Below are 72089 nucleotides of genomic sequence, written 5' to 3'. Positions count from 1 at the left end.
ATACCGAAAGAACAATAATTATAATTCTTAAACATAGCTTAATATTTAAGATGTTTCCGAACCGTTTGAGTTACTCAAGACTTAAATTAAATACCTACATTCAATACGACAGAGTTAAAATGTTTAAATATGGAGTTGCATTTACGCTTTATAAGCCGATTTCATCAAAAATTATTAGACTGAATTGAGTACCTTTAAAGAAACTTTACTTACGTATTGCACATTGAAACACATATTATACAGTGAAATGTAATTATTCCTTTGTCATCTGCAGTTGCACGTTTAGACTGCGATCATGATAACTGTAGGCTGCCTTAACAGAACTGTTTCTTCCATGTATGTCTTTATACACAAAGACTTGACTTCGATAAGATTCATACCCTATAGTCCCCTCAGTTATTTCACAAAGAAACCCACAATCGATGGCTTTTCAGACACAACTTTAACAGATGGCCATAGATCCCAGAGAGAAAACACAAACAATTTGACAAAGTTTCAGTTCGTGAATTGCACCTCCGTAATAAAATACGTTAAATCGCTACAGCAAGGCACAACACTTAAATACGTCCATTGGATTTGCAAACAACTGAAAGATAAACCAATCAAACATTACAAGACACTGTCTTGATTATCTCCAGTATCTGCCAATATTTCATAAATTGAATTAAGATGTCCTTCGACTTGGTTATTCGCTTCAAAGTGATTCTTGAAATGACTGTGCACTACAAACAATCAATTTCTACATAACTTGAATGGATGACATTTTGAATACCCTTTTCAAATTAAAATAATTTGTTTGTGAAGGCATTGCTCAGTGCACCTTAGGCCAAGGTCATTTTCACCGCAGCATCGTCAACAAACATGTTAAAAATCATTCAACTTTGAGTGCAAACTTTTTGAAGAAAGTATACGAAGATATGAAGCGCTGACAGTAAGTAACCTCTAGTTATCTCCAAATCCAGATAAAAAAACGAAATTGTCAAATTGAAAATTAGTTCTTTCACACTTACATTCGTTTATAATGATCTCTTTATTTCATAACATAAAAATGGATGATTGAAAAAAAGGAAAATGGTGCCATAAATATGGCCTCATGGACGTTGATTCTCTACTCGTGAATCCCAATACACATCTTAACTTCAGCTTTGCTGAGTTTTCCATCTCCATCAATGTCACAATGCTGCATCAAAGTCTGCTTGAAGATCTGTACCTTCCGCATCGAGTCCTAGTCAGAATAATTAAAGAAAAGAAAAACATCACTCAACATTAATAAATCAGCCATCAGTATTTACCTTAAGCAAATCATCCGTTAAAACACTCCCTCCGCGAATGGTTGGAATATTATTGTGAAGTTGTTTCCAGAGAGCTTCGCGTTTGATTTGACAATGCATCTTTGTGGTTTTTCGTTTTGGTCGCTTCTCTATTTGTTTCCTTTTTTAGTAAATGGGGTAGCTAATAAAAAAGACGAAGAAGGTCGACGTCTGGTCGACTTTTCCTGAACTTATTTTAAATGGGGTGCTCATCACAATTATCATCATCATCAGAAGGAGATGTGCTGGTGTGGAGTGGGGGATTTCTATATATCTATAGTTTGTAATGAGAGTTAAATGCGTTAAGCGAAGCCAGTATCAGTCAACTACCCACCATCATACACCTAACAAGTATAACCAAAGTATTGTCTGTCTTTCTTTCCGTTTTGTTTACCTGTTGAAAATCATCTCCTTCGTTCAGTCCTCCGTAATCCAGCAGATCTTTAACAAACAAGTCGATCTCAGCACCCTCAAGATAGTTCGTCTTGCCCTGTCATATCAGACCAGAAATGAGCTTCAATTTCAATTCAAATTGTGACCGAACAGTAAAACCTCAGTTAGCAGTCTACCATAGTTATCACAAAGGGGCGTCATAAGAGTACAGCCGAAATTTGAATATTAATTAAGATGCCACCTCCCATCGAATTCAGCATGGACCACAATGGGTGCGTTCGTTTAGCTTCCCTGGGTCGACCGCGGTGTGTGGCGGTTTTTTTTCTTCCAGGACGAACGTGGGTAATATCTGCACACGTTCGTCCTGGAAAAAGAAAACGCCACACACCGGGGCCGACCCGGGGAAGCTATTATAACGAACGCACCCATAATATATTGCACGTGACGTCATTGACTCTCAGCCAATGATAGCCGTTTACGCGTGCATAACTCAACAACAATGGCTGCCAATGCAAGGTGTTTTCGTAGAAGCATGCTATATTTAACCCGATGGAAAGTAAAGATGTTTTCTCGTATAATAGTATAATTAAGATTCTTGTTTACCTTGTCATAGTGATCGAAGACTTCATTAAGGCGAGCATTGCGTTCCTTAGGACTCAAATCCTGGAACTGTACCAATAAAAACAATAATATTTCTCAGTTTACAAACTTTATCGGCTCTTATATGATTACTTACTCAAAATTGTATTGTTTATTTAAGACGTTGTGTTCAGTATAATGAACTGAGAATTGTAATCAACGCAATTACTTTATATTTGGGATGTTGTTCACATAAGCAATTCAAATGAATCCTTTATAACATTGAAATGTTTGCAGATTTCACAACATTTAAAAATAGATTCTAAACACGCTGGATGTTTTCAGTTTCTTAATATTTGTGCTAATCGTAATGCTATAAAAAAGAGTTGTTGTAACCAGTCAGAGATGGAATAATAGATGAATAGATTTATGACAGACAAACATAGGATTCAAACTGAAGCCTAGGCGGTCTGGACTGGAATAAATTTTATTCATTCCATTTAATTCCTCTCAATAAACCAGACTGTAAATATATCTTTTAATTTAACGGCGGGTAATCTTTCTTACCTTAACCATTCGGCTTGATGTGATCAAGAAATTCTCTTCTGTCTTGACCGCAAGAAGTCTAAATTAAATCAATTCAAATAGATGAATTTAAAAGCTGTGCTAAAGGATAATGATTATTTAACAAAAAACAACTGACAACAACACTTTTTTTTACCGCAATCAACAGGCCTATACTCGTTGTTCTAAAACGTAGGCTAAATTTGTACACAAGTTGGAAAAAATAGTTGGAACAATTGTGTAGACCCGTTTTACAAAAAGCATTACCAATTTTTGAAGGTGTAATTATCTTATCAAGAGGTGAAGTGGCATTTGGAAGGGTGCACCATTTTTAATCATGATTTATAAATATAATAAAACAAACAATAAAGGATGTTTATGGTTCGCCGGCTAACATTAGACCTATAATAATAGGCACTTCGTGTATAGCGATCATATCGTCATTCAGTGACGCCCATGACGCGCTTCATTATTCAGTATTTTCACGTTAAGGTTTTGTGGAGCGACAGTTTGAAGTATGAGACCAATTCCTTCAGCACCAACTCTGATAAACCAACAGTGGCTCCCAACGATGAGTAAAAAACATTTATAGAATCTGCATTAAGTTTTAAATTAAAACTGATATTGACTCTATTGTAAAATAGTTTGATTGTGATAATTTATCCATGCAAGCCAGACCTTAAACAGACACTAATTACATACCTGGCCATTTCAGCCAAACTCAGATGACCATCGTTGTTTTTGTCAAAAATCTTCAGCTGCGCAAATAAATAAAAAAAAGACAAATGTCTGTAGTCATTTGATGGCAGTGGTAAGTAGAAATTCACAGTTACGTAGTAGACATTCAGAAACATTAACCTTCGAATTAACAATTAGGATAATAACTGATGTCATAGATTATAATGTTGAGGTTCCCATGAACTTGTATGCTATTAGTCCACGGGAAGGGAAATGTCAAATTCAATGTTGTAATTCATTTGTTCATAATGATATCATCGAATGTTTTTATGTTAGAGATCACACTCACATGAAGCCTCTATCTATATTGAAAAATAAGTTCATCACAAAATTGAATTTGACATTCCCCTTCCTCTTGAAGAACGAGATGTGTTGCGTACTTGATACCATAAAGAGACTATAGTGTATTTCCATCGAACAAATTTGGACAGATTTGACGTGAACGATTTGGGTTGACCATAGAGAAATTTGAACTCCTTTTTCCATGGTGTTCTGCCTCTATGCATGGGTTTACTCACCATTGCCTTGACGTACTCTTTAATCTTTTCCTCCGGAACCAGTTTCTTTCCCCTCTGGGCAAGAAGATCGCGGATGAAATCCTACACGAACAAAAAACAACAAGTTTCGGTCAGAAATAGAATTTCTCTTTAATCTGATGGATTTTGTTTTTATTCTTGAAGTGCCCACTCTCCTCTCTGTGAGGTTCCGCTCTAGCAATTCTAAGGAGCTTAGAAACATTGCGTCTCTTGGAATCAAAGAAAGGCGGTATTAATGGATTAAGGGGCTGTGTAAATCTCGATGTAATTCGACTAAAAAAATGCTTTTTTTGTTATCACACAAAAATATCCGAATAAATAGTTGTTTAAACATCCCAAACTTATAGTCAGGGATGTTATGACTTGACACTGTATAAAGTAAATGTAGACGAAATACCTTACAATATGCAAATTTGTATTTACAATACTCATGAAGGTCAGTATATCCACACTTACAAAATATATAATGAACAGGGTAGATGGCCTTAGCTTTCGATCCAATCCGGACCTTCTTCACGCTTACAAAATATACATATAAATTTAAAAAAAAAATAATATCAAGTAAAATTTATGCAAGGGCATAACACTCGTCACTCTGCATGATCAAAGCTATTAAACCTACAATGTATGGGTCATTAGTCACTCAAAACAGATCCATAATTTATATGCCTGCAAGGTGTAACGTAACGACCATCCCGTTGCCATGACAACAGCCGTATGCCCAAATACAATGTAAGAAATAACAACCAAACCAATCTCTATATAATAGATGAGCCGATGTTGAATACCTTGGCAGTTTATCAATTTTTCCCCTTCAGTTTCCCCTTCACTTTCCCCATACAAAATCTCTGTATGCATGACTCTTATGTGTATACCGTATCTTATCGTTCTATTGACAGTAAAAAGTAACATGACAGGCGTATGGAAAGGGGGGGGGGTCAACTTACTCCCAGCTCATGTCTTGTAATGTAGCCACTCTTGTTCTTGTCGTATTTTTTCCACAGCTGCAGACAAACAACATCTTAAATTAGTCTAAGATGGTACAGTATCACACATAATGGAAGCAGGTCTAGACTAAAGAGTGTGATTAAAGTTGGATCACTAGACCTATCATGCAAACCACAAATTGGTCTTGAAAAGTATCATCTAAGGACTCATTGTGTATCTAACAAGACCCGCCAATTAGGTCCATGGTTGAATTGCGATGTATTCTGTGAGACATTCCCCCAGTCCAACAGAGACACTCGTTTGAAAACTTCTCAGATTTAATCCTCTTATTGACGAAAACTTTAAGGCATAATCGAATCATGAAAGAAATTTATCGTCTCTTGAAACGAAACATATCGTCTGGTCCGTTTAGTTAACAATGTAGAACGCAATAAGGAAACATAAGAACGCAATAAGCGAACATAAGAACGCAATAAGCGAACATAAGAACGCAATAAGCGAACATAAGAACGCAGCAACCGAACATAAGAACGCAGCAACCGAACATAAGAACGCAATAAGCGAACATAAGAACGCAATAAGCGAACATAAGAACGCAATAAGTGAACATAAGAACGCAATAAGCGAACATAAGAACGCAATAAGCAAACATAAGAACGCAATAAGCGAACATAAGAACGCAGCAACCGAACACAAAATAGGAAAATCATTTTTGAAGAATCTAAATTACAAAAACAATGTGATTGCAAGTTGTGTGTTCCATCGGTTATAAGACAAGGTTAAAGGTTTAACTAAAATCTTACTGTCATCAACTCCACGGAGGATTGAAGATTTTCCTCTCGACGAAACAACAAGATAAAATTCTCATCTGTCGGTAAGATGTTGGCAAGCTGTCAAATAACGAAGAGGTAGAAAACAAAGAGGAATGAAACTTATGGGAACAACGTTTCAAAGTCCCAGATGAAAACAACAAAGTTTTAGAGGTTTTCAAGCTTTACCTTTGGATCTAATAATCAAGCCGGGGGGGGGGCGTGGCTGGCTGTCTTCTGAGAATTGTTTACGTACCGTATAATGTCTATATATATTTCAGACGAAGCACCCTTTTTAAAACTTTAAATCACAGCTGAATCCTACAAAACTTCGTCACGTTTAGTGAGTGACGCAGTTTGTATCTACATAATAGTCACGTTTTGAAATGATTCGAGCAGGGTTATGTTAATGAGCGAGAACCTAAGTCTAGTATAGACACTAAAACAAACAAGTCAACCAAACGATGCACTAATAGTGTACTACAAGTTACTTGTAAACACTATGGATGGCCACATGTCCTTCCCCAATTAATGCCGCTTCTCAAAATATACAAAGCTGTTAAAAATCATTGTCCTGAACACACGTACTCATGTCATGCACAATGCAATAATTTAACTAAATTTACTTAGTTCTCAATTATTATCTTTGATAATCAACTGATGACAAAATAATAATGGACAATGTCAGGAAAGTTAATACTCCAGCTTCTGGTTCACCAACGTGTTATTACATTGTCGACATCATCATACTTGAATTAGTGTTTGCTGAAGTAAACAACCAATCAGAATCATGGCAGACAAACGGACTGACAAATAAAAAACAGACGAACAGTCAAATCAAAAGTTTTATGAATGTAGACTTACTTCTGTAATGGCAATTCGACCATCTTTGGCGTCATCATAACTCTCCATAAAGCAATCCTTGAGATCTTTAACGAGTTCAGGGGTTACCTAAGATGAAGAAATGATAAAAATCACCGTCTTAGATATAAAATCTAATTATCCTTTTGCATTTTATAGGTTTTTCACGCGCAATTTCCACCCGGCTTTTTCATTTCGTTTGAAATTTACTTTTCGGATGAATCAGCATCCAACAATCAAAAAGCAATTTAATTTCACCAGTTTAGCATTCAAGTGTCATCATAAGATCATTTCATTTCATTGGGCCGCAAGACCAATTCAATTTCGTAAAAGCAAAGTAAAGCTTGAACTGATCAACCATTCAATTTAGTCAAGTGTAAATCGGTAGAGGAAATTCATCTAAAGAAAGGTCAAGTGTAGTCTTGAATGCCTATAAAATAGAATGACTGAAGCGAAACTGCACTCAAATAATTAATAGCTCAAAAGAATGCGTGAATTTGAATGCGTGTTAATGAATTCGAATGATTTTTTTTTCTGACATTGGTCGGGAAAACCTACATTGCTTCGCAGGTTAGCTTATAGCGATACTTCATTACTTTATACTATTTTAAGTCATGTTTTTACTTATTCTATTTTTTAAGACACAGGACCATGATGTAAACAATCATTGTGCTGACATTTGTATCCTGTATAAAGATTTTGAAATAAATAAATAAATAAATAAATATAAAAAAAATATAAAAAATATACTCTTTCAAAAACATGAAACAAGACTTACTTCATTGCTTGACATCGTCATGAGCAAATCTTTGAAGAACTTATCAAGGCCTTCATCGTCGATGTAACCACTATCTAGAAAAGTTGAAATTGAGAAAGAAAATATAATTCACACAATTGCCAAACAATGATTCAGTTTATAATTTGTGACAACGAATAGTTAATGGCCCGACGTTTCGACCCTAGCTGAGTCTTCCTCGAAGGCTATATAAGGAAAAGAAAAAGGGTGAACTTGCTTTTCCAATTAATGTACAACGATGATGTTACCGAGTAGCTAAGAACAGGTGAACTTCCCAGCGATTTTAAAACGTAGCGAAGATATTATAGAATTCTGTTGAGCACATGTTGTCTACGAAATTAATTTGAATTGAATTGAATTGCTGACTTTGTACATTATTTCTTCCAATATATCCTCAAATTATACCGTATTTTTGGGCAGCTGTATCTAATTGTATAAACATCTACTGAATACTAAGTCAATTTTGATTGTTGAGTCTATTTGAAAGGACAGTGTGAAATTGAAATGTGATAGATATGCAGCAGGTGTTTGATATGTCAATGTCAATTTTGCCGACATAAAACGTTTTATTTGCTTGTTTTTGTTTGGTATTATTAAAAATATGTTGTGTTTATTTTCATACATTGATTGAATACAATTAAATATGTTGTGTTTATTTTCATACATTGATTATGTCCATTGTTATGTTAATTGGAATAACAATTTTTATATTTTTATTTCTCTCCATAAATTGAATACAATTACACAAACAATAGAAGACATAAACAGATATGGAGAAGGCTAGACTGGTCAGGAAAATGTGAAAAATTTTCCTTATAACCTAAAGGTTTAGTCTGCCGATAAAAGTACAACTGTAGGTCAGACACAGACCGTTTAATAATTCTGACAATCCTGTCGCATAAACACACAATGCAACCATGCAGCAGAAACAAAAGCATTATATTTACGACCAACAGTCCCTAATTAATATTTTATAGTTAATAAGCCATAATTTATCGTTTTCAGAAGCCCGTTTTTCAATGAAGAGATCTGACATTGCCATGTATCATGTTGCAGAGTTTGAAAGTACAGTGATCTCGACATATTTATGGATGAATTTGATTAATTGAAGAAATTTACAAGCAGTGTCATTCAGGATATATTCTTCATTTACTTCCTAATGCACTTTTTGCAATTGTGACATTTCTATTATATTAGAAATGATTGTATACTGCTAAATAATTAGCAAATTAAACATTCATAGCAGCCTTGTAAAATTGCCAGTATCAACTCTTTGGTTGCATTAAATTTAATTCACCAATTTCGCAAACCATACTGTTTTTTGAAAAGAGGAATTAAATATTAATTTCAATATTTCCATAAACATTTAGGCACGCAATTCGAGTTTGTACTTTTTGTTTTTTAAATTAAGTTTGTTTACAAACTACAATAAAACAACAATTGTTGTGTTTCGTCTGCCGTTTATTCACCAATCACTCTTTTCTCCTTCACGTGTGCCTAAATGTTAGGCACAATTCCATCATCTGTCAAAATTCGTTCGAAAAAAAGGGGGAAAAAACACATATTTCTTTCGGATCAAAACTTGAACTCAATTTGAGTGCATGGACTTGATAACCATGGACCATTATAAACATTTTATTTGTGAATACATTAAACATTGCATGCAATTTCACCCAACACAAAATTAATCTTAAAATGAAAATGTAATGCACAAGACAAAAATTCACGTTTAATAACAAGCCCATAGTGTACATGTACTCGTTAAAGCCATTATACACTTTCGGTGAACAGTATTGTCCAAGGCCCACACTTCGTGTATCACAACTTATATATAAAATAACAATCCTGTGGAAATTTAGGCTCAATCGGTCATCGGAGTCGGGAGAAAATAACGGGGAAAACCCACTCTTGTTTTCGCGCGTTTCGCCGTGTCATGACATGTGTTTATAACAAATCCGTAACTCTCGTTAACGAGAATTTATATTGTTCTACCGTTTTCTCAAAAAGTAAAGCATTTCATGGACTAATATTTCAAGAGAAGTCTTTCACCATTACCTTCTGTAAACCCTGTAAATTATTTGTAAATCTGTGAACTTTTTTTATTTTTCTGTACCGAAAGGGTCCAATGGCTTTAAAGTTGCATTGCTATAGAAACGACTTATATCCACTCAGACACATAATATTGATCCGAAATTCCACAAAATGCTGGTATAGTTTTAGTTCAATTATATCCACTTGAATTCCACTCAAAATTAAGCCATGACCTTAAAAAAGTAAAGTTATTCATGTAGTGGTTTTTAACGGTTTATTTTGGAAATGATAAACTACAAGGGGAATCTCTGGGTAAATTTAAAAGAAATTAGGGTTGAACATAAACAAGTACTGGAGTGGGATTCGAACCAACAACCTCTTCTTTAATGTGCTGGATATATTTTGCCTTTATTTTGTGCAAATTATTATGGTGTAAGCACATAAGAGAGCTTGCATTTTTAATGAATGTGTTCGTTGTTTAATACTGTACTGTTAATATATTATTATAGATCAATGCCTCTGTCTGAGGGTCTAGTTTAGAGATGAATTAAAATCATAGTTAAAGCCATTGGACCCTTTTAATAAAAGTTCACAGATTTACAAATAACTTACAGGGTTTACAGAATGTGATGGTGAAAGACTTCTCTTGAAATATTATTACATGAAATGCTTTACTTTTTGAGAAAAAAGTAAAACAATATCAATACGGATTTATTTTAAACACATGTCATGACACGGCGAAACGTGCGGAAACAATTAAGAGTGGGTTTTCCCGTTACTTTCTCCCGACTCCGATGACCGATTGGGTCTAAATTTTCACAGGTTTTTGATTTTATATAGAAGGTGTGATACACGAAGTGTGGGCCTTGGACAATACTGTTTACCGAAAAGGTCCAATGGCTTTAAACAAAGTTGTCATTACTAAATCAATTCTCTTGCAATTTGTTCGCCTAAAATAAACCTGTAAGTTTATACTCTCAACGCGTAATCAATACTTTGCCGATATATTGACCCACGTAGTAGACTGATGAGATCGATTTCAAACTGATAATCCCAATCTTCGGCGGCTGTTTAACTTCAGTGTTTCGAAGAAGTTTCTTCAATTTCATCTCAGAGACCAAAAAGCATCTCATGCTCCTTTCAGACGAAAATCTTTTAGGCACATCCTCAACTTAGAATGAAATTTGAGAAGATTCTGGCGGGATTGGATGCAAATTGAAATTTGATATTTGCCAACAATATCTTATAAGCATCGTAAGAGTTCATCAAAGTGTAGTAATACTTCATACTGTCCTACTCGCTACACGGTTTAAAATGTTGCATATTGGGAGATAATCCGATGAGGTTGGCAGTTGCACTATGTATCTCCAGTAGAAAAAAACCGGTGGTTGACAACTCAACGTTTCTCATGAAGACGATCAGAGCATACTGATCGAAACGTCGAGGTGTTGACCACCGGCTCTTCTCAGAACCAACACTACTCAAAAGAGAGTTACACATAGTGCTACCGCAAACCTCTCCTTATCTACAAGAAATTGACAAACAATATCTGCAAACAAAACTTGCACAATCTCACAACTTTGGGGATTTTTGAACTCTTGTGTTTTACAACTAAAACTATGAAACAAGTAAATTGTCGGTTAAACAAAACCAAATTGTTCTATAAACGATGGCGCCAAAAATCTTCAGAAGGATACCATCTGGTAAATCAATGACATCTGCATCTAAATCACATTCTAGTCCAATCACCAATGTGATAGGAGTGTACCCATGGATACCATGAGTATTTGACACGAATGGGTTTGCAATTACTAATTTTCATAATTTGCTCTCGTTTTTCTCTTTGCGGTTTTAGCCCTTAGGCTTAATGGTGCGTTGTTGCAGGCAGTTTGTCATTTGATGCTTTGTGATCGATCTATATGCAATACTTCACTGTGTAACATCTAAAACAGTACCACCTTTAAGACCACCTGAAAGACTTCTCAGGCATCTGAAAGTACACAGATGTGTGCAAAAATGTTTTATCTATCACTAATGTCTTGCATCTTCAATGAGCCCAAATTTCCACAGAATTGTTATTTTATGCATATGTTTGGATACACCAAGTGATAATACTGGTATATGAGTCCCGTGCTTTGAAATATAATAACGCCCACAATAAAAAGATGTTGAGTTTGAGTTTCATGCAGCCACCTGAGCTCATCCATCTTAGTAATGAGCTTTGGAGCATTCAATATGTCACTGTCACCCTTTGAAGGTAAAAGTATACTCGAAGCTAGCCCTACAGTATCTGTGTACAGAGGAAGAGTCCTATAATATAGGTCTAACTCGAAGCCTGCTGCTTCATGCATCGCGGTACTCTGCATGATAAAGGCACCGCAATAAACACGTTAGCCAACCCATCACGGGCATTGTTACACAACACAAACCACTCAGATTAGTCTGTATACAACATAGCTATATAATGCTGGTAGTAGCTCTTTGTTTTATCATTGTAATTCATGAATTTTGAAGCAGTCATTATTTTCAATACTTTTTATAGCTCGTGATAATCTGTATATCTTTAAATGTATACAAATCGTCTGCTTTTATGTACCTTTTCAAATTGTATTGAAACATTTAAAGTGCTTTTAATAATTAAAACGTCTTTGAGGTATAATTTATACCACTTAGAGTCATGACATTGTCTTCCGCAAAAGATTTCCGCAAAAGTACTGCAAGTTTATTTATTTGCTTGGTTAAGGAAGAAAAAGAAAGCAATCAAGATAAATTCCCAAAGACTGTAATAACTTGACACCCATCTGCGGACCTTACACGGAGCGATCCCTGTTTATTATGGAAGACTATAACGAGGCCAAGACGCTGTCCAAGACACTTTGAAGCTGATGAATTTAACAGTTGTTTGTCTGTTGGCGGTAAGGCATACATCATGCCTTGTAGCTAGTCTCGAGTTCTGCCTTTAGGGTCTGGTGGATTTGTAGTCCTTATTGCGTGGTGTATCCTGTCTTGTTCAATCACACAATGTGTTAGAGTTAGAGTTCGTCCACTCTGGTAGTTTAACCCAAAAATCGAACAATCGGTCTAAGATTCCGAGACCTAAACTGACTCATTTCAGTTCCGCGATCTCATCCAGCCATCTCAACATCCCCGAACTATAGGGTGGAGAAGTTCAACAATGCATCATTATCAAGGTGTGGTCATTCAAAAGGGTGGACCGGTTCAATAACGGGTCTTTTAGGGTGTGGTCGTGCTCCTTGAAACACCCCATACTAGGGCGGCGAGGTTCAATAACCGGTTGTCAAGGTCTAATAACACTTCATCAATGAGTGTCGGAAACAGATATTGGCGCTCCGAATACACGCTGTACATTGTTACAAACTAATGAAGGCCATAATGATAAAAAGCCATCATGCCATGACACTCAGAAAGGCAATACAATCGATCCCCTATAGATTATAACTCGTCTGTCTGTCTATATCTGTCCGTTTGTCTTAATGCCCAAAGGATGATTTTTAGGTATAGGAAATGTACTTGTGGGTATTTTCACATTGTAGGGTTAACCCCACAATTTTCTTTCATCAAGAAAGGTTAACAAAGGTGATAATAATAAACAAATATAGAAACCCATAATGTTGCTCTAGACTGTCTGTTGTCTCCATGTTTGGAGACGTCTTCAATCAACTTTTATTAACATTACTTCAATCTCCTTGCATCTGTAATCCATCCGTTATGTCATGTTTGTTATTAACTCAATGTCAAGGTCAACCTGTCCCTTGGCCCTCACCGACCTCAACAATAAATGAAATGACACTATGCGAATCAAAGGTAAATCAAAATAATGATAATAATAGATAAGCAGATGAATATTAAAAAGAACACATTAAACTAATAAATTAACCAATGCCTTCGTAAACATTCAATTATAATGTTTGCATGTCAATTATGTATTGCTTAACAATACAGTTAGATACGATTACATCATGTGTTGAACAATCACAAAAATACATCTCACAATAAAACAACATTGACACAACGATCGCTTAAAGGCAGTGGACACTATTGGTAATTACTCAAAATAATTATTGGCATAAAACCTTTCTTGGTGATGAGTAATGGGGAGACGTGATGAGTATAAAACATTGTGAGAAATGGCTCCCTCTGAAGTGCCATAGTTTTCGAGAAAGAAGTAATTTTCTACGAATTTGATTTCGAGACCTCAGATTTAGAGCTTGAGGTCTCGAAATCAACCATCTAACGCACACAACTTCGTGTGGCAAGGGTTATTTTTCTAGCATTATTATCTCGCAACTTCGATGACCGATTGAGCTCAAATTTTCACAGGTTTGTTATTTTATGCATTTGTTGAGATACATCAACTGTGAAGGCTAGTCTTTGACAATTACCAGTAGTGTCCACTACCTTTAAATCAACATTTTTGAAAAAATGCTCCATGAGATCTCAAATTCCTACCAAACCCAACGCGTTTCATGATTACTATCTTCATTACTGGTTGTATTAACCTTGTACATATCATTATGACAACTCATTCATTATGCAGTGGGGCTACACACGGGGAGGTAGCATTACTCATCTAGACGCACCCTGTACGCGCAAACGATTATAAGTACATGGCCACAGCAATACAATAATAACGAGTTTCGACAATATTGTTTTTATTTTGGCATAATATTCAATAAAAACCCAGTGGAGATGCTAGGATTATTCCAGTATCATCTCATTTTCTGCATGCTACTGTGCATACCTGCCAAATGATTTATAAAACAAAATCATGTTATAATATTCAAATTATGCGATGTTGATATCCTAGGCAACACATTTTGATATAAACATTGGATCATAATATCAACAAATAGAAGTGATGATTATATTCTGCATGCTGCAAGGTGGTTCATTACATACAATATTGTATAATGATATAAACATGAAAGAGTCGTATATAAAGGTTCATAATTCTATAGAATGAAATATTGCATTTTTGATGAATGTAATGGCACTTACTGTTGGAATCATAATGCTGCCATATCTCGCTAAATTTTGCAGCATCCATATCGGACTTGCCAGCACTAGGGTACTTCTTGAGGAAGTTATCATAATAAGACATTCTTCTCTTTGTCGACATGGTTACAGCTGAGAATAATTCTTCCAAATCCCAAGGAATATGACAATCCCGTTGCGATGTTGCAGTAGGTGTGTATATAATGCAGGAGCAAGAGCAGTGAGTGAGCGAGCTCAATGGTGTACCAGCGTGATTATGTTGAGTTCTACACAATGTGTTTCATATAGGCCTACAGGACTCGCTCCAGCAGCCAAGGAATAATTACCCGTATACAATGGGTGTGCTATACTGACGCAATGGTATACTGTTTATGTGCAGTGGAATTATTAATAACTTGTGGTATCTATTACATGTATGACATGACATGGAACTGGGTTTACCGTTGTAGATGACATGGAGGGGTTTTTAATAGAAAGAGCAGATTGTTTTTTCCCAAAGTGTGGGGAAAAGAAAATAATATTTGTGTAAAGTGGTTCAGATGAGTTGATTTAATAAATACAAATTTAATCCGTAATTTGTACCAACAACTGAAAAGTTATTTAAAGCTGTTTATGCAAAATATTTTGAATGCAGAAATCATTATATATTTGTCAGTGAAGTAAACATTCACGAAGACAAACTAATATCAAAGTAGTATTAAATAAAACTCCCAGAATTAGAAAACAATATCGAGCAATAAATGCGCTTTATTGTGTTTGTTTGTTAGTTTGCTCGTTTGTTTTTGAGTTTTTTTTCGTTGTTTGTGTGTATCTGCTTGTTTGTTTGTTTTGATGATCTTCCCATAAGGGAATAAAAACACAGAGCTTGCAACAGCCAATCTCTCTTATTCAAACATTAGTGAAAAGTCTGATGATTTGGAATTACACGAATCAATAAATTGTGATTTAGTAACTAGACGACAATAGGCCTACTCATTATAATCATTGTGAATCAGCGATTAGCGTGGGGATTTGAACCCACAACCTTGTGATTGCAAGTCTTGCAGTCTGGACCCCAGTATTTTATGCAATAACTAACAATGTTTACAAACCACGCTGAATGATTGGGTTGGTTGGTTGTTTTACTTCCTTGTTTGGTTCCGGATTAAGCAGGCAGACATTTTGGTTTCATTCTTAAGATGGTAAACTAAGTCTCGGTTTCTATTCACATCTCCTTCATCATTTTCCGAGAATTTTCATAATCTGCTATTGCATGTGCTTTAGGCACTTAAAATATTACTATGGATATTGTATCACCTTGGTGATGATTGTTTCTTCCCATGGGGTTTAAGGAGCTTGAGCTGTAGCTTTCCCCATATACAATGCCCTAAATCCATATCAATGGTATTGTCTTATAGCCCACTCATTAAGAAGAAAAAGGTTACCAACTCTGCAATGAAAATTTGTTGTCATAAAAGGTACCAATGTCATAACAAACAAATCTTCTGGCATATTCTTATCGAGATGTCCTACAATTTTGAGTGTTGTAACTTCTGTCTACATGACCCTAAAAATAATTTAAAGCATGTAAAGAACTTTAGTAACCAACCAACCACCAAACGTTCACTGGTAGGCTACATTTACATCATTATCTCGAAGCATACAGCCATTGAGCAATTCATTTTGCAAAACAAATGTTCTATCTTTAACAAAGTGAGTTATAAGTCACCAATAAAGAACACTTTATATAATGTTGAGTTTTTAAGAACAAACCCATTTGTGTTCCAATCCCTTTCTCTTGACTCATACTCAAAATAAATTCCTTGGTCAAATTTGACCTGGATTCCGGTTCCATTCAAGACTGAACCATTTCAGGGTCAGTATGACCAAATGACCAAACCATGGGTCAAACTGACGCATGATCTGATACATTTTTAACTAGTTTCCGGGTCAACCTGACCTAGAAATGGGTCAGACCCCTTGGGGCCCAGAATCCCGGTCAATTCTGATCCGGAAGTTGGAGAGCGGCATTTTCTAGACAAAACATCACTCAGCGTTTCCCTCATTTTTTTTACAGGAATATTCCCCGAGATAAAGGGTATAGAGTGGGAATAATTGGATTAGAGGTTGAAATATCACCATGACAGCGGGTAGACTCCCTGGGGAAGAGGTGCATTTTATCATTTCGTCCGAGGCAGTCTCGTGTTATCAAATCATAACGTGTTCTTATGCACAACTTTAAACCCGTGTGAATCTATTATAACATTTTACGCTTGTTGACAGTAACTCAGTTCAGATTAAACAAAACGCATCTTGGCATAAAATTGAAACCTAAATTGTGCTTGGTAGGATGTGTATTAATATCATACACAAAGAAGTGACATGCATTTAATTGATTTAATAAATGCATCGGGGATAAAGAATTATTATTGAGGTTTCAGCCGGGCGCAGATGGTTATTATGGTTACGTCGAGTTTTATTATTTGTACGTTTTGCCTCAAGAGACAACTATCATGTTTAAATTTACAAACCAACAAACAAACAAACATACAGCCAAACAAATAAATAAATAAACAAACAAACCATCACCCCAACACCCCAACAAACAACAACGGTTGACAAATATTTACTCAGCTACAGTTGTATTAATTTAAAACAAGCAAGTTTTCAGATTCTATATATAATTTTTCATTTCAACCTGGAAGGCAAAATAACCCTTTAAGAAGAGCAATAATGCAAGACCCACTCCTGACGGCACTTACTAGGCGTACCTCACCCACACTGACCTCCATGCATTATTCAGTCCAACCCTAGTTTCTTCTTCTTAGATCAAACTAAGAGGACATTCCTTCAACAGCGTCTTGATGTAAAGCACTAGAGTTTATCAACAGATCGAGCGAAGTACCATCTTGAGAGGTTATCATCAACACGTTGATGTAAGAACAGACCTGGTGTCTGCTGATGGGCAAATTGATTAAGACATGAAGTCACCCTGTTAAAAGGTTTTATGTTAAAGAGATATCATCTTAAAAGACCTGCTACGGTTTTCGTTTGTTACTAAGGAATACATCCCATTGCCCGTCTCCCATACCTCACCTCAGACTAAAGAGAACACTTTGTTTTAGAATGATAAAGAGAGATACCCAACACTGCCCACGATTATCACCCCCCCCCCCCCACCGGCCCCCCCCCCCCTACATCACACCGCTGACAGCATCGTGAATAGAGTATTGAAATAAAGGCTTTGACCCAAGTACGACGGTGCATCTTTTGTAGCCCGTTGTTGCCGTGTGTGTCTCTTCTATTCAATATTCCAAATTAAGATGAATCTTAATTCCCATAATCAGTAACTCTCAGGTTGGCCAGATTGTTTGGCTCGATACGTCAGGAGTTTCAGCACGTTCCAGGGTATATTATTTACGATTAGCCTATATAGTGTTTCTTTAACGTCTTTCTGGGGCAAAATGTTGTTTGTGAGACCCATTGCCTGATGACCGACTGGAACCAAGACTTATTATTATGTTGCCATATCTCAAAAAATTCTTCTAAATAAGGTGTTGCTGGTATCGAAAATTCAATAAATTGTTCAAGCAGGATAGGCCCATTAGTGCTTTGAAAACTTAACGGGCAAATTTTTCGGCATGGTTTTTGTCAAAACCCGTCGAAGGCAAAGTTGCTTATGGAACTCAAAGCAACCTCAGCTAATAAAATATTAAAGTCCCTCTCCCCCAAGACCTTCTGAAGGTGATGATAGCTGTGTAGGCAATCCTTCAATGTGTTAGTATAATCAATCAAACAAAAGCAGAAAACAAGTTTAATGGCCTGACTTTTCGACCCTAGCAGAGTCTTTCTCATAGGCTTAATGAGGTACTTATGTCGGGAGAACCCGTGCCAGTGCCGCCCAGTCTTTGCTATTTGGACGATTCTCAAAATTGAAGCTTTATAGTTTTCACTTTCAAATTTATTACAATCACGGAAAACTATATTATACCCCGTCGACGTGTGCGTAACTAATCTTGATTTTATGCTCTGAGGTTCGAAGATGTGAGTGTTGTACAGAACCTAGCCTGTTGATAAAATTATCAAAAGACGCACAGGCGACCAAAAACTGCGGCTTGATCAACGATCTGGCCGGAATATGATGTTCCATTCCGGATATTTGAATATCACACTCCGGTGAGCTGTGGTTGAATATACCGCTCTACTGTACTTTCGGAATTTCCGGACTACATCGGCGAGCTTTATCCTTCTCGAAAAGACCCTGGAGACACTGTCTCGTGTCTTATAACGCGTCTTAATCAAATTGGAATTGACTTGGCACTGTCTTATAATAATAAATACAGTAACAGAGCTTAGGGAAGAAAACACAATGTTTACCATCCTGAAAGACAAAGCTATGAAAACAAATAGGAGTTGATTATATCACTTATAGGACTGTAGCTGCTGGAAGGTTTGCTGGCACAACGTACACATAATGCAATAGACAATACTGCATGTTGTAAAGATACTTCTTAAATTATATTTTTAAAATAATTTTATCCCATTTTAATGTCCACGAATGTTTGTACATAACCCGACATTAAACGCCTATACAAAATATGTGCAGGTATCAGTTGACTACATTTTTTATGTAATTTTAAATTATTTGCAAGGCCTCGTTATAATAAAAAATATTGTGATGTCCAATGTCATCATATGTAATAATATTATAAACTGCAATTAAATCTGCTGGTATTAATATTAAGGCCTATTGTAAACTATCCATAAAATGATGACGACAGTATTTCCTAAGTTATAGGCCTAGGCTCCCTTTATACAAAATACATTTTTGTTTTTGGTGTTCACAGTAAACAGAAAACATGAACAGTATAGCAGCAACTAATAGGTTCTCTTAACAAAGAAACAACAAAGAAATTACAGATAAAAAATACAATCAAACGCATACGAAAGGTCCGAAATAAATAAAAAAGTAAACGATTTGCAAAAACATGTTCTCATTCAACAACCAAGTTATATGAAACCCGGACTACATAATAGTTGGGCAACGAAAGTGTTTCGTACTTAAGGAACTATAGATCAGGTGACACAGTAACATAAAGTGCGAACGCAGTCGGATTTACAGTCAAGTTTGCCAAATATTTCCCCAGAAGAAACAAACAACTATTCCAATTATGCCTATAAGTAGTAGCCCTTGAATCGATCGACTGAATGGCAAGCAAGTCCAATAACGGTGAATACTATACGAGTTTTAAAAAGCGCACTCAGGTAAAAATGCAAAAATTGACCGATATTATGAACGGGAATAGATACACTGTGGTCGTCATTTGGGACACTGACGCGCCTGTAAAGTAAAACAACAGCTACACAACAAAAAGAGGCAGTTCACTAATTTGATGACTGAAAAGTGGTCATTATAATATACAGCAATGCTATTGCAGTGGATGTGGAGCTAATCATGTCATAACATCCAATGTAATTCTTTTTCCTGAGAAAACAGTCTTATAAAGCTTTATGCAATGGGTAATTTGAAACCTTCGAGCTTAGTCTGCAAAGCCTACTCCCATCCGCCATTTTGAATCAGTATGAGCTTCGCTGCCCTCTGCACCTGTAACCATACACAGATTACTATGAGCCAAACGAAATCCCGTGTTACTAGATGCCCAATAGGTAACACTTTTATATATTTTGTTTCTGCGAGCTTGATTAAAAAAAATAGAAGGAAATCAATTTATTATAATTGAAAGTTGTAATATTATACGATTGTGCCAGATTCGCGCATAGATTTTTATGGCGGTCGGCCTTTCACTTTCGTGTTGTACTATACAGTGACTGTGTAGAATATGAACGTATTGTGTATAGCACAGAGGAGTAGTCATAGTATTAGGAGGGAGGGGACACATAGGGCTATTTACATACGTTCAATATGTGTTCATTTTTGCAGTCTGAAACGGTTGAAGCGTTTGTGTGGACCTTCTTCCCGCTTACTTTTGGTACTTGTCAAAGACCAATCTTTTCACTTGGTGTTTCCAAACATAAGCATAAAATAAAAAGCCTGTGAACATTTGAGCTAAATTTTTCTAAGTTGCGAGAAAATGATGAGAGAAAAAACACCCTTGTTGGACGAATTTGTGTGCTTTCAGATAGGAATAAAAGACTTCTGGCTGGAACTCTTTTACTATTTTAATGAGAAATTACCCCTTTCTCAAAATGTATGCTACTTCAAAGGGAGTCGTTTCCCACAATGTTTTATACTATCAACAGCTCCCCAATGCTTGTTACCAAGTCAGTTTTTAAGTTAATATTTGTTTTGAGTAATTACCAAAGGTGTACCTTCCCTTTAAAGACAAAAGGAAATTAAACATTACGATAGCTTCGGAGCGACTGATTCTTTTCTTTAATTCAGTTTGGCATCACTCTGCACGTAGGACTTCATCATTTATTATGTGGATAAATAAAAACTGAGATGTAAATTCAGAGCATGGTTTTGAATACATCATAGGCTAGTCTAGGCTATGATGTATATAGGCTCTGATTGTAATAACGTATGCATTCACACATACATGTAACATCAATATCTCAACACAGACATATCAAGTATTGTTTTTGTCAATCTACGACGAAGGGTCTCAGGCAGTAGGGGACATTTCAGTCCAATTAATAACTTGGAGGGATATGTTACTAATGGTAATGACAAACTCCCTGTAGTGAAGATCAATAAATCAACATTGAATGTTGTATCAGGAGAGGGGACAGATGGAGGGCTGAATTGATTTTGTTGTTGTTGACATGAAGTATCTGGGGCAGGGTGTGTCAGAAATCGTTTCCATGAAGATCTTTGTGGGGCAATACTTGAGGGAAGCAATAGTTAAAGGGAGGATGGCAACTTAAAATGGCAGCGTCGTAAAGGCTGCGTAATCTTAGATTTTAGCTCGAATTAATGGACGTTCACTTTCAAGAGTGTGCACAGTGTATAAAAGTGTATCCCACAACGGAATGGAAAATAACAACTGTTACAATTGGAGAAAAAAAACTTCATTAAAAAACAGACCTTGAACAGTACTTCGAAACACATAACGTATATCTTGATTATGTAATTTTGCCGCTGAGTTTGTCAGACAGAATCCGGATTCAACTTCTAAATCATGCTCCTCCGTACGATCATACAACATTTCGCTTAGTCATTTTGAATATGAATCAAAGAAGCATACAAATTCAAGTTTAGTCTGGTTACTAGAAAAAAATGCTAACAATAATTCTTCCAGTCACTCAATAATAATCTTTTCCATGAAGATCTTTGTTGAGCAATACATTGAGAGAAGAAATAGTTACTGGGGTAATGGCAACTTAAAATGGCAGCGTTTTAAAGGCTGGGTAACATTTTATTTTGATTCGAAGAAATGTAACTTGCAGGCTAGTCGAGAATATGCACAGTGTATAAAAGTGTATCCCACAATGGAGTGGAAAATAATAACTGTTCCAATTGCAATAAAACATACTTATCATTAAAAACAGTCATTGAACAGTACTTCGAAACACATAGCGTAATTTTACCGCTGAGTTTGTCGGACAAAATCCAGATACGAATATTAAATCATGTTCCCCTTAATCTTACGATATAAAATGTTTCGCTAAAGTCTTTTTGAGTATGAATCAAAGAAGCATACAAATTCAAGTTTGTTTACTAGAAAAATGCCACCAATAATTATTCCAGTCACTCCATATAACATCCATCAAAAGCTTCATAAGAAAAGTACATTTTTTAGTAAATTTGACATTGGAATTTACCCTTGTCCCTAAATACAGCGGCCACAACTATAGAAGCATAATAAACATTGGCAACTAACTTCATTATCCATTAACACTTTTGGAAGAATAGGAACAAGATAGATATCTTTCCCCATCGACTGGCATTCTGTAAATCATTAAACCTGCAGAATATCGCAATAATCCACCGTGTCTTTGCATAATGAGTTGATATAGGCAAACGAGGTTGTGATTTTACACTTAGTTTTACACCGATAAAAAAACTTGAGGTTTAATTGTGCTGCTTTTTAAAAAATTGATAGCAACAGAAAGCATTTATTACTTTTCGTTTATGGCGTGATATATCGGCTCCGTCTAACTATAGACTGTGTGATAAACCTATTTCACTTCAATATAAACGTCACCTTATTGTGGGAATGGAAGGTGTTGTCAGTCACCTGGACCCAATTTCATAAAGCTGTTTCGCAGAAAATTCTGCTTGGCAAAATCCTTCGCTAAGCAAGAAAGGATTGAGATACCAGTCACAGCAATGGTAATTGTAATTTGAATGGTAACCTATTTTGCTATAGGCAAAAGTATTCTGTTCGTAGCAATATGCTTACCGGTTTTACAAAACTGGCTGGGACAAATTTCATAGAGTCGCTTACGCAGAAAAGGTTGCTTAAAACAAACTCCTTTGTATAGCCTTCGAGAAAGACTCTTGGGTCGAAACGTCAAAGCCTTTATCTTTCGTAAAAAAACTTCTGTTAAAGGCAGTGGACACTATTGGTAATTACTCAAAATAATTATTAGCATAAACCTTTCTTGGTGACGAGTAATGGGGAGAGGTTGATGGAATAAAACATTGTGAGAAACGGCTCCCTCTGAAGTGCCATAGTTTTGGAGAAAGAAGTATTTTTCCACGAATTTGATTTCGAGACCTCAAGTTTAGAACTTATGTTCTCGAAATCAACCATCTAAACGCACACAACTTCGTGTGACCAGGGTGTTTACTTCTTTCATTATTATCTCGCAACTTTGATGACCGATTGAGCTCAAATTTTCACAGGTTTGTTATTTTAAGCATATGTTGAGATACACCAACTGTGAAGGATAGTCTTTGACAATTACCAATAGTGTCCACTGCCTTTAAGCAAAATTAAGCAGGCCACCAGTCACAGATCTGGTAACATTATTCTCGTCGGCATAATTTGTTGTGATGTGCTTAATCAGCTCAGTGAAATTAGGCCCAAGGGTTTTATCCGAATCGGTGGTAACGTAATTCCCGATCGCAGATTGTGAGTTTATACAAGAACGAAAAGTGCGGGCAGTTCGTGACGGAGAATTCGTCTTCTTTACCGTAAGCTTGTTGAGAGGTATTGAATCTCGCAAAGCCATGCTTGCCCAAACCTGCTGAACAACACCCGGGTATACACACTGTGCCTAGGTATACATTCTTGTTTTCTTGGTCAGGTTGATTTCAAGACGCTCCCAAAGCGCAGAGCGAAGTCAATGTGTGTCTCCCTTTATAGGACTGTAAGTATCGAACTACAGGCTGAACTTTGCGACACTCTCTCGTGTACTTCAAACCACTCCAAGCTAATTTGAAAACAGACTTCTTGGTGCGAAATAAGAAGGCAGACATGTGATTTGCATCGAACCTTATCACTCAACATTCCCGAACCCTTGTAGGCCTAGTGTAGGCATAAAATGTTAACGCGTTTGCATTATGCGTAAGTGCAAGTAAGTTGGGCCACTTGGGCAACCCCACCCCTAAATATTCGCTTTTATGTTGAAGATCTTATGTTGTGTTTCTTCTATTAAACGTTACCATAAGTAGTATATTTCTTATCAACACTCCAAGCTAATTTGAAAACGGACTTCTTGGTGTAAAATTAGAAGGCAGACATTGCATCGAGCCTTATCATACGCTCCCGATCCCGTGTAGGCCTATGTGTATAAGGCATAGTTCACGCGTAAGTGCAAGTTATAGGCCCACTTGTATAGGCAACCCCATACCCAACTGATTCGCCTCATGTTGAAGATAATTATGTTGTGTTTCTTCTATTAAAGATTACATAACCATAAGTAGTGTATTTCTGCCGAAACTCGGAAGGATCCCATCTGAAACTTCTTATGTATTCATGAATGGCCACAGTGTGTTGAAGATAGTGTGATGAAGCAAGACGGTATTGAAGATATTTATCAGCAGAGTCCTCTGCATCCCTACCGTCTTCATTATCTCTGCAAGTCATCTTCTATTATCTACAGAGATTCTCTGCAGAGATGGAGTACTGATTAAGAATGCACCCACTGCACTTTCCAGCAAACCTCTCTCCCATTTAAGTTAAAGAAGGTTGTCTCTATACTGCATACTACACCGTTTGAATCAATCAAAGAGAGAGCGAGGTTGTTGCTATTATGAAGCAAACTGGGGCACTCCACGGCGACCAATAGTGATTAATTTGATTAATAAACTCAGTCCTTTTTGTACTTTCCTCATCCAATAAATATCTTCACCCACGTTCCCTGTTCATCTTTTCTCCCCAAATTGACTATTTTTTTGCTTTCATGCTTCCCGACTCCTACACCCCCACCCCTGATTAGCTTCTTTAAAATATGTCGTTCTTACGGTCCAATTCCTCGCACGCCTTCATTTTCCAATTTAAAAGTGTAACTTTTTTTACTTGAACTGCCGTCCCTGTTTCTGCCTTGCATTATATTTTTAAAGATTGTTATCTGTTGCCGTCAAGTGATCTGTTATCTGTTGCCGTCAAGTGAAATGATAGTCTTATACTTTATGTCATAACAATGCTCCCAATGTCACGACTTGCTCGGATACCATTTCAGTTAAAAGTGTCATGGCCTGGCAGTAGGAAGGGTATGAGGGCGACATTTATAAAACGTGGCATTATTTACAACTTTGATACTGAACACGAAATAGTTTCAACCAAAGGCAATCTATTCAGCTCGCTTTCGTTACTGATGGGTAAAAAACCTACCCCTCCCCACGAGGCGTTGTTTTCTCGACTGGGAACTACTGAGCACACTGTGCTTCATTAAGCAGAATGAAGGACACATATTAATTTGTTTTATGATTAATGATAAGCTACTATATAGCTGCCTTTATATCCAAAATTAATAAGAATTTCAGTTTTTGAAATGAAGCATGGGAAAGTTGACGGAAACATCTCTTGGTGGCGGCTATGTCATGGTGGAAAATACTGTAGTGTTGAATAGTTTGGACATTTCGGCTGCGAGTTCGTCTTCATTTCCAACCTTCTGAAGACAGCCGTGCAACGTTGAGACCCATTGTAACTCTGTTTCTTCTTCACGGGACCAACACATTGGCTTTTGGGATCACTAAATTTACCATGCCACTTCACAATGAATGTATTAAAAATAATTATTGTAACCATAATCCTGAATGAAACTGGAATACCAGTTGAAATCAGTTTTCTCTGCCATGTATTATTCTCTCATGGTGTGTTTTCCCAACACAACGTGAGTTGCACATTTTGACTAGTGTTAAGTTTACGTTAAAATAGAATGTGAAAATTAGAATTTAAAATGCTTTACTTCCATTAATTTATTTATGAAAGTCCATAAGGTATTAACTCAAAATGTATGTTAAAATAATGACTGATGACAAAGACATACACACCAATGATAATAGACAATAAAACAAAACAACTCACAACTTAATTATTAAAACCACAACATTCATTTCCATGTCACGGATATCCGAGACGAAACAAATATTAAGGATGAATTTATTTCTTGTACTAACCGTTTGTGTCGTAATGATTAAAAATTTCGGAGAACTTTTCCGCTGAATATTCGTTAAGGCTGGGGTACTTTTGAAGAATGTTCACGTAGCTTTTTCGCCGTTGTTTCGACATGATGAGAACACAGACGGAAGCTTATACTCCAATAAAAGAATCAAAATAAGAAGACAAAAAACACCCAGCAGACGTTATATCCAATTCGATAAAGTCCTATCACGAAGTCTTCACTACGGCAAACGGGCTCGTTACGGGCGGTGAATTATCGTGACTTGACGGTGCAATAGTGCGACCACATCTAATGGGTTAACTCCGTAACTATGGGACACGCTGTCATCCACGCGCGCCACACGCGGCACTAAAATGGACTTGCTTTGAGAAAAACAGAGTTTTTAAGCAGCTGAGTGCCATGAATAATGAATTTGATCAGATGCAGGAGGAACCACGGGATGCAGGTGTCTTGAATATGGATTTTATTTCGTTCCTTTAACAACCCAATATTACTGTTGTCGACATCACCCACCCGTATGCGCGTGTATGCGTAGGCCACCATGCTGATTGATCCATGATTCTATGCTCTGCGCATGCTTGAAACAGTGGGTGGTGGGTGTGGGTGCGTGTGTGTGTGAGTGATCTTCAAGGATTCTGGCTTGTTATTGTTTCCCAGTTTATTCATTTCATTTACTTGCTTTTGTTATTTGGTGTTCTAAGCCTTCATCAACGCTCGTCGGTAGATGGCGCTATTTCATCAGTTCCTATGTATTGTAGGCCTTCGCACTCGGTTGTCCTACTACTAAAAATAAGATGGAGCCTGCAGATAAATCTCGAGTGAAATGCATGGAAAAGCCGGATTTTTGAAAATATCGGCCTAGAATAATTTAATTTTTGTTAAAGGCCTATGTAACTGATTTCTTAGTCATACGATATACAATACGCGTGTCGTCAATACGTCACATACGCATTTCGACAACAGTGTTCGCTCAAGCTCAAAACACTGTACACCCTACCATTTTTTAGCCCTACCCAAAAAAATCACCATTTAAATCTTTCAGAAGAGTTGGTGTTTCTTAGCCACAGAAACTTTTAACTCTGAGAACGTACAATAAAAAAGCAAAGAAGTCCATGGCCCCCCCCCCATATCCATGCCCGCACACGAGCTCAACATCCCGCAAAAGAGGCAATGAGTGCTACTGATCCGCTCAACTTCTTCTTAGACTGTGTGGTAGAAAGAACTGTTTGGGTGAAATTTTTCAATAATGGCCACGATAATTTGTTTCCTTTGATATTAATAAAGAAACAATAAGTCTTCAGTCCCCTGTGGCTTGTTAGTCGGTCTTAAAGATGCTATGTCAGATTTTTGGCCCCAAACATTAAAAAATATACTTTTTTGAGTGAATGGTATTTCAAAGAGTATCACCCGCTCTAACGAAAAAAAGTTCAACTTTTACTTTTAATGGTCAGGAACCATGACACAAATTTAAAACGTTTCTTATAAAACACATAAGAATTGGTCACGTGATATATTGTCGGGATCCCGACAAAAACTAATTTTGTGCACTTGATTTCACTGCTACTAATAATTGGCAAACTTTTTCGAGCAATGACTCAAATGAAAGCTTGTAACTTTCTCGACCCCCGTCAAAATACCAATTGACTTTTAAATCATAATTTTTGGGTCAAATCGGCCAAAAATCTGACATAGCATCTTTAACCGTGCATAGTAACTCCTTGTTAAGAATCATTGTAAATAAAGAACACATAATTATTACGAATTAAAATGTTTGTCTTAGCTACTCAAAAAAAAAAAAGAGAAAAAGAAGAAAAAATTCGCTCCGCCCGGTGAGGGACTCGAACCCGCGACCCTCAGATTAAAAGTCTGATGCTCTACCGACTGAGCTAACCGGGCTCTGGCAAATGTAAGAATTCATAACTTTTATACCGTAGGTACGTTTTTTACACCTTGCAAACCCTTGCAAACATCATTATGAATTTTTTATCCAGAATTGAACATGCGCAAACGCAGGAGAATATTGTGATATAACATTTAATTTTTAAATAAATTATATGCTTTCTTAAAATCTTAGGAATGAATACTGTTTTATGAGAATTTTTGTTATGAAAATCCAAGAGGCAATTATGTGTCAAGTGCCTAGCCTAGACACACTATATCTATGCACAATGTGTTAAGGGAAGCAGACTATTTTGACTGGTATTCGGTGCAATCAGCACGCGCGATTAACTACCCGACAGGGAACCAACCAATCCAAAACATGCTTTTTCTACTTTTCCATCTGCGTGCATGTGAAGGGAGTTCAACGTTCTATTTCAAACTTCTAAAGTTATACTAAAAATCGGTCAAAATGTACCTAATGTACTTCCTCAATGATGTTGGTGAAAGAGTATACACTCTTCAGGTCAGTGTTGATTTTATGGGTTGTGTAAATAAATGTGAAAGGATTAAAATATATTTCATTCAAGTAATTAGTAACGACGATGTCGACGACTGGCCATGCCATGGCCATGGGCAATGGCCGTACGTAAGTAGTTAGGCGCTTGGCCAGTAATTAAAAGAGTCGAGTGCGGTGTCTGGACAAATTTAACTTAACATTTCAATTCATTTCCAAGTCAAACTCGTCTCCGACCAACTTGTCTTCCCTCACAAATCTAATATACTATTATATTATTAAATATTAATAGGATCTAATTTATTTTATAAATAATGAAGGAAAACGTAGTGGCAGGTGTAGTTGCGATAACGTAACCCTCCTGCCGACGGTGTAGCCAGAGGGTTACGAAGCTAACGCAATGGGGTCGCACTAAATACTGACAACTCACGACCCCTCACGAACCCTCACGACAACTCACTTTAACAGTAGACCCAGTGACTGTGGCGCTGTACTCCTTTTAAACAATTTTTGACTTCATCTGTCGTACTAGCGCCCCAGGGAACGGCACAGAATTTTAACAAATACCCTGTTTTTCGCGACACCCAGCCACAAAAAATGCCTCAAAATGACAAAAAGACCAAACAAACTAGCTCAAAAATCGCCTACTCTATTCTTGATACGTTGCCCATGATTGAACGCACGTGGGCACTCGCTAGCTGCAGCGCCTGTACCCATCCCAGTGTACAAGGTATAGCATTCGCTGCAACGCCTGTAACAAGTGTAGCATTAAACAGCCGTTGATGGACATCCACCCACAACGCGTCACCAGCAAACCGAAGACACGTGATGCGACTACCACCTGATCTATACACCGCAACGCCATGTTTCGTTACCAAACACATCCGAAAATCGCAGACTTGTCAATCGCTCCACGATGCGGAGTTAAAAATCATCGATTTGGAGTTTAAAAAATGATCGTGAGTACAATTAAATGCCTGATGTTACATCCTAGACGTATCGAGAATAGAGTAGGCGATTTTTGAGCTAGTTTGTTTGGTCTTTTTGTCATTTTGAGGCATTTTTTCAGGGTTCGACCTTAACGCAGGTCCGTTGGCCAAATGCCAGTAGAAATCGCGGCGGACCAGCTGAAACACCTTGCCAACTGGTCCGGCTGACCAGTCAAAAATATCAGCAGCGGTACTACAGAACTATGACAATTTTTAAACTATTTTCAGGCTCGAATAAAATGTAAAAACAATCACTCAAGGTTTGGATAAAATATAATAAAAATTACTCGAAGTGCCGCTGAACGCTGGCAAACTTCCGACGATCACGCATACACAGCGCAAAATCCCATCATGCAACGCAAAGGCTTATAGTCTTCGTATTAGTTCACGTGTGGCAGAAAGTGTAAGAAATACTGAACGCTAGAGGGCGTTTCAGAATATTCGATAGCGTGGGAATAGACGCCCTCTATTGGTGAAAGTACGCAATAGCTTACAAAACTAGCTTCAATCGCCTTGACAGAAGACCACAAAGCAAAACACATTCTGTCTGTGTCAGCAGCATGGTCGGTCAACGGAGCAGATTTCCGTGTGGGAATAAGAGTCTAGCGTGTTTACGAAAAACGAGCGAGACGGTGAGGCTTCATTCAACAAAAATTACCAAGTTAGGATACTCTGGATGAGCAAAAAGGAGTATTTAATGGTGTTTAGTAAAGTTCTTCCGTCCTGATTTTGGGTAATTTTGTTGTTATTTGGGGCTTGTTTTTTTTTGCGGGCGATTGGTGGGCGATCTAGTTTATCCATGGTTTTATTGGTCACATATAATGCGCGGTTGTTTGGGGTTTTTTGCGGGTTGATTTCAAGAAAGACTTGGGTTCTAGAATGCAATCATGTGTTAAACAAAGGCGCAGTTGTTTTTGCTGCTTTTAAAAACGTTTTTTAAATGAAAATTTTGTTCACCATTCCATACACATAATTGAAAAAAATACCGTCAAACTCGTATGCTTCTTCATGGACTTTTTTGATGTCTACTTTTTGTTTGGGGTTTTTCTGGACGAAAGTGGGAAGATTTTGGGAACTTCGGTACGATGTATTATGTTTATGAATACTTATTAAAGCCATTGGACCCTTTCGGTAAACAGTATTGTCCAAGTCCCACACTTCGTGTATCACAACTTATATATAAAATAACAATCCTGTGGAAATTTAGGCTCAATCGGACATCGGAGTCGGGAGCAAATAACGGGAAAACCCACTCCTGTTTTCGCGCGTTTCGCCGTGTCATGACATGTGTTTATAACAAATCCGTAAAGCATTTCATGGACTAATATTTCAAGAGAAGTCTTTCACCATTACCTTCGGTAAACCCTGTAAATTGTTTGTAAATCCGTGACCTTTTTTTTTTTCTGTACCGAAAGGGTCCAATGATAGGGTACAATAATAGGGTACAATAATAGGCAATGTTTATACATGATAAAATAACTTGAGCGATCGCACGTAACCCTCCCCCACAGTAGATTTGAAGGCAGTACATAAAAAGTTAATGATATTTTAACAGTCGGTTTTAAAGTGTTTTTTTTGGGTGTTTTTATAGTAAAAACACTATTTTTGTTTTCTTCATAAAAAAGTTCTTCTTACTTAGGAATACTTTTATGATGAATGCTTACAATAAACCGTGGACTAAAAAAAAACTACCTAAATATAGATCATTTTGCTCTGACAAATAATTTGACCTGTTTTTAAATTAATTTTAATAACGCTATTGTTATTAAATTTTTAAAGAAAAAATACTCTCAAATTAATTATCCTTTACGAACACAATAACTTGGTACACATAAATAAAGTATGGCTTCCAGTGCAGTTAAGTTGACGTTGCAAATCATGTTGAATTTTGAAATAGCGACGATCGAAAATCGAGCAGTTGGTATACAACAGAATACTATTAGTTTTAAAAAAAATAGCATAAAAAATTGACAGACCAGTCAAAAACCTGGCGGACCAGTGAAAAACCAAGCCAACTGGTCCTGCTGGCCAGTTGAAAAAAAAGTTAAGGGCAACCCCTGTTTTTGTGGCTGGGTGTCGCGAAAAACAGGGTATTTGTTAAAATTCTGTGCCGTTCCCTGGGGCGCTAGTACGACAGATGAAGTCAAAAATTGTTTAAAAGGAGTACAGCGCCCCAGTCACTGGGTCTACTTTAACAGAACATTTGAACATAAGTCAACCGTTAAATATATGCACAAGAGTCATAAGCACCCAAATCACTTTCAAACTGTTGAAAAAATTGTATTTTAACTGTAAAAAAGGTGTTTTTTACCCCAAAGTTAGTAACGAACGGTAATATCCGAAATGTTGTCTTTCAACGCAATTGGACGATTCTATTATACCACAGTGGGTGATACAACATGCAAGATGATTATTAACCTTTAAAAAAAATGTTGGATAACTTTCCGTATGGCGCCACCACTTTTTCACTCATTTTTACAAAAAGGGATATATCAATCAGGTAAATTAGATACTATATTATTTTATTTGGAATGAAAAAGTGGTGGCGCCATACGGAAACTTTTCCAAAATGTAATTCATTGAGTTTTAAACAATATTATGTTTAAGTTTCCCCTTTTAACTTCGAATTCCAGAGTGGCGGCTTAGTTAAGAAAGAAAAAATCAGCAGCTAAACCAAATAAAAAAATAAAACTCGGCCCTCGGTAATGGAATTGTCCAAGTACGTCGAAAGACTAAATGGCGAATATTTCCGTTCGCTACTAAATTTGGGGTAAAAAACACCTTTTTTACAGTTATAAATACCAGGCATGCAACTCTTCCGCGTTTCCGCGGAATTCCGCGTTTTTGTTTTTTTTTACGTGAAAAAAAAAAAAACGGGGGAAAAAGAAAAAAAAAGCTACAATCATGTAAAATAAGCCTAGTACATGCTAAAAATGCACCTAAGAGCATAGCAAACCTCAACATTTTCTAGGGTATCATTGTGGGTATCATGTCCCGTGGCGTTTCGGCTGCCTCGCTCCGCACTTGCGTTGTGCCTTTGAAAATTTTCCTCTTTTTTTTTCAACGGGCAGTTGCATGCCTGAAATACAATTTTTCAACAGTTTGAAAGTGATTTAGATGTATATGACTCTTGTGCACATATTTAACGGTTGAATTACGTTAAAATGTTCTGTAAAAGTGCATTTAAAAATTGTTGTCGTGAGGGGTCGTAAGTTGTCGGTATTTAGTGCGACCGACGTAATTTGTCTTTTTCCTCAATGGTGTTTTGAGTGATATTGTAGGATTCGTTATACGTTGAGGATCAAGTTCGTGTTCCTAGAATTTGTGTCATGATTTTCAAAAATGGTAAAAATGGAGCAAATCTGCAGACTAGCTGTCAAAATTGTACGTTTTTAACCATTTCGTGTTTGGACCAGTCCATTATGATGCGGGTAAGTCAAATTTAGCAATAGGGTGGGGCGTCATGTAAAAACCTTCAACTGTGCACACTGCAGTGAAGGTCTTCACATGAAGCCAGCCCTCTGTTGTGGACAAGTGCTAAATCTACCCGTATCATAGTGGTCTGGTCCAAACACAGTTTTAAGCCAAGATGGCGTCCGTCCGTCCGTATGCCAGTGTAAACAGCGTTCTAGCAAGGCATTAAATAGATATCGTGCCGGGACGATACACTATAGAAATGTTCTGACACTCTTAAGGTCCGCCGATAGGGTATCGATACGCCATAAAAAAATAATATGACTGTTTTTTCTTTGTTTTTCAATTTGTCAGAACAACTGCTGGTGTGATTTTCTGTTATTTATTTGTGATTTATTTATCTCACTGTCACAACAGTGTCGAAAAAGCATTCAAAAGTTACCACATCATCATCAATAGCAGCATGCAGCATGAACTTCACTCATTATTTGTATTGCTTTTAAGTCATTTCAGATGAAGTTATTAGTTAAAGGGTCCAAGAAATGAATGATTTATTTATTTTGCATTCAAACAATACAATCAAACAATACAGAGCATACAAGACAAAATAATGAAAATGACATAGGAACAAACAATAGAGCAAGCACCACATTCCATGAAATAAAAAAGTTAACCTAATATAAACTTGATGGAGATTTAGATGTGTCTAGCTGTAACAATCTTTTCTTTCATATTGTTATAGAAACTTGATCCTGCTGGGAAACCCACTCAGTCTGCTCATCCAGGTAAGGCTTACAAAGAGAAATATTCTCCTGTATTTATTTTAAGAATATTTGTGTCCTGTTTTTTTATATTTTTAGATACCATAATTTTCAGACCACAAGCCTTGGCTTATGACTTGATTCTCAGGCCTTCAGCCTGCTCCTTACATTTCAGGTGACTTGAACACAAAAGGAACTCTACAATCTTTGGTGAAGACATAGTGCACCAGTTATAATGTACAATGTACATCATTACACTACTTGCATAGACCTTTTCGCAAATACCGGGGCGCGCGCGTAAAGCTTGGAATTAGGTGCATTGTGGTCTAGCTGGTATCCAAATTTGATCCATATATATCCCACAATGCACCTCATTCAACAGTCTGCGCTTGCGCATTGGTATTTGCGATAAGGTCTATGCACAAGTAGTATAGCGCCCTCTGTTGTCCAGACAAAGTTTTGAACTTAAAAACTGGTAAAAAAGGGGCACTAAATAAAAAAACATAAGAACTGTAGGATTACTGAATGTTATGTACAACCATGGGTCTGCAATTTATGGAGTGTCTGTTTTGTTTGTCATATAAATTTACTTCACTGAGTGTTATGAGTTTATTTAAATATTTTGTTTCAGCGAGATTTTCACCAGATGACAAGTTTTCAAGAGAGAGGGTGACCATCAAGAAACGATTTGGACAACTTCTCACACAAGGACCAAAACCAGTCTATTAATCAACGACTTGAATTTCTTGGAAGGAACTTTGAGAATTGTTGAAAGCTAGCTGAGACATTTTGTACATAAGGATTGTTTGGGGATGGAGGTTCAAGACTCCAATATGTCTCAACACTGACTTTCATTAGACCCCAGATTTACATCCATTCTCCATGTCCTATATCTTAATATTGGATGCTCAATTAACATCGGATGCTCAATGCAACAACATTTCACCTCATCACCGTGCCAGAGTGCGTTGTCCAGCAAGATAATTTTGAAACGCCCGGGGAGAAGATGGTCAGATCTTAACAGAGTCTCGAGAGAACATGTCTTCCAAGGTGTGCTACAACTTTGATGATTGGAATACTGGAATCCACCAAGTCTTAAATCCTAAGAGCTAGTAAGTCCACTGAGACTTTGTAATTTATCTATTGTGGCATCATCTTGCTCTGTTGTGACTACCACAACTTGGGTGGCCATCAGCAAAGTGACTGCAGAAATTAACTGATGTTTTTTTTCCACAGTCATGTAGCTTCAATAAACTTAGTTTTCTCTTTTAAAATAATACTCAAACTTCTGAAATGTTTACTCTGAACAGACTCTCATGCCTTGTTGCCGGTGTAGATTGAAATTCTATCCTGGAGATTCTGTCCCCCACAGGCCTGGAATTAAATGGAGGCTATTGCCTCCGTGTGAGGCTATTGCCTCCGTGGCTTTTGGTCTTGGCATTGGTGCCCCATGTAAAGACTTTCAGAGTATACAATAGAAGTGCTTCCCTCTCAAAGATATATATCCAAGTCTGCCCGCACTTGCGTTGTGCCTTTGAAAATTTTCCTTTTTTTTTTCAACGGGCAGTTGCATGCCTGAAATACAATTTTTCAACAGTTTGAAAGTGATTTGGGTGCATATGACTCTTGTGCACATATTTAATGGTTGAATTCTGTTAAAATGTTCTGTAAAAGTGCATTTAAAAATTTGGCAAACTGTTGTGAATAAAACTCCTCCAGCCCATTTGAACTTTCCATTAATGGGGGACAGAATTGCCTCAGACAGATTTCCTAGGACACTGGCATAACAAAGTTGGTATGGTTTAACTATTATCAAAATCAGGAAAAATCAAAGTAAACATTTTGAAGAATTGTTCATGTATAGTCCCATTTCAAGAAGTCTAATTTGTTAATTACCTACACTGATCATTGATTGGCTACATAACTATATAATTAAGTTATCCGTCAATAGAGGGCGAAGAGTCGGTGCCATTAAGATCAGTACTATTTTTACAAGTCATTTATCAAGATGCTTTTCTAAAAGGAAGTTCCATGTTTCATTAACAGCGCCCTCTATTGGTGATAAATACTAACCAGTTGTGGAGTTTTACTTTGGGGTAGAGGAAGGGGGTGTGGGCCGAAGACCAAAATAATGATCAGAAGAGCAATTTGTGGAATTGTCACACGTTTATTTTAAAGTTAATTGATTTGATAAACATTAAACCTGTGCTAAAATGCACTTTTGAGAGAATAAAAGCTTGTGTGATTGACATCAATATTTTTTTTTAAAGTCTCGGAATGTTGTGCCTGTTTTTTAATTTTTTTTAAATTATTTTATTTTAGGTTTAGTTAATTTAATTCCTTCTTTGCTTTACAACAATGAAGACTATTTTGAATTCCACAAGCACAAGAACATATCTCCAAGGAGGGACAAAGTGGATTATTATAATATTGCTACGTGCAATACACTGTACATAACATTGGATAGCTACTACATGCTACCAGCAGCATCATAGATCCATCTACAGGTTATAACTATGAACAATTAATTTGATTTTACGAGTCCAAATTAATTTGTTGGTCATGATCTCCGACAAATTTGAAAATGATCAGACCTTACAGTGGAGCTATTTTTTTATTTAACTTAAAGTACCAGTCCCATCAGACTTGATCTGACCATCATTTTTATTTGCTAATGTGTCATGTTTTGGTTAAATTTCAAACTTGAAAGTAAAACGTTGTATTAGAAAAAGATATGACTGTTGCATGCTTTATATATATATTTTCTTTAAATACAACCTTAAAACGAAGGTTAACAAATTAAAGGTCCGTTGTCTCCTTTAAATTGTTACTTGTGCGCGTATTGGACACACGCACGACGAGGGGGGAGGAGGGCTCATCATATCACTGCATGCTGGCGCGAATTAGAAAAAGAGTATCGGCGGCGGTGTTGATGACAGTGTGTGTGTGTGGTGCTGTACGTGCAGTTGGTGGTGTATTGTCCATAAACTCAATCCAGGTAAATCTGCTGATGACAAAATACAACCAAACGACCGACAGATGAAGCAGATTTTCAACACAGCGTACTGAAATGGAAACATGCAAGGACCGGGGACTTATTTAATGAGGCAAATAAAACAACACAGCACTTTGGTAAGTTTGTGTATATAATTGTTATTTAGGTATTTTTCAATTGTATTTTATTTCCTCGTTTGTCGCCGTAACATAGTCTAGTCCGTCGTGCGTAGAGGGCACAGCGTACCGTGTATCCACACTTTGCTTCGGCGTCCCCATCATTGACAGCACTCGGTCTTTCCGTTGACTGCGTTACGTGCTATTTCAGAACAACTGTGTTCGGAAACTGGACCCGGACACCGGTGGAGGTAGCCCAGGTTGGACTCCTCCGTTATGTTGCACTGACTGACGTCCTACCAGGGCTACGGTGGAGGTAGAAGTAGCCACATAAAAAGACCTTCTGACATAGATGACCGTTTGAATTGAAAGTTGTGATTGCATTGTCAGATTGTAATGAATGTTTTTGGTCCATCCAATAAACCACCTCCTAAATACTCTATCCACCATGTCCACGGCTCAGTGGATCTTGTACAGTCAGTGAAATGTTATGAAATACAATTGATGGCAAGGTTATAAAGACACTACTTAGAGACGTGTTTTGAGTTTGGACGTGCGGAAACTGGATGCGAAGGGAGTAACTAAAAGAGACTGAATGTTTTCATGCTTGTGTTGTGGAGCCAGGTGGTACGTGTGGTTAGCTTTGAAGTGACAGGATACACGGAAGTAGGTCGTCGTCGTATCTCGTATATTTAGTAGCCTACACTGTAGTGTAATGTGATGTGTTAAAAACGTGTTTTATATAAACATTATTAACTTTAACACTAGTTTGAAATCGGGAAGTTTAGTCCTTACTCTATGATAATACCATGAGCACTGCTCAAGGAAGAAATACTTAAATTTGTTAGTGTTTACCGTCATACTTATTATGTAATTCTACCTCTCTAAACTAGGCTCTATATCAACAGGTTGATCAGAGCCTGTGTGACTTAACATTGCACCTTGGTTTCAGGGAAATAAACATGGCACTAAGTTTCGGAATTTCCTGTTGTAAGATCAACCACCTAGAAGATTCTTTTACATTACAAACGTGTGTTGATTTAATATTGAGTTGAACCATGGTTGGTTGAACTAGGTGGACAATAAAGGTAAATCCTTCCTCCATGAGTTCATTCACTTCAGTTTCAGGGGAAAAACATAAATCTCTTGTGCAACATTCAGAAAAGTTGGAGTTAGTCTTCACTGCTTGCTCCATACTTTATCGATTATATTTTTATTACCAGATGTGATCCATTCAGGAGTGAATTAAAAATATAAATTTCATATAAATTGCATTTCTTCGTTGAAATTTTATAAAGATTTCCGCATTCTGTCACCACTGTTTCACTTATCAAAAAAAGGAGTATCTCATTTGAGTAAATTAAAAATTAATTTATTTCATAACAACTGAAAAGGTGGTGGCAATACACAAATTTGTTTCTGAAAATCCAGTACTGAGAGAGGGGCCTAGAGAAGACGCTCTAGTTAACTCAGTTAACACCTTCTCTTTCAGGAGATGAATATTTAATACCAACGCTCCAAAGACGTTTGCCGCTATGCCACAAGAAGAAAGTCTGAAGTAGAACTTGAAGATGTATTGGCATCGCCTATTGATACTTCTGCACCTTGTCATCATTGGTGTGTCAGCCACAAATGAGACAGAGAATGAAACTGATCCTCATGCTGCGGATCGAGGGATTGAAGAAGGGGGTGAAGGTTGCCATGGCGCCCTGGGTAACAATTCTCGCTTCATGGTGGCTAGTATTGAATGGGATGAGGTTCAAACGTCGTATGGAATCTGTATCTGGATTATGATAGCAACTCTAGCAAAACTTGGTGAGTTGAGTTTGTTGTTTACAAAATGTAGGTGTGCGGAAGCGGTGGCTTCTCATGATTGATAATCACATCGTTTGATTCTCAAAGAGTTCATTCTTTCCAAGTCTATGACAAACACACAACATGTGTTAACAATGTAAAATGAAGATTTAAAATGGCTGGTTTTGTAGTTTTAAGAATTTTTTTTCCAGCTTTCATTTGAGGTGTTTAGGCCTAATAAAAAGTTGTGAATGATACGTGTAGGCAAAATGGTAGGAAACTAAAAGTAAGTTGTTGTCAGGATCCTGACGTTATCCCACATGCACAGCCACATCGCATATTATTTTATACAAACAATAATTGCATGTGAGTAGTTTGTTAGTCTGTTTTATTGTCACAAAAACAGTTCTTGGTTCTTGGTTCTTGGTTGGTTTTCCTCCAAAATACTCCGTGATTGAGTTTTGACTGGAGGTAATGGAGGGTCGATACGGAGGATACAGTGAAAATGCACTTAAGGTTTTTAGTATCTAAAAAATTAAAATACACTAGTATGTATTTTGTGCATTGTCTGGGGCGCATGCAAATTTTGTCTCATGTCTTAAATGTTTTCCGCCATAATGAGCCAGCTCATCATGTTCTTGAAATCATCCATTGAGGCTGAGACTGGTCTAAGAGGTCCTTCTCTCTCTCTATGCTTGATGTAGAAATAAGCACAAACCATCAATCATGCCATCGAATGAACTAATGAATCGTTCTGAATCAGCCGCATTGTCAATTTATTCAGAGAAACAATTCTTATAAAATAAAAAGGTTTGATAAGAAGTGGGTAGTGCAATTTTAACTGATTACAAAACAGACCACTTACTTTTAAAATCATGAATGAAATAATGGATTTTCTCCATTAAGTTTTAAAAAGTGGATTTTGATAACATTGGGACTTTTTGGAGTGCTTATAAATGCTGTCTATTACAAAGAGATGTACTGACACATTGATATTTAAAAAAATATGTGGCACTTTTAATTATAAAATAGCTTAAAAGCAAAGTGTGTCTGACTACTCATCAATCTAGTGTTTTGCTAGCCTTGACCACCAGGTAGATTTTCATTTATTTATTTGTTTTTTTGTGGAGTTTGTTTTCCCTTCGATAGCCTTGAGCTCAAGGCTAGTGTTTTGTGAGATTGAGCTACCTGATACAGAGGCCTCTTTGTAGACAATTGCCTCCATCCCTCTGGTTTTTGCCCAAGTGGTGCGTGGCCTATAATAGTTTCTTTTGACTCCTGCATAGTATCCTTACTTGGGAATAAATTGCCACATCCTTACAAGAAAACAGTGCATTTAAAGACTGAGTATCTGTAGCAAAGACTGATTCAATGTGGAAATGTCACGGTTTAATATTTCATGTCAGATTGGACTGGTGAGGTATATTTAGACAATTATGACAGATGCTAGGTGTCTAGATTAACAGGGAGGCTAATTTGTTCCAACCCATTTGACATTTAGTAAATTCCGTACATAAGATGTCAAATCAACCTTCTTTACAAATCTTGCATCGTATACTTTGTATTGCTTCACTGTTTGTCAAAAGAGTAGCGTGATACACATGTAGGTTAAACATACGATGATGTGCCTCATTCAAAAGTACATGTTCGCTTTCTCTTTTGAAGCCCAATGTCTTTAAAGTATTTGCCACCAACTGAGTTTTGAAAAGTAATTTCTTTTCTTCAAACACTGAAATTGAGTCAAGCCATTTGATAGGGGCCTACTTCATGGGGACAACAGAGGAATTGTCTCAATGCCCCTGGTCCATTGCCTTGAGGCCCCTTGAAGTGTTAGTACAAATGTAAATTGCCCTTAACACGTATGTAGAGATTTTGTCCTTTACTGAGAGGAAACTGCCTTGACCTTACAAGAAAGAAACATGAAGACAAGTAGGCCAAAACAACACAAAGAAACAAAGAAAGTCTTGAAAGTCTTGAGATGAAAAGAGAATTGATCAATATCAAGTAAAGTGTCCTGTACTAAGTTTAGGGTTTTGTGTGATTGACTAGTTTCAGTGTTTCCCAGGTTACAGTCAGGCACTGTTCTTGCTTAGTTTGACTTTCTACTTGTATGTAAAGTACCTTTAACTCTGGCATTCAAGCTTTTTTGATTTCCAAAAGCTTATTTTTCGAAGACAACCCTTTTAACCTCCTGTATCTTGTTTTGAGAGTGCCTGACTATGGCCTGACATAACTGTAAGACATTTACTATTTGATAAACACTTGAAAGCTGATCGGTTCGCTGCCAATAAGATGGATTGATTTCGGTTCACCCATAAAGCAACAATTATGCCACTGGCTGTAGGAATGGGATCTACATGTAGTATATAAAATAGCAAGAAGGCATGTTGACAGAAGTTCTAAAATAACTGCATTGTACAGTATAAGAGCGATTGAGGTTGAATGTGTGAACTTCTCTTTGCAAACATTGTATTTAAACAAAAAGTAAGAATATTCGGATACAGTTTCCTCAAATTTAAAATCACTAAGCTCAATTATTTTGTTTTTAGTTTGTGCAGCAGGAGCAGTTAATCGATGCAGTGAGTTGTAGTTTGCCGTAATAAATTCTTCTTGGGAAAAAACATCACTTCTTCAAAGAAATGTTTTCCTGCACATGGTTTCACTTCCAAATAATATTTGTTTTATTCACTCTCACAGCTTAAAATCTGACTTAAATTAAAATAATGACAGCTGAAAATAATCCCAGGTGACAGTTTCAGTCACATGTGACGCTACATAAGATTAAATGTCTCTGTTCATTAAAGTTTATCACTCAATCAAATTAAAATCTGCAATGACAGTTTTTGCAACATCATCTTATCTCTCACAGCGTATTCTTCACATTTCTACCCATCCTAGTTCAATGTTAATGCTGTAGCTTGCATGGCTTGGTGACTGGAATGCATAGCATGCTGGCTCATTGATTTAATTTGTGTGAAGCCTTGGTGAGGATGTCTTCTGACATTTCTCTTTCCATCACCATGAACTTGATACTGAGTGGCTTTCATTAACTTGTGTGGGTAATCCTCCTAGGGATTTTAATGTTTTGTTAAAAAGGTCAACTTTTGTGCCACCCTAGATTCTGTTACACATAAGATGTAAAATAAAAACAATACAAAGAAAGAAAACCAAAGGCCTACATGTGGATGTTATAAAACATAATTATACAAGAATACTTCGTCAATAATTTACAGGGGTTAAACAGTAAGCATACTGCAAGAACAAGGCCAACCAACTCCTTGTGTACTTCACTTTAATCTCTCCTGCAAAAGTTCAACCATATTTTACAATAATGCATTTTTTTCATCAAGAATTCAAGAAGAATTTGACTTTTTCATAATATATATGCAACATTTATTTGCCTTGAAAACTAATTTAAAAAATCATGTTTAAAAAACTTACACATCCATACACCATTTGATCTGTCATCTTCTCACATGGACACTTATATGCACACAGACATTGCAACAGTGTCATGTATCTATGGTTACTAGGCAACCACTGCTAAGCAATCTCCAAAATCATTCAATTTGTAATTTGCAGGCCTATATTTATGACTTGTTTTTTTTAAGGCCTAGAAAGTTTTAGGGTAAGATTCCCACACGCACTTTGAATCATATTTTTAAATCCATTTATGAATTCAAGGCTACTGTAGACTGGGAAGGTTTTCAGTTTAAAGGGTTTATGTAACTTTTGTAGGACAAAAAACACAATGTCTACAGATTTACACTAAATTTACACAGTTTGAAGATAATGATAGTAGAAAGCTTCCCTGAAAATATTACGTGCTGAAGTGCTGTAGTGCTGTAGTTTTGGGGAAATGAGTAAAACAATGTAATGAAAATAATTTTCGTCTCATGAGACGAAAATTATTCTAATCATTTACAAATATTTACTCATTTCTCAAAAACTACAGCACCTCAGTAAGTAATATTTGAAGGGAAGCTTTCCACTATCATTATCTTCAAACTGTGTAAGTTTAATGTAGAATCTATGCAAATAGATTTCACAAGCTCAGAACATTACATTATGATTATGTACCCCCCCCCCCCCGCCCCCTTAATTCAAAACAAATCTCTGTCTAGACTGTTACCCAAGGGCATTTATGCAGCAAATTAAAATTGTATATTGAATACAGTAAGTGTCATTTTTATATACAAGTTGTCCTTGTAGTTGTACAGTGAAAAACATGAGAATTCAAATACATGGTACAGTCATTTCTACCTCCATGGTACAGTGTACTTGGAAATCAGCTGGTGTTTTAGGGGAACTTTTCCTTGATTAAAAATGTCAATGAATTTAACACAATTTTTCCTGTGGGGTTTTGCAGAGGGACAAGTTTGTTCAAAACAAAAATCATCACATTCTTACGACTATGCTGGAATGTCTGCATGTGCTATACACATCCTGATACTGAATGGTTGACTGTTTAGAATGCATCATTGAGGGTTCAAGCATAGATCACCTAAGATCCAGTAAAGCACTAAAATTAATATTCCCCATGATTTATGGTATCCAAAACCAGTTGCCAGTCTAAGCATTCTTTAGCCTACCATTTCTACTTGACCTCGATTTTGCCTTCAATGGAAATGCTGTGTCGTTGCATAAACATTGGACTGAATAAGAACGTTGATGAGCGAGATAAATTTATGAGCTATGTTTGAAACGCCACACTACAGAAGTCCTTTCAAAAGTTCTCTGCAATTTCAGCGTTTTTTATTGCTCTGAGCAAAATTGATAGTGGCCTAAATACTTTTCGTTGTAGCAGAGGTTTTTTTGAAACATGTCCCAAGGCTATGAAATAACAGCACAACACACACTACATAGCGGTCTCCCTAGTGTATTAAAAAACAGAAGCCACTCAGGTGGAAAGAAGTGAACTGAAAAGAGAAGCAGACATAAGCCCGGTTCATACTTCCTGTGAATGTGAATGCGATACAAATGTTGATGCACAAATTCGCAACGAATAATTCGCAGGGGTTGAGTTGTGCCCAAGTCACTTGCCAATACATTGTATCTCAGCGAAAACAGAGTTGTGATGTCAAATTCACGGCAAATTCGCATCGCATTGCATTCGCAGGAAGTATGAACCAGGCTAAATTCAGGCAAATTTTGTTTCATGAGCATCGGTCACTGTCCAACATTTATCATCACAGCATCACACTGTTACAAATAAAAATGGTGTATTTTTGTCAAAATAATTTGTTTTAAAAATGTCCTTGGCAACTTAATGTTTACTAATTATTAGGTTTTTCCCCCACGTATATACACGAATAGGCCTGCTAGATGTAACTGCCGTGGAAACAGTCACAGTATTGCAGATTTGTCCAAAGTCAAGCATCCTATATGTTGACATGGACTCCTATATTAAAAAAATTTGTGTCACTATGTCAAGGATAGAAGTTTATAGGATGTTCTAATAAATGTTATGTGTGCACTTTGTGTTGAGTGACATAGGTTGTTTAATATCAGAACGTTATTTATTATCTTAAATCATTAGTTGACTGAAGTACATTGTCACTGTTGTCAGACTATATTTACTTAATAAGAGATTATTAAAATAATGAACAGATTAATAAATCATAGTCGTGTCTATTCCTGATTGATCACCAGGTGAAACAAAACGCCCTTAGGCTGACACTGTTTATTCACGTTAACACTTCTGGTCTGTTCAAGCATAGAGACTGGCAATTGTCTGAGGATTAATTCAATCCACTTAACAAATACTGCAAGTCATGATGCTTCAGCATTGTCGTTGTTGATAGAAAACTAGTCAAGAATTAGTAGTCTTTTGAATGAGAGAGTGAATATGAAGCTGGAAGGCTAAAGCCATAGAAACAGAGCCTAAGGTAGTTAAAAAGAAAAAACATACTTTATTGCATCACAATTGAAATAAATCACCAAGAGCCTTGGAGGATGTAATGAAAGTTTAACCAGAAAAAAAGCCATTAGGCTGTAAACAACTGAATTGAAAATCATTTTTTAAGAAACTAATCAGAACATTGATAGGTTTACTGTCATTCATAAAAAGTAGGAAGGTAAGAAATTAGGAAAACAATACTTTGGGTATAATTCTAGCTCAACACAAATTTCAGTACTGGTGCAATCTTGTTTTAATCTGAGCCACTTTATTGCATACAACTTTCTTTTTGGGACAAAATTACTAAAACTGCTAGAGCCAGCCATGCCCTTCTGCCATTAGGCACTGGACAAAATGTAATATTTCTGAATCTATAGATACAACAAATGGAGTTTGGATAATAATGTTACTGGTGGGTTTGTATACATCATTCAACAATCATCATCTACCCATCATCAAGATATCAGACAAAAGTCAATATAATCAGACAATATTGACAAATACTTAAGAGAGAGATTCAAAGTTGATAATAAATAATAAATAATTGATTGATGATCAACCAGGGTGCCTACTGACCTGTATGTTGCTGCACAAAGTGCATACAGAGCTTGGATGAGTACTTCAGGCGTGTATTTACTGGACTGAGGCCACTGGACTCAAGCCAGTGATTTTAGCAGTGGGCTAGTAAACTCATGATCATAGTTTAGGTGGATTTATGTTTTTGAACTGAATAACAATTATACCAAAGTTCTCTGTAAATATCTTGGCAAACTAAAATTAAGTCAAGATGACGTTAACTTTTAGTCTGGTAAATATCTCCAAAAAGGCAAATGAAACAAGTCTTATCTTAGATATAGTGCTTGTTCAAATAAAAACATTAAAGTCTGTAGAAATTTATTCCCCCATTTTGATTACAATTTCTCTTGTTAATTAAACAAATTCTGCTCCAGTAAAACATTTGAGCATCCCCTGAGATAGAATGAGAGGAACTAAGACCTGTAGTCAGGTGGATTTCCCCCTAAATTTGAGCCATGTATACACACTTAGATTCAACCAGCCATACTAACCTGACACTTAGAATAAGCGAAGTCATCAAGTATCTTAATATCACTAGAATGGTGTCATGCATCAACGCATCCCTAGAATATTCATCATGATACTGTCGCCATGAAAGCATGCAGTATCAGGATGCCATGAAATGATATGAATATTATTTTTATAAGCTGTTAGAGGATAACGTTTGGTAGACTCACTTATTAAAGTGAAATTTGTTAAAAAAATAATTATGTAATTAACAGGTGGCCAGTTTCTAGGTAATCATCTTCAAGAGTTAAACACAGTGAGTGTTCACCTTTAGTTTTCATGATATTTTTCTTGGACAGGTTATAAAGGCATGCACAAGGAAAGAATACCCATTGTACTAACACATTGTTGGTTGCTGTGGTATTTCGTTTTTTGGATCCGGTTCAGAAAAATTGACAATTGTCTCATACAATCATAAAAGCCTAGTACATGAACCAGGATATAAAAATTTGAGTGTTGTATATATATTTTTGATTATTTTTATAACGGGCCTTAGGTCAGTCTCAACAGTTTTTGATCAGCAGAGTTTGGGTTGGATGCCCAGTCAGTCTTAAGTCGTTGAGCAAAGTCTATAGCTTCTGTCATGACTGACTGTAAGCCACTACCAGGATTTTGATTGTGCTCGTAAAAAACAACTCAGAACACTCACTGTGGAAGAGTAGGCGTTAACCGTGTTTCTGGTTCACATATCGTTCAAGTACCCTTTAAAGCCATTGGATCCTTTCGGTAAACAGTATTGTCCAGGGCCCACACTTCGTGTATCGCAACTCCTATATCAAATAACAATCCTGTGAAAATTTAGGCTCAATCGGTCATCGGAGTCGGGAGAAAATAACGGGAAAACCCACCATTGTTTCCGCACGTTTCGCCGAGTCATGACATGTGTTTAAAATAAATCCGTAATTCTCGCTAACAAGAATTTATATTGTTTTACTGTTTTCTCAAAAAGTAAAGCATTTAATGGAATAAAATTTCAAGAGAAGTCTTTCACCACTACCTTCTGTAAACCCTGTAAGTTATTTGTGAATCTGTGAACTTTTTTTTTTTTATGTACTGAAAGGGTCCAATGGCTTTAAGTTCATGTTTACAGGTTTTCTCAGGCTTTTGAGCTACAAAGCATCTTTGGTTTCATACCAAAAGCTTATAATAATGTTACCATTGTCAAATAATGTATACCTTTTCTCGCACCAAATAAATGAAAGTAAACATACATACAGTAGTATGCAGGGGTCAGGTGATAATTGCGATCATGAATTTACCTTTAAATACACTGAATTTATACCAGGAAGTACATCACATGTTTCATGTTTGTTGATCTCTTTGACCCTGCACGGTGTGACATTTCACCAGTAGGAAATGTTGACAGTTTGCAAAACACCTAATTTTTTAAAGTGAGACACTCATTTTGTTCTGTACATTTCAAATTTTGTAACTGTTTTTGAAATTTCTTTGGATGAAAACCATCAAGTTAGATTATGTTTTCATTCTTCACAGCATATTTTAATTGTTCATAAAAATAAGAGAATAAAATAGTGATGATAAGGTCTTAATTGACAGTTTAAGTTTAGAGGTTATGGTCATGAAAAGATTGAGTAGAAATTTAGATTTTCCTTATATAGATTAGAGAATGGTCTTTACTAAAGAAGAGCTGCTTGGCCATTACAAGATAAACATCAGTCATGGTAAATGTACTTTGCATTCTTGTACACGTGACTCCTTGACTTTGGCTACCGGTCCTTGAGCAAGAAAATTTCATTAAAATATTTGTTTATCTAAGGAGTTTTAAAGTGATTCATGTCTAGTGTGTTGTGTAATCTGAAGCCAAAGTCTGACAGAAGTAGATATTGGGAATAGTTCTGGAGAACTATTCAGGAGAATTCAGGAGAACACTTGTGCACATACATGGATCCCTGAAGCATGTGTAATGAATTAAACTAAGTTTGTAAATCTCCATCCAGTTTCCCATCTCCTTTCTGAACAAACTTTTCAAATGGAGCTAGAGCTTTGTATCAACGCCCAGCCCTGGAAAAAAACCCTTGACACCCACAAGCAATTGCCGTGGTGCCCTGTGCTTTTGCTGTGGTGCCCCTTGCAGTCCAATTATACAAATTTATATTTTCCTCGAGGAAAAGTGCTGTTTTCCTTCAAGAGTGAAGTTCAAGTCTCTGAGCCAAAACATTGTATTGATTTCTGAAACTTGGAAGTGAATTATGACTATTATTGGTAATTTCTTGTTTCAATTCTTCCCAGGTTTCCATTACAACCGCCTCCCAGGTTGCTTCTAGAGTTGCTCCTAGAGTTCCTCCCACAGAGCTGTCTACTCATCATTATTGGTTTTGGTATTGGAGCAATCATCAATGTAAACTTGAATTGAATTATGACTATTTGGTAATTTCTTGTTTCAATTCTTTGCAGGTTTTCATTACACCCGCCTCCCAGAGGTTCTCCCAGAGAGTTGTCTACTCATCATTATTGGTTTTGCTATTGGAGCAATCATCAGTATTGATCCTAAGGTCTTCCCACCAAGTCTCTCGTCGGGTCTCGATACCGATCTCTTCTTTCTGTTTCTCCTTCCTCCAATCATGCTGGAGGCTGGATACTTCATGCCATCCAGGTAAATATACACTTAGTCTCATCTTAAAAGGGTATTATGAATAATGACAACAAAAGGGGTGCTTCAATCTTGGAACATGACATTTCAATACAGAGATGTGGTTGGTACATTGAAACAGTAGAAGGTTTTTAAACGACTAAACTGTATATATTGAGATACTATGAGCATGGAGCATCAAGCATCAAAGCACCTGAACTATTGCCTTTTCTATCCATAATATGTGAATCTACATAAGGGCATTTTCTTGCAGGCAAGTTACAGTAGTGTCATATAGTTTGGGGATTAGGTTGGCCCAGTGGGTTTTTTTCCCCTGCCTTTCACCTTTTTGGACCTCGGTTCAAATCCCACCACATCTCAGACCTTGGATTGGGTTTTCAATCCCTACCTGATTGCATGGTTTTTGTTAATGAGTTCTCCTCCCACATCTACAATGGACATTTCTGAATAGTTTTCGTATTCATCAAGTTATTGGCATATGTGCTGATTGGGTGTGTAATGAAATAAAATAAACAAAATTAATTAATTTTTTTTTTATATTTTCCCTCGCTTTTTTGTCTTCTTCAGATCCTTCTTTGATAACATCGGGACCATTCTCCTCTATGCAGTCATTGGTACACTCTTCAATACCATGTCAATAGGATTCTCCTTATATGGTATCTCTACGCTTGGTTGGTATGGTAATGAGACCTCTATCTCCTTGTTAGAGTGTCTTACATTTAGTAGTCTTATTTCAGCGGTGGATCCAGTAGCAGTCTTAGCTGTTTTTGAAGAGATTCACGTGAATGAAGTGCTGTACATCTTAGTCTTTGGTGAATCTTTACTCAATGATGCAGTCACTGTGGTAAGTGGAGTCTGTCCCAAGCCAATATGGCTCACAAGGCTAGTCTTCATATTCGGTGTCCTTGGCATTAAATGACTGAGAATATTTCTAACCCCCCCCCCCCTGGACAGGATACAAGTCCATCGCAGGCTGTTCCCAAACTCTCAGTGGTACCCAGTTGTCCTCCTGGATGGGGAGAAGCAACAACCTATAATATGATTTAACCAACTATAAAGCGTTGCAAAAATTATACCACAAAGTTTTACAACAATAATAACGGGCAATCGAAAATTAACAATACAAAGCAATGAGAAATAAATAAATAGCATTCCCAAGTAAATAAGTTTGGAAAAATGTTTTAAGGGATGTTTTGAAATCGGCTATTTATACAAAGTTAAGTGCTGTTCAGTTATCTAAAGGGGGATCTGTGGTGAAAAGGAGAAGGCAAAGATTAACAGTTTATAGTAATTTCTTTCTTGGGTGTTCAGACCATATAGAATTTTATTTAAATAGAAAAAACTAAAGGCCTATCTGGCATGAAGTGATTCCCAAATGAATGCACAGCTTTCACAATTGACCCTATAGGGAGTCTATTTCGATCAGTTTGATACAAGTTCCCAACTAAAAGAGACTGGGAAAGTAAATATTTGTTTCAATTCTGTGTACACTTTACCAGTAAGACTTGTTGATTTAGGAGACCTGCTGCATTAGCTTAGTTTAAGATGAAGATCGAGCCCTGCAAAATATACAGAGTCAGCACACTGCAGTTGCTATGTAACAACACATTGCCAACTTGACAATCATCCATACACACAGCAAACATTGTGTGCATTATAGTTGATCATCACTTGCACGAGTAACAATGAAAAAGATTAAATTCATGTAATAAGAATGAGGGGTGGGGGTGCTTTGATTCAGATTGGTGCACATTATTTGCTCTACACTCATCAGAGTTCGCAGATCTTAATAAGAGTTGTAGCTTTAAAGGTACTGGACACTGGACACTATTGGTAATTGTCAAAGACCAGTATTCTCACTTGGTGTATCCCAACACATGCCTAAAAAACAAACCTGTAAAAATTTGGAATTAATTGTTAATCAAAGTTACAAGAGAATAATGAGAGAAAAAACACTATTGTTGAACAAATTTGTGTGCTTTCTGATGCCTAAAAAGGCTTCAGGCCTGAAATCTTTTAACATTTGAGTGAGAAACCTCTTTCTCAAAAACTATTTTAATTCAGTGGGAGCTGCTTCTCAAAAAAAAAATGTGTAATACTATCAACAACTCTCTATTTGTAGTTACCAAGTAAGTTTTTATGCTACCAACTATTTTGAGTAATTACCAATAGAGTCCAGTGCCTTTAAAGGCATTGTACACCTTTGGTAATTGTCAAAGACTTTTGGTTTATCCCATCATAAGCATAAAATAACAAGCCTGTGAAAATCTGGGCTCAATCGGTCATCGAAGTTGCGAGAAAATGAAAAAACACCCTTGTTGGACGAATTCGTGTGCTTTCGAATTCGTGTGATAGGAATAAAAGACTTCTAGCTAGAAGTCTTTTATTATTTTAGTGAGAAATTACCTCTTCCTCAACAAAAACTACAATACTTTAGAGTGAGTCGCTTCTCACAATGGTTTATACTATCAACAGCTCTCCAATGCTCGTTACCAAGTCAGTTTTTAAGTTAATATTTGTTTTGAGTAATTACCAAACGTGTACCTTCCCTTTAAAGACCATAACCTTATTCCTCTCCATCAGACCATGGAGTTTGATTTAAACTCAAGGATTTATTCACATTGTTAATTTCACTTATACTTCCAATGAACTTGATCAAATTGAACACTTGACTGTCAAAAAACTCAGGTTATTCCCAATAGCTTAAAATTAACATAACCCTGATTGTTTTTATTAGAGTTATAATTCCTGACAATACAACTAGTTTTTTTCTCTAGAACTCATTAATCTTTGATGTACAAGTGCACTTGTAACAGTTCAAATCCATAATTCATAATTAGTGCTGTAGTGTACTAAACATGTATATTTGAGAATACACAAAACGCAGCATTAACATGAACATACATGTAGATACATCTATGTACATGTAATGAGGCTCTTCTGTTGATAGCAGACAATTGACTTGTGAATTAATGGTCAAAATGAACTCAAATTATGATATGGCAAACTTCGGAGCCAGAATACAGTTGGCATTAACTCCCTCTGTACATTTTGTATTCTCACAAAATGCTAGCCACGATACAATACAACTCATAGATAAATAACAACCAGCCCCTATATTCACAAAGTATCTATTAGACTTCAGCAGTATACACTAATCACTACCCCTCTTATTAAGTCGATTGCTCTTTTCTGGCTTCATTGTTGAGCTGTCTACTTTGATGACAGATAATTTGTATTTGGCAATTATTCCTTGCTCTATGTACAAACCAGGAACATGTTTTGTTAACGCCTGTTCCTCCTTGGTAATTACTAAGGGAAAATATAATTTGCTGATTGCAAACTGACCAAAAGGAGTTGGTAATTATTAAGTGATATTTGTATCATAATAATAATAATAAATAATAATAAGACTTGTAATGCGCACATATCCACCCTGCTGGGTGTTCAAGGCGCAGAAAATGTAATGTACATCTTCAGATGCAAGAATCACTTTACATTAATTTCCCATGGATCCCTAACAGAATGATTATAAATGCATCCAGTACATGAATAATTATTCTCCACACTGTATCTATAATGAGCGGCGTGTAGTTTGGTGATGCGGCTGTCGGGTTTCATCTCGGTCCAAATTGGAGACTCATCAGTTGGCTTTTCGTTTTTTTTCTCTCTTTCTTTTCACTTACACAATATCTAAGTTCATAGTTGAAGATGAATTGTGGGGTTCCATCTAGAAACCTATAGGGCCACCATCTGACTTCTTGTTGATGGTAAGGTCTACTGGTCAAAGAGGACTGTAACCATGGTAACTATAATAAAATATCAAAACAAAAGGAAGACAGATTGAACACTGAGACATTTTGATTCTCACCATCAATGATGGGGGTGCCTTGGGATTTTTGTTTTAAAGTCTTCTTACCCCATTTACTTATAAGCACTTTGCAATTTGTTTTGCCTTGTGTGTGTTGACATCTACAATTAATTGTCTTCTTTAAAATTACAGTCTAGTCTGCTCTTAAAAAAAAATTGTGTCATTTTTATACTTTAGTGTACATTTGAAATATACTTTTACCCTTAGTAAACTCTTCATAATTAAATTGTGTGCTGTCAGTTGATTTTGAATAATATATGAAATGTTAATGAAATGAACAGAAAACAAGAAAAAACAGTTAATTGGAATAATTGAAGCCCTGAAAAACACAGGATGGTGTTTTGTGAGGACACAACACAGGAAAAACAACAGTTTTGCAAATCAAGCACTAATTCAAGTAGATTAAGATTACAGTCTAGAATTCAGTCATTTTGTCAACCAGAATACCCTTTGCTTGTTATCTGACGATCTGGACAGCACTATGACTGATGATCTGACAAACTCCGTTTGGATCACTAGATCTGTACATGTAGATGAAAACATAAAATGAGATTCAAGGTTTATTTATTTCCTACAGTATCCAAACAAAAATGACATTATCACTCAAAAAGGATCAGTAACCTTACTTCAAAAACTAGATGAAAGGTGACATTGCTGAGGGATCCATTTTAAAGGCAGAAAAACACCATTGTGTGTAATAATAAAATAAGCTAGTCCTGTCCTTCTCTAAAAGCTTGATGCCCCTTGACCAGCCCTGGACAATGAGGTCAATATGACCGTTAAATCATTCACTGAATCTGACACTGGTCTTAAGCTGTCCGCCTCTCTCTAACACTATGCTTGATAGAGACCGATCAGCACAACTCATCAGGTCATCGGGTCATCAGGCTAGTGAATGAATTAAATAAGGTGTAATATAGACAGATTGGTTACTGTTACTACATTGTGTTTCTCTTTCTTCATGGTATTCATCATATGGGTGTTTAATTAATTTGGGATTTTGAACTTTGTTTTCTATGAGAGGTAATCTTATCTATGGCCTGGATAATGTTAATTTGTGATCACAGGTACCTGAAGAACACCCTTGCAACTGTGAGGACAATGCACATTTGATTGTGAATACTACAGCAAGAAAATCCAAGGTTTAGATTTCCTTTTAAAAGCATAAACATGCTCATGTCCTTAACTCTTGAGAAAATGGTATTATTTAGCTGTTGTAGATTGCTTAGCACCTAAAAGGAACAAATACTTAGTGGCCTGACATTTCACCCTAGAGTCTTTCTTGAAGGCTTTGAGACTCTGCCTCCAAGAATGACTCTGCTGAGGGTAAAAATTTGCCACTAACTATTTGTTGTACATTGATACCTCACCATGCAATGCCTCAAATCCTATATAACTATTTGTTTTGAACTAAACTTTTGTTTTACTTAAAAACAAATTTTGGTTGAACCTTTTATCTTATTGTTTTTTCATTGCCTTTTATTAGGTTCTCTACAGAATGTTTGAAAGCTTCAATGCTATTGGTGCGGATAACCTCCTCGCTATTGACTACGTAGCAGGCTTCTTCTCATTCTTCGTTGTTGCAATTGGAGGAGTTGTGATTGGTCTACTCTTTGGCTTCCTAACGGCAGTCTTAACTCGTTTCACACACAAGGCTAGAGTTATTGAACCCATCTTTGTCTTTGCGATGTCATACATGGCGTATCTGACAGCTGAGATGTTTAGACTGTCGTCCATTTTAGCGTAAGTTCGTTTTACTAAATTATCGTCATAAGGTCTAAACTCAGTGTGGTTCAAAAAGATGTTTGTTTAACACTAAATTTAAAAGAGGTTACAAGATTATATCTCACTTCATTGATTTTTTGTTTTATCCATCGGTATTAAAAATAAATATTGTTTGGAATTAAGTATAAGCATCTTGAGTAATCCTGTTTCCTTGAAAATATCATGGCCACAATGAGACCCTGCCTTGGCAAAGAAACGACAACAAAGCTTCTCATAAATAGTTCCAGGATTTGAAAATTGAGAAGGCAGCCCTTGGCTCTGAGCCACAGCCAAAAATCTGTCATGGTATGCTTAAGTCTAGGCTGTTTAATGGTGAACAATGACAGCAGCCTGTTTATTCTTGTAAGCCATACAATAAGTGAGGACAAAGGTCTGGATTATGGGGTTACACAATAACCCCTCAGCAAGGGATTTTAAAAGGCTTTTTTAATAACCTGTTATTGCTCCTTGGACAGTGAAAGGAATCGTATTACAATATGTAGGTCCTGCCTGCATGATGAACTGTTCTGTCAACCTCATTTTTATGATCGATGTTATGGTTTATTATTTTTCAATCATTGTGATGAAATTTAAGAATGCAATATGCTTGTTATAATTAAATCCATTGTTTATTTTGACAGAAGTGTCCCACACACCATATTAAACTTCTTGTTTTGGCCCCAAATTATTCTGTCCATATATCATACATCAATGGAAACTTGTATTCAAAAGTTTTATTAATAATTTTGAGATAAAATTAATTGATATATTATTTTATGTTTTTGTTATGATGTAGGATTGTGTTTTGTGCCATGTTCATGAAGCCCTACGTGGAAGCCAATATCTCTCAGAAGTCTCATACAACAATTAAGTACTTCATGAAGATGTTAAGTAGTATTAGTGAGACGATCATCTTTATCTTCCTGGGTGTAACTACCCTAGTTGATCTTTCTGAGCATCAATGGAACACAGTCTTTGTAGTATGTACGCTGGTATTCTGTCTACTCTACAGAAGCATTGGTAAGTAACAGTAAGGGACCAGTCATTTCTGTATTATTTTTTTTCATGGTTTATTAAAAAAAATCAATTTGATTGCCATGGGCAAAATTACATTGAGTTTACACATTTTAAGGTTAAAACATCAATTATTATTGTTATTATTATTTGTCCTGGGCCAACTTCTACTAGAGCTGCTTAATGGCACTGGACACATTCACTCAAAATAATTGTTAGCATAAAATTTACTTGGTAATGAGCGATGGAGAGCTGTTGGTAGTATAAAACATTGTGAGAAACGGCTCCCTCTGAAGTAACGTAGTTTTTGAGAAAAAGGTAATTTCTCACTCAAATATTTAAAAGACTCCAGGCCTGAAGCCTTTTATTAGGAATCTGAAAGCACATAAATCTGTACAACCAGAGTGTTTTTCTTTCATTATTCTCTTGCAACTTTGATAACCAATTGAGTCCAAATTTTCAAAAATTTGTAATATTGTGTCAGACTTTATGAAGTTGAATTAAGCACATGGAATTATCTAGTTTCTTGACATTTTAGTGATTGCTAAACTTTTCTAAATGAATGAAAGTTTTGCCAAAGTCAGAATAAATAACTAAAATAAATTGATATCAATAGTCAAAATTCCAGTCAACGAACAAAATATTGGCAAAATGCATTGCAGAATTTCTTAACATGGGGACATTTAGCCCAAATCTGATTTTAAATAAAAATTCATCTTCTGAACTCTGATAACAATCTGTTAACAATCACTGTAGCGATAGCCATTAATGTCTTAGACTGTAGTTTGTAAAACGTAGCTTGCTGTTTCTCCTTATTAGGGGTGATAATTCAAACATGGGTTGCTAACCGGTTTCGTCTTGCTTGCATCGCTAAGACAGAGCAGTTCATCATGGCTTATGGAGGCCTACGAGGTGCAATAGCATTCTCTTTAGTTGCTCTACTATGTGCACAGACAGTCGCAAGTAAAACCATCATGTTTACTACTTGTATTGTAGTCGTCATGTTCACAGTCTTTCTACAGGTAAGAAATACCTTACATTACACAGAAACAGTGGCCCTCATACCCCATTTAATAGATGTTTAACTTGCGTTGGGATAAAGTGTGTTATTTTGTTCCTGTACCTACGGACAGACAAACAACAACAAACACACCGATAGACTTCTACAAAACTGACCAACATATAAACATGTAGATATAAAGACAAAACGTCATCCATAAATATGCCATAAGTTTTCTAACATCACTAAGAATTAAGGAACTGTGCTTTTAGTTTTTGTGCAACATTTGACAAAGTCAGTGCAGATTTTAAGGAATCGCTGAGACTATTCTTACATGTATTTCCACATCATCATCATCATCATCATCATCATCAGTCGGCTGCACAGCCACTCTACTCTATGAAAACCTGAGTCCTGTGAACAAAACATGACATGGGAAAGTACTGAGTATACGTGTACATTACTTTTATACACATTGGTGTACATGTAAGAGCATGAAGGGTAAAAACAACCTCTACATATATGTCATTGAGAGAGTTTAAACAAACAATATCTTGGTTTTGTTTACAGGGAACAACGATCAAACCTTTAGTCAACAAGCTTCATGTTAAGAAAGCCATCAAACATAAACCCTCCATGAATGAAGAGATATATGAACGGGTACGTTTCAATGACTTCTATTTACCCCTCAATCCACTCAGTGAAATTAAAACAGGTGGTTTCGGTTTCAGACCTGGGAATCTCCAGAAGGAAGAAGGAAGTATAGTTACTTATTGACAGAAATTATTAGGTAGACATCTGATAAATATGTGGCTTGAGGATTATGCTAGTGTAGGATTTGAAACTTTGCATGGCGGAAATACGATAAAGTAAGGTTTGTGGTCACCCCATGAAATGATAATCTCTAATTGGGTTGGGGTGGTTCTACTTGACTCAATAGAACAGTTGACTGTTGATGCCTGTGGTTTTGAGTGAGACACTTTTACAGTCAGACTTACTTCATCCGTTAGATATACAATCTTTGCATGGCAGCTTGCCATCACCGACGTCAAATAATGGAAACATGTACATAATACGCATTGTGTACACTTCTAAGCCAATGGTGCGTCTCTCCCTTTGACACCATTAATGGCACTGTTTGGGTTGGTGACATATTGCGAGGATCTAAAAGCAGTAGATCTATTTATAAAATATCAAATATAAAAGACCCGCTGTCAAAGGTGTTGATTTGTGGTTGAACAAAGACAAATGTACTAGAACAGGATTTGAACCAGCGACCTCCGGTTTAATGGAGCTATCAACTGAGCTGTCTAGCCCTAACTATATTGGCAGTCTTTCTATTTTGTCAATATATTTGTTCGGGGGTGCCATTCACAGCCATAACTTGTATCTGCCGTGTAGCCAGGGATCACAATCAAGTTTATGACACAACCTGGAAGCGCCAGCCAGTGGATAGTAATTACAACATTTCCTTGTTGTACCACAAATCATTTAAAATTTACCCAGTCAGTTTTCCTTGTGTTTACTCATTTGCTAACATTATATTACATTACTTGTGATTGGTTGTATAGTTAAGTGACCATCTAATGGTAGGCATTGAAGAGATCCTAGGACAGTATGGGCATCACCATTGGAGAGAAAAGTAAGACATTTTACTATCCAATATTAATAAGATTAAATATGATGTGAAAATGTACAAAGCTCAAACCTACTCAGTTTTTAAAAGATATTGTACAAAAATGAAAAATGTACAGAAAATAACAGAGAAACAAAACCAGGATGAACAGAAAAGAAAATTAAGTATAAAGTATTAAAGTATTTGTTTAAATCGATTTTGTTTGTTGAGTAATTGGAACCCACTGTTTACTTCAATCCTATAAAGTTGTAGATTTATACCTTAAAACTAACTTGAAAGTTTCATTTCAAAAGGTTATAGCATTTTTTTTTTTGATACTGCCAACAATTTGAAGTGATTATGTTACACAGGAAGAATAATCTAAAAATGAAATAAACAATCTGAGATATGTCACTGTCTGTATGGCTTCTCGGATTAAAATTTTTGGGAATAAAAACTGACATCTGTTTACATACCTCGAAGTGAAATGATTTTCAAAATGCTTTATTCTATCGAAAGCTGCTGTACTTCTCACCAAGTAAATGTTCTTTCCCTTTAAAGACACTGGATACTATTGGTAATTGTCAAAGACTAGTCTTCTCACTTGCTGTATCTCAACATATGTATAAAATAACACACCTATGAAAATTTGAGCTTGATTGGTCGTCGAAGTTACGAGATAACTATGAAAGAAAAAACACCCTTGTCACACAAAGTTGTGTGCTTTCAGATGCTTCATTTCGAGACCTCAAATTCTAAACTTTAGGTCTTAAATTCAAACTCGTGGAAAATTACTTCTTTTTCGAAAACTGCGTAACTTCAGAGGGAGCCATTTCTCACAATATTTTATACTATCAACCTCTCCCCATTACTTGTTACCAAATGAGGTTTTGTGCTAATAATTATTTTGAGTATTTACCAATAGTGTACACTGCCTTTAATGCCAGAAAACCGTTGGTGTTTTTCCTTTGTCTACAGATGGGAGCACATCAATCAGAAATACATCGAACCTTTGCTGGTGCAAGAAAGAAATAAAGTTGGAGATCCTAAGATATTAGAAGTGTTCAGTAAACTGAATGAGAAAGATGCCAAAGATTATATTAAGACTCATGGATCCTTCGCTTTCCCACTTGACCAATCATGGGCTAATATGTTACGTAATAAATCATCGGATATGCTGCAGACTGTACCAAGTCGACCATCGTTCAGGTAAGTAGCTACCAGAATGTTTAGTCTCTCGTCAAGAAGTCAGGGCCCAATTTCATGGCTCTGCTTACCGAAAGCAGAGATTCGGCGCTTATGGAAGCAGGGAATTCTGCACAGTGCTACGTCGAGCATATTTTATATATTATATGGGTTAGCTGGGAATTTTTACCCTTATTATGATGTGAATCAACACTGTTTGCACAAGTTCTGTGAACTAATGTGTTACTTCAATTTTCAGTTAACGTCAGAATGTTCACCTTTATTCATTAGACTTGATTCTTATACCATCTGTTTTATATTTCCACCTGTACTGATTTAATCCGATTGCTAACAGTGGACTGTATGTACATGACAGTGTACCATGTCTAGCTTGCTCTATATTACCACCTGTATTGATTAATTGATTGATTGATTGATTGATGGACTGATTGATTTATTCTCATTCCCATCAGTGGACTGCCTGTCAATGACAGTGTACCATGCCTAGATATGCAGCAGATGGAAACAGGCATCGCTAAGAAACACGTCACTGAGTCATCTTCACATCATCTTAATCTCCTTGCAACCAACATGTATAAACCACAGAAACAGGTAAGCTTCTTCTTTATCAATGATGTAGAGATTAAAGTTAAACTCTGTTTCAATGATGTCAATGTCAATAGACAAGTTGACAGCTAAAAACCACATCACAGGATTAAGGTGTTATCAAATTACAACGAAGTCTTGATTGAATGTCTGACTGAGAACCAATGGAGGAAAACACTTTTGAATTAGTAAACCTGCAGGGACAACCATGTGTAAATCTCTTGTCTAAGTCATTCTTCTGAAGATGAGCAAAGTATACTGTTTGAAACGTTAAGACCACACCGGTGTGGCGGTTTCAACTTTCCGCTTTGTTCAGTTTTCCGAATGACCAAATACGGTAGCAATACGTCATGCGATGCCTGCGCACAGCAAGCGAAAGTAGTCCATTTTTAGTGCCGTATTGAGTTATCCGTTACCCTCCGGTAGCTGTCACGGCGGCGTCCACGAGTCGAGTGCAACTAGCGGCAAACGCGTGGATCGTATGAGTTGTTTTTTATGCAAGCAGAGTGTGACCTGCCTGAAGTTGTTCCCATGAATACATGTAAAGATAGGACAAGCGATTATGTGACTACACAGAAAAGAATCGTAATATAAACAATGTGGGGTCACTGCTGAGAGAACTACAGTGCTCGCAAGGGTACTCGCGGCGGTATCTGAGAGGTCACCCGGAAAACTGAACACGCCGGAAAGCTAAAACCGCCACACCGGCTCTTCTCAGAGCCAGCACTCGCACTAAAGAGATTAATACATGGTTGTACCCGCAAGTTCTTCCTATTTCTCCGCACCATGCAAAGCTTCACAAACAATACTTAGAGAGCCAATGGTTTTATACTACAGAAAAGTCAATGTTAAACAATTTGGATTGTTTTTTTGTTTTTTGTTTTTTTGACCCACCCCTCCACCCCAAATGTTTAGGTTTAAATATTGAATAACTTTATAATAAGATCTTTACACTGAAGATTAAAATAATTGCCACAACTGAACCAGATGATTTAGATCAAAGGTCTCCAACATCCGTCAATTCCAATGGCTTTACCTGGATTAGACAGACAAATTTGTAAGAATGATGCAATCTTGGACAGCTGGGTATTTTTTCCTCTCCTTTTCATTATTTTGTTTGTTAACAAAGTAACTGAATTTCGATGTTCAGGTGCTTTTTTTGCCTTTTGATTAAGCACCGGAGGTCAAGGGAAATAATTTATGACCTTTAACCTTTGCCCTTAGATTAACCATCGGCGGTCACGTCATATGGACATTGATATTCTGGAGCCTCAGAAGCTGATGCATCGAAGCATGAAGCTACAGTTACATCGTATGTCTCGCAATCAACATCCAAGACATCGAAGTAAACCAAATCTGATGTCTCTAGCTGTCCATAATGAGCATCGATTCCAATCTAAGCAATGTGCAGAAAGGAATCATAACTCACCTATTGCAGGTATATTAAGATCTGGATCCTAGTTGGTAGAGTTTACTTCTCTAGCTGTCCATAATGAGCATCAATTCCAAACTATGCAATGTGCAGAAAGGAATCATAACTCACCTATTGCAGGTATATTAAGATCTGGATCCTAGTTGGTAGAGTTTACTTCTCTAGCTGTCCATAATGAGCATCAATTCCAAACTATGCAATGTGCAGAAAGGAATCATAACTCACCTATTGCAGGTATATTAAGATCTGGATCCTAGTTGGTAGAGTTTACTTCTCTAGCTGTCCATAATGAGCATCAATTCCAAACTATGCAATGTGCAGAAAGGAATCATAACTCACCTATTGCAGGTATATTAAGATCTGGATCCTAGTTGGTAGAGTTTACTTCTCTAGCTGTCCATAATGAGCATCAATTCCAAACTATGCAATGTGCAGAAAGGAATCATAACTCACCTATTGCAGGTATATTAAGATCTGGATCCTAGTTGGTAGAGTTTACTTCTCTAGCTGTCCATAATGAGCATCAATTCCAAACTATGCAATGTGCAGAAAGGAATCATAACTCACCTATTGCAGGTATATTAAGATCTGGATCCTAGTTGATAGAGTTTACTTGGGGTTTAGGAAGCTTGTCAATGCTTGATGCAGGCAATGTTAGTTTGATAAAAAGCTGTTTTGGCATTACTAGTCGATAGAGTGGAAGCTTGTCAATAAAACTAATAATAATAATAATAATATAATAATAATAATAATAATAACAACAACAACAACAACAACAACAACAACAACAACAACAACAACAACAACAACAACAACAACAACAACAACAACAACAACAACAACAACAACAACAACAACAACAACAACAACAACAACAACAACAACAACAACAACAACAACAACAACAACAACAACAACAACAACAACAACAACAACAACAACAACAACAACAACAACAACAACAACAACAACAACAACAACAACAACAACAACAACAACAACAACAACAACAACAACAACAACAACAACAACAACAACAACAACAACAACAACAACAACAACAACAACAACAACAACAACAACAACAACAACAACAACAACAACAACAACAACAACAACAACAACAACAACAACAACAACAACAACAACAACAACAACAACAACAACAACAACAACAACAACAACAACAACAACAACAACAACAACAACAACAACAACAACAACAACAACAACAACAACAACAACAACAACAACAACAACAACAACAACAACAACAACAACAACAACAACAACAACAACAACAACAACAACAACAACAACAACAACAACAACAACAACAACAACAACAACAACAACAACAACAACAACAACAACAACAACAACAACAACAACAACAACAACAACAACAACAACAACAACAACAACAACAACAACAACAACAACAACAACAACAACAACAACAACAACAACAACAACAACAACAACAACAACAACAACAACAACAACAACAACAACAACAACAACAACAACAACAACAACAACAACAACAACAACAACAACAACAACAACAACAACAACAACAACAACAACAACAACAACAACAACAACAACAACAACAACAACAACAACAACAACAACAACAACAACAACAACAACAACAACAACAACAACAACAACAACAACAACAACAACAACAACAACAACAACAACAACAACAACAACAACAACAACAACAACAACAACAACAACAACAACAACAACAACAACAACAACAACAACAACAACAACAACAACAACAACAACAACAACAACAACAACAACAACAACAACAACAACAACAACAACAACAACAACAACAACAACAACAACAACAACAACAACAACAACAACAACAACAACAACAACAACAACAACAACAACAACAACAACAACAACAACAACAACAACAACAACAACAACAACAACAACAACAACAACAACAACAACAACAACAACAACAACAACAACAACAACAACAACAACAACAACAACAACAACAACAACAACAACAACAACAACAACAACAACAACAACAACAACAACAACAACAACAACAACAACAACAACAACAACAACAACAACAACAACAACAACAACAACAACAACAACAACAACAACAACAACAACAACAACAACAACAACAACAACAACAACAACAACAACAACAACAACAACAACAACAACAACAACAACAACAACAACAACAACAACAACAACAACAACAACAACAACAACAACAACAACAACAACAACAACAACAACAACAACAACAACAACAACAACAACAACAACAACAACAACAACAACAACAACAACAACAACAACAACAACAACAACAACAACAACAACAACAACAACAACAACAACAACAACAACAACAACAACAACAACAACAACAACAACAACAACAACAACAACAACAACAACAACAACAACAACAACAACAACAACAACAACAACAACAACAACAACAACAACAACAACAACAACAACAACAACAACAACAACAACAACAACAACAACAACAACAACAACAACAACAACAACAACAACAACAACAACAACAACAACAACAACAACAACAACAACAACAACAACAACAACAACAACAACAACAACAACAACAACAACAACAACAACAACAACAACAACAACAACAACAACAACAACAACAACAACAACAACAACAACAACAACAACAACAACAACAACAACAACAACAACAACAACAACAACAACAACAACAACAACAACAACAACAACAACAACAACAACAACAACAACAACAACAACAACAACAACAACAACAACAACAACAACAACAACAACAACAACAACAACAACAACAACAACAACAACAACAACAACAACAACAACAACAACAACAACAACAACAACAACAACAACAACAACAACAACAACAACAACAACAACAACAACAACAACAACAACAACAACAACAACAACAACAAGAAGCTTGTCAATGCTTGGTGCTTGCAATGTTAGTTTGATTTATGGTATTTTGCACACAAAATGTAGTGAACTAAACTTAAGTTTAATGTTGCCATGAATGAATAGACTTGTTGTTAGTCTTTTATACACAACTCTGGAGTTTCCCAATATTTCCAATTCCATCCATGGTGTTCATGTTCAGAATACTATCCCCAACATTTTGTTATTGGACTAGTTTCATCAAACCTAAAACATGACTAAACAAAGTAAAGACACTAAACTAAAGTTTGTTCAGAAGCCCTTTGTCCCTCTGTGTTCACCATTCTCATGAGCTCAGTTGCCCCTTGGCTGTAAAATGACAAGGACACTAAATATACCGTTTTTATTAGCCATTGTTTTAGCCATTGCTTTTTAGCCGTTAATAGTATGATTTCAGAGGTCCTAATTGTATTCCGTCATGTCCTAACTTGTTAAACTTAGAATCATCTCAAACCTTAAAAGCCTTCTAATTGTTTTGCTCTTGAAATAACCTTTCCTTTCTCTAATGCCATTAGTCTGTGACTTTTTATTTGGAAAATAAACCAATTTTGAATTGAATTGAATTGAATCTTGTTTCCCATATGCCAGCTTCTAAGGAATATCAAGCTGTTGTTATAACTCTTGAAGTAACTTTTCCTTTCTCTTGTTTCCTTTGTGCCAGCTTCTAAGGAATATCCAGCTGTTGTTATAACGCCCGATGAAGAAGAAGATGAAGATGAGGGTATTACATTCAAAGCTCGAGAAGTTCCGTCTGCAGAAGAACCTGACAGCTCAAGAGGTAAGTACATTCAATTAGAGAGACTTATTGCTTGCATGTATAGACACATAGGATTTGAAACTTTGCATGGTGGAAACACGATATGGAAAGGTTTGCGGTAACACCATGTAATGACTATCTCTAATGAGCTGGGGTGGTTCTAAAAATAACCATTGGTTTCAACTCAACATTTCGTTCAGTATGCTCCGATTGTCTGGGCATTCAGAGCATACTGATCGAAACGTCGAGTTGAAACCATCGGTTCTTTTCAGAACCACCCCAACTCATTAGAGATGTTTAGACACATAGGGTATCTATACACTGACTATGGCTAACGTTATCCGAGCCATGTACATTCAATGACTATAGACCTAGTGCTTTAATTCAAGACACATTGGGTATGGCTCACAATACTTACTATGGCTAACATTACCAAAGCCATGTCACTTGACTATAATGAGCATGATTGGGTATTTTTAGATGTGACAGGGGACATGGTTAGTCTGTTTTATTGTATGTTACGTTCAACATTTTTATCAATTTCACCAAAATATGAACCGAACATCTTTAAATGATTTTTAATACTCATATAGGTTTTTTTTTTTTTTTGTCTTTGCTTATTGTTGTTGTATTATGTCTAGGACTGTTCCCACAAGCCTGGGCTCTTTGAACAGCTTACTTACTCACAGCTTAGATTAAGCAAAAGATCAGGAACATTTCCATTGGTCATAGTTACTCTCTGCTAAGATATTGTATTACTATAAATGTGTCCAACGATTCTGTCTCTGAATCGTTCTTATCTGTGAGAGTTCAAATACTCTAGAAACTAAACTGACCGTAAACCACTTGATTCAACTTTAAGGAATTTTGTTATCTACCAACAGCGAACTTAGTTTCAACTTCAGATGTTCACATCAATCCAGCCTTTGAGGAAGATTGTACGGTGATACCAAATACAAACATGTATTAAAGCGGACAATATTTGGGTTCACACAAATGATACTTTTGAGTTCAGGATTTGTGAGAAAAATATTGTCTTAACATGTATTAAAGCGGACAATATTTGGGTTCACACAAATGATACTTTTGAGTTCAGGATTTGTGAGAAAAATATTGTCTTCTACTGCATAAAATTATAATGGAAAGGTACAACATTGGTGTCCCCAGGTTTCCCTTTGCAAAGTACCAGGCTCAATATACAAACTTTGTTTTAAGTTAAAATACAATCGAGAAGATTATAAAAGTCCAGTAATTTTAAGCACAACGATCCTTGATCCAGTTTGCAAGCCTGACCAATGTTGTACATGACCTATTCGAGTGTGAGTTTGCTGTGATTTCGTAGATGATTTAGTGACATGCACTTTACCCTAGTACATATATAATCAGATTATGCAATACTCAAGGAATTCATTTTGATGGGATTAGGTGATAATTCCCACAAAGCTGGAGGCTTTTTTTTAATTGGTGTACACCAAAACTGCACCACAATCTGTTGTTGATGTTCTTTTGGTGGAATTAATGGGAGATTTTGTGCCATTTTGGTGTTTTCAGTGTTGGTGCAGTTTTGGTGCATTCCAATGATTTAAATCAGCACCAATTTGGCACCAGGAATTAGGTGTCAAATTGGTGTTGTTAATTATTATTGCAGTTTTGGTGCATTCCAGTAAATTAGCACCAATTGTGCTCCAGGAATGTCTTTTGAAATTGGTTGTAATTTATGGCAGTTAACTTGGTGGCGTTTTGGTGAAGCAGGGCATTATGTTTAAAATCATGCGTTTTGCTGCTAAACATACGCATTATTACAAAATTAGATTTGTCTCATAAATTATGCTTGGAATAATGTACATGTATGCAGAAATCTACCCTATTTACGCAGGACATTACACACTTTTCATATTAAATTTAAAGTTTAGTTGTATGACTGTTTCATAGAAACAGGTGTTAAAGACCTCGTCATCATTGCCTAGTAAGAATGTAAGAACTGCAGGCTTTACCCAAATTTTCATAACTATGGTTGCTTTACAAATGTGGCAGGAACAAAGAAAATCCTGTTTTATCCCTCAAATATACTGTACGTTGTTCAGCCTCAAGCAATGGACACTATCGGTAATTACTCAAAATAATTATTGTCATAAAACCTTTCTTGATTACGAGTAATGGGGAGAGGTTGATAGTATCAAACATTTTGAGAAACAGCTCCCTCTGAAGTGACATAGTTTTCGAGAAAGAAGTAATTTTCCACAAATTTGATTTTGAGACCTCAAGTTTAGAATTTGAGGTCTCGAAATCAACCACTGATGAAAGCACACAACTTCGTGTGACCATGGTGTGACAAGGGTGTTTTTTTTTCTTTAATATCTCGCAACTTCGATGACCGATTGAGCTCAAATTTCCACAGGTTTGTTATTTTATGCATATGTTGAGATACACCAAGTGAGAAGACTGGTCTTTGACAATTACCAAAAGTGTCCAGTGTCTTTAAAAAGGATGGCGTTCAAGCAAAATTGTTTTTGAGCTCAAATCTACATATTTGTACATGTAGTTTCAGGTGTGCTGTAGTTTTCCGCCTGCAGTTGAACCATGTGTGAGTTGGCCTTAGTCCAATATAATGATAGTATCATCTCATGCTTCTTGGTTCCTCATTGTAGTTTGACATCCCACATTCACCCACATGATGATTGCTGTGGTTTGGGATTTTATTTCTCCTGGTTTGTTTTGCCTCATCTTGGATTGTGTTCAGGTTTGGCAAATGTTTGATTTCAATTCCAGGTTCCATGTATTGGAATATAGCATTCTTCTTAGGTTTGGGGGAGAGAAGTGATGGATTCGGGAGGGTTTATTGCTCCAATTGCACTGTGATACGTTTTGGATATCATATTAAAAGCTTAATAAACAATTTTTTACTGAAATCAAAAGAGAATTATGTGCATCAGTCTTTAATCTAACAAGAGTTTTCTTGGTTTTGGCTTGTCCTACTTCATTTGTTTGGTAATGAGCTTGATAAGACCAAGTTTCCTTTGGTAGAGGTGCAACAATTTAAAGAAGATAATATGTAAATCAGGTTTATTCTGATTATTTCACTGTGACATCATTAATAAAAATCTAATTTGCATATTATCTACTAGAAACTTATGCACCATCCTAAAGTATGAGTTGTTATTAACACTTGTTTTAATGTTTTTTCCTGTCTTTCCACAATAACAGAGGCATGCTCACCTACAGCATGTGAAAAAACCCTCCCATGGAAAACAGCAAGTTGTGCTGAGATTTCAGCTCGTGCCGAGATGAATCCCCATGAATTTGTGGCTGAAGCCCCTCCCACTCCTAGCAAAACACCCCAAGTGGATATCACTCCTCCATCATCAGATAATGAAGAGCATTTGACTGCCGCTGAACAGTTACCATGGAAATCTGATCCAATAGATGAGGTATCACTAACTGAAGATGAAGTAAACAGCGCTGAGGAGCAAGAATTTAAAGACACTCTGTTGATCAACGGTGAAGCAAATGATAGGGATCGAGAAACAAGATTTTGAAAGCTTTTCTCTGGTAAAGAATAAAGGTTTCTTTCCTTTTTGTTTTCTTTCCTTTGAGACTTGTAAGTATATTATCTTGCATTGTACACCTGTGACTTACTTTACAGTTCAATAGTGTAGGTTTGGATGGATGTTTTTACCCTCAATCGGGTAAAAGGCTGTCCAAATTGGCTGGAAATTTAAAAACTGGGTGTCCAAATTGTTCACATATTATACATTTACATGTAAATGACAGATAAAACAGGGTATCCAAATTTTAAATGGGGTGTCCGAAAGCACTATGTTTACCCGTCATGTACACCACTGTGGGACAAGTGTTGTACGATCAGTGCTTTCCCCTAGTACTGTGGGGGGGAAAATTGATGGTGCTCCATTTAGTATAGAGTTGAACTCGTTCCGGATTTGTGGATTTTGCAACTAAATAATATTAAGTGATGTTGATGCTAATGTTTCATGTTTCTTATGAGAAGGAACTCTAAAGATAATTTTACACTTTTGAAACATTGAGAACATCTTCTTATTGTTCAGGTGCTGAATTATTTTACCAAAGTATAATCTTTTTACCACATTGCTTGTCAACCTCTACATTTCTAGTTGCCTTTTTTATATTAGAATATCACATTGCTAAGGCTTTATTTGTAATCATGCAACCATGGCAACCCTCAAGTCTTTGAAGTGAACAGTGATGCTAAGGATTTAGCATTCATTATTTACTCTCATACATGTATATTATAAACACATGTTACAAACGCAGATAATTTGGGTCCACACTCATATTAAAAAAAACGTGTTTACTGCTCATCTGAATATCAACTTACTTGAAAGAACAAAATAAGTTCTTTGACAATATAACATGGAATCAAAATTACCAAGTTAAAATAGAATTGACTCTTGACTCTTGATCTACTGCAGCCAGACTTCTATGTTTATATGGGTTTAGAAAGAAATTGTTTTTTTCCAAAAATGTTTGATTTATACAAGTAGGGACAAGTTCATAACACATCCCAAACGTGCAAATACAAATGAAAGAATGACTCGGAAACCAGAAGAAATGTTCAGTTTTAGATGTGGGAGGAAAACCCCAATGGGAGAAACAAATACTTTCACAACTTTTGAACCAAAACAGTTTTATCAACATGGGGTCTTAGCATCATAGATTATGCTCTTTGCAAATAAATAAAATATTTAACAATTGCATGAGTCAACAAAGACTCGTTTGCCTCAATCATTTGATCCAATCATTCCTGCAGTATTATTTGTTACCATTAACCATTAATCTATAGCTACATATAGATAATTGTTTTAGTTTGGGATTGCCCAAATCATTAGCCAAGGTTTACTGTCAGGTGCCTACAAACATGCAAGGTTGTGGTAGCAAAAGACTAAGACATTTTTTACATTTTTCTATTTTGCTGATGAATAGAAGCAGATGTAATTTGTGTATCTTATGTTCCATCTATCATAACAGAAGGACCATCATAGTTGCCTGTTTAAAGACAGTCTGTCTTGTATCTAGAAGTATAAATACTGTACAGTTTGACCTGAGTGCCTTAGTCTCCAAACTACAACATTATATTCAGATCCTCAATCCTTTCTAAAAGGTTTAGCTTCATTTTCTTAACTCAAACATTCGTGATTTTCACTTTAACAATGGGTATCAATTTTTTCAAAGAATGTGTTAATCCATCAGTACTGGCTTGACTTTTTACATAGTTTTGAGTAACATTTTTATTGGTAGTACTTTACAAGATTTGTAAATATTTTATAGTGCACAGTTTTTCTTGCTGCACGTACATGTAAATGTAAACATGAAGGTAATTGTATTGTAGGTTTTGTGGGATATGTATGCGGCGTGTCATGGCTGAGAGGCCTAGTTAAAAATAATAATAATAACCGTATTTATAACGCGCCTTTTGCCAAAGGATACAAAGCGCTCGGTATTATTGCAAGGAGTGGGGCGAGTTTGAGATAAGACCTATACATGTAATCCTTAAGCACCATGTAATGGTTTACAAGGTGCTGTGGCGCAATATGCTGCCAATCCAGCCAGGAACACCGGGGCGAACCCCTTCTGTTTCGATAAGTGCACTGGGTTCTTTTACATGCATTTACACAACACATGGGACCAACGGCTTTACGGCCCATCCGAAGGACGAAGCAATGGTTATGTGTCTTACTTAAGGACACGAGTGTCACGGCTGGGGAATCGAACCCACACTCTGCTGATCAGAAACACCAGAGTTTGAATTCGGTGCTCTTAACAGCTCAGCCACACGACACTCTCCCACTAACACAAGCTTTCGATGGATCGCACCTTAACAACTTGTAGTCTTTGTGTTCAACTCTCCCTCTTTTTCTATCTCTAGGTTCATGGAGAGAACAACATTTACTGGTGCTAACTGAATGTTCTTCTATGTTTTTGTAATCAGTAGCACTTATGAACCAGAGAAAAATTGTACATTTTTGTTCTTCTTTATACATAAAATTGAATATTATTATTATATTAGGACTAACGGAAAGCCAAGGTACATGTAAATAAGTGTCTTGTTTAAGGAAACATACATGTAGACAAGGACTTAAATCATGCACATTCCAATGAAGTCTAGTTCAGCGACTACTTTGCTGCTTTTTCATGGAGGGAAGCATTGTATGACTTCTGACTGCACCCCCCACCCCAAATAGAGATATTACAGCATTGGGAGACTGCCAACATATGACTAGATAGCTAAGTTGGCAGAGCAACACCACTCATACAAGAAGGTTAGAAACCCCGTTCTAGTCAAATTTTCTTTGTTGTCAATTTTTGTTCAATTTACTTTCCTGAGAACATAAATCCTATTTGCTGTTATATACTCCAAATTTGCCTTATATTTTCTGTAAACCACAAAATATTATTAGAACAGGGTTTTTGTGGGTTTGAATCCCACCCGAGTAACATGCTTGTGATATTTTTTTCACAGGACTCGGGAAAGTACTGAGTATACAGTGCCAACACCAATCGGTGTATGGGTACCACCAAAATAATTTATTATTAAGTAGGATTTGAAACTTTAATATTAAAACTTTAAAATTTATACTATTAGAACAGTACGTGGCTCATTAATAATTGTCTAACAGGGATAATTTGTTTCATTAGCAACTCAAAACAGGATCCAGAATTCTTTGCTTATGTCCTTATGCTTTACAGCAGTCTGTCTTTAAAGGAACACATTGCCTTGGATCATTGCAAAGACCAACTCGACCGATCCAATGCAACGTGTTCCTTTAAGTAATACTGGGGTAAATCTCTAATATTGGGACCAGTACTGTGGAGATAATTTATGCTACTGTGCAAACGTTAGCCACAACCAAATTTGTGCCACGTTTTTTTATGTGTGTAAAAGCTTTACATTATGATGTGTAGTATTTGTTAAGATAATAAATTATAAAGAGCAGACTTGATATAAAAAAAGACTATATATATATTTTTTGTAATTTGAGCAAAATTTTTAATTTACTAAAATGGTTAATGGTTGCTTAATATAATATTTTCCTCTCATAATTAACAAAGTTCAGCACAGTACACAGATCTCATTTGAGTTTATAGTTTGAATAAAGTAATATTATAACATAAATTGTTTTGAAAAATAGTTTTTAATATTTTACAAGTAACTGTCACTTTTCAATGTCACATAATTGGATGTTTAAGTAAGTCAATAATGTTTGAAATATAAAGATTGAAAGACAAAGTACTGGAATTAATTCTTTAAAAGAATTTCGAAACTTGAATAAATTACACAATTTCTATATTGAAAGAAGAAACAAAATTTGTGGTTTTTCATTGTTTAGTATTGATATGGTTACGCTTATTCTGCGGGGGTAGTGTAAGGTTCAGGGTCGATATCGATTTATGGTAAGGGTAACCATTTATGGGTTTGGATTTGGTTAGGGTTTGGAATTGGAGTTTTGTTGGGGTTAGGGTTTGGAACTGGTTAGGGTTAGGGTTTGGAATTGGCAAGGAGAAGCAGAAATAAATAGCACAGAGCACTTGCAGCCATTTTTCATGTCAACAATTGCAAAAAAACAAAGCCTTTGTTTACATTTGGGAAATGGATCTCTTCAAAGTATTGATCAAGTTTCTTCCT

The 72089-nt window shown here is 36.3% G+C and overlaps 2 protein-coding genes and 1 non-coding gene across 6 annotated transcripts in view; 1 reads left to right on the top strand and 2 right to left on the bottom strand.

The window, feature by feature from the left end:
• The window catches only part of LOC139935263 (secretagogin-like), a 27691-nt gene extending 1153 nt beyond the window's left edge, over positions 1-26538 (bottom strand). Inside the window, exons 1-11 of one of the 2 annotated variants that reach the window (XM_071929774.1) lie at positions 26094-26538; positions 7517-7590; positions 6742-6828; positions 5872-5958; positions 5068-5124; positions 4103-4183; positions 3549-3604; positions 2850-2907; positions 2307-2372; positions 1705-1800; positions 1-1225 (exon numbers count right to left, since the gene is read on the bottom strand). The exon at positions 1-1225 is cut by the window's left edge and continues 1153 nt beyond it. In XM_071929774.1, the coding sequence (XP_071785875.1) occupies positions 1109-1225; positions 1705-1800; positions 2307-2372; positions 2850-2907; positions 3549-3604; positions 4103-4183; positions 5068-5124; positions 5872-5958; positions 6742-6828; positions 7517-7590; positions 26094-26205 (891 nt within the window). In that variant the 5' untranslated portion in view covers positions 26206-26538 and the 3' untranslated portion in view covers positions 1-1108. Of the gene's footprint in view, positions 1226-1704; positions 1801-2306; positions 2373-2849; positions 2908-3548; positions 3605-4102; positions 4184-5067; positions 5125-5871; positions 5959-6741; positions 6829-7516; positions 7591-14584; positions 14847-26093 lie in introns of those variants that run through there. The other variant, XM_071929773.1, reaches the window with a different exon arrangement.
• Positions 26539-27921: 1383 nt separating this feature from the next.
• Positions 27922-27994, bottom strand: Trnak-uuu (transfer RNA lysine (anticodon UUU)). Its single transcript has one exon. It is a non-coding gene; the product is annotated as a tRNA-Lys (tRNA).
• An 8549-nt stretch (positions 27995-36543) lies between these two features.
• Positions 36544-71737, top strand: LOC139934633 (sodium/hydrogen exchanger 3-like). Of its 3 annotated transcripts, XM_071928936.1 has the most exons (15): positions 36544-36789; positions 38261-38583; positions 47960-48158; positions 48723-48999; positions 53513-53769; positions 54587-54810; positions 55624-55826; positions 56375-56464; positions 57376-57446; positions 58398-58628; positions 59078-59216; positions 60435-60648; positions 64334-64450; positions 65314-65367; positions 67634-67774. In XM_071928936.1, coding segments are annotated over exons 2-15 (2322 nt in total). In that variant the 5' UTR covers positions 36544-36789; positions 38261-38339; the 3' UTR covers positions 67636-67774. The 3 variants fall into 3 exon arrangements, with proteins under 3 accessions (XP_071785037.1, XP_071785035.1, XP_071785036.1); XM_071928934.1 differs by lacking the exon at positions 65314-65367 and having other exon boundaries at positions 36545-36789; positions 67634-71737; XM_071928935.1 differs by lacking the exons at positions 36544-36789; positions 65314-65367 and adding an exon at positions 36853-37434 and having other exon boundaries at positions 67634-71737.
• Positions 71738-72089: the final 352 nt, after the last annotated feature.

This window comes from Asterias amurensis, chromosome 3 (genome assembly GCF_032118995.1).
Source record: "Asterias amurensis chromosome 3, ASM3211899v1".
Classification (NCBI taxonomy): Eukaryota; Metazoa; Echinodermata; class Asteroidea; order Forcipulatida; family Asteriidae; genus Asterias; species Asterias amurensis.
This window is presented reverse-complemented; position numbering and strand designations above follow the sequence as displayed.

Coding starts and splice junctions, on each gene's coding strand:
- LOC139934633 (XM_071928934.1), top strand. CDS start 38,340: ATGTATTGGCATCGCCTATTGATACTTCTGCACCTTGTCATCATTGGT. Junction 60,649..64,333: donor TCATAACTCACCTATTGCAG/GTATATTAAGAT, acceptor CCTTTGTGCCAG/CTTCTAAGGAATATCCAGCT. Junction 64,451..67,633: donor AGAACCTGACAGCTCAAGAG/GTAAGTACATTC, acceptor CCACAATAACAG/AGGCATGCTCACCTACAGCA.